Source organism: Chionomys nivalis, chromosome 12, assembly GCF_950005125.1.
Source record: "Chionomys nivalis chromosome 12, mChiNiv1.1, whole genome shotgun sequence".
In the NCBI taxonomy this organism is placed as follows: domain Eukaryota; kingdom Metazoa; phylum Chordata; class Mammalia; order Rodentia; family Cricetidae; genus Chionomys; species Chionomys nivalis.
In genome coordinates this window covers 45,790,364-45,862,452 of record NC_080097.1, presented here as the reverse complement: position 1 = coordinate 45,862,452, position 72,089 = coordinate 45,790,364, and positions in this window count along the sequence as shown.

The window sequence follows — 72,089 nt, the reverse complement described above, 5'->3', positions numbered from 1 at the left end:
AGGGCTGCTTTGGGTTCAAGAGCAAGGAGAAACTGGTAGCGCAGCTGTTTACATGCATGGAGTCCTGGGTTGGGTCTCCAGTGCCACACAAAACCAGGCATAAAGCAGGCGTGGTGGTGCAGGCCTGTGATCCCAGCACCAAGGAGATGGAACCAGGAGGATCGGAAGTTCAAGGCCATCTTCACTTGCACAATGAGTTTAAAGCCAATACAAAATAAATAAGCAGAGAGCAAGGAAGAATGACTCTAGCCCCAGACATCTCCAGAGCAATTACAGCTGGACTATAAGCGAGCACTTGTCTATTTATTGAAATTAATTAGAACTCATTTTATGATGGCCACGTGTTAGCATGGTATAAGAAATGCTACCCAGCACTTATGTAAAAGCCAGGCCTTGGTGCTAGTCACACGTTAATGCAGCTCAGGTTGGCGGACTTGAGGATCCCTGGCCGTCTAGTCTGTGGGAATTGTGAGCTCCAGATTCAGTGACACGACACAGCGTCGCAAAAACAAATAAACAAGCACAAAGTGATTGAAGAGTGTGCCTGGCACCACCTTCTGGCCTGAAGACCCATACATGGACACACGCATGTATAACTGTGTAGATGTGTGTGTGCGTGTGCACACACACACACACACACACGGGGAGACAGAGACAGGCAGAGACAGAGAAGCCATCTCCTCATGCATGGCCCCAGCATACATACACTACACACGCAAGATGGTGCGTTGGGGTTTTGTTTTGTGCTCGTCTGCTTTGATGATGGGGTCCCTTGGTCATCTCTAATTTTCCATTGAATGGGAAGTTATATCTTAGTGGCACCTTTGTAATTCCCTCCTGGACATGTTCTTATATCTTTTCCTTACCAAGAACTTGAGTTGCTTTTTCTTTTTAAGTCATAATTTTAGTGTGCAGGATCCACAACTACAGTTACTCCCAAGACTACTCCAGAGTGATTTTTGTCTGGCTAAAAAAAAATCCCAGTGACCAAGCGACTTCAAAATCCTATGCACTGACTACCCAAGTCAGCAGCATGTCCCTCAGTATATTCCGGCATTACTGTCACATAGAATGGAACTGAAGCATCCAGAGGCACAAGGCAAGTGAGGGAGCACAGTGGGGTTGGGGACATCCATGGGGTCCTAAGAGATCTTCACTAGGTAATAAGCCCAAAGATCAGCAGTCAGCGATCCATATCGTTAGCCTTCCATTTTCATCTCCAGCACACTGGACAAGTTCAAAGATTTGTTAAGTAGATGACTGAATGGCTAAACACTGCAAGTGAGGACACACAGGCTAAGGGAGGGACATGATTTATTTGGCCAACAAAGCAGAGCTAGGTTGGGAAACCTGACCCACATCCCCAAACCCATAATTTGGTACACAGCACAGGGGATCAATGGTTGAAGCCGTGGTCAAATTTTTCCAAGATTCTCAGCCTCGTTGCTTTGCAACCAGACTGGATAAACTTATAACAACATCCATCCTGTCCCTGGACATGGCTGACTGTGTAATTAGCTTATTTCCTACCCATATGGAGCAGCCCGGCTCCCGCACCTCAGTGGGGAATTCCTCATATGTTGCTAGGGTCGCCTTCTGGGATTACATCTTCAGAGGTGTTCGGGAGGAGGAGCCGGCGGTGCTGATAAATGAATCAGGGAGACAGGAGGGAAGCTGTCAGGGTCCCTGCAGGCAGTGATGGGGGCTGGATCACAGGCTCAGAGCCTCTTTCCTGCTCCTTACTTGTGGGGACAGAGCCGGGTCTCTGGGACTTAATGCTTAGTGATAAATCTCCATTAGTAAGCTGTGCTTTGGGGGGTGGGCAGTGTGAAGGAGGGAGAGAGAACGACCAGAAAGAACATGGCAGGAGGAAGAAAAAGAGACAAAGATATCTGCTAAAGGTTGAAAGGCCTGCCAAGCCTCTTTAACTCGGGTTCCATAAGTCGAGAAATATTTTATCATCCTTGCAAGAGAAACCTGAAAATCAATAGGGCTTGAGAGTTGCCCATATTGATCTGAGAGCCCTAGATGTATTGAAATATTCATGGCTGGATGTATGTGTTCAGAGGAGATGCTGGGGGTGGGGCCTGGTTCTGAGAGCGGGAGGTGGGTAGGTAGATTTCTAAGTAAAAGCTGTTCGCATTTTCATTAAAAATACATTCATTCTATTAGTTGGACTAAAACCTCACACTTAAAAGGAAATGAGCTTGTTTGTCAGGAAAACAAGCCACTGGCAAATCCAGAAGAAGGAAAAAAACCCCACATTTATTTATTGCTATTTAATAGCAGAAGAGCCGGGGAGAGTTGATAAAATTAGCACTGTGTCCCCAGGGGGTAGGCAGGGGGCGGCTTTGTTTGCAGAGCCAATTTGGTCACTACAGCTTTGATCCTTCACTTTGAACATTTGAACAGGCACGTTAGTATCCCTCATTTCACAGGAGAACTGGCATTCAAGTTTCCCCAACAATCTAAACAGCAGGACGTTAGAAGGGGATTGTCGGCCTGTTGTCTCCAAGTCTGAATACCCTTGATACTAATTTGATATGATGCTTTCCACCAGATGTGTCTACCTGAACGATATCTGATGCCCAGGAGACCACGATCCTGCTTGAGAGTATTAGTCTTGGATTTCCAGCCCCCTTGGAAAAATGGTTGGATGAAGGCATTCATAATTTAAAATCTGCATATAGATATGACATATGTTACAAATATTTGAGAAAATTCATGCAAGGAATTGGACAACAACAACATATGGGAACTTGGTTCCAAATAACAAGGCGGAATTAAAAATAATCTGTTACCTGTAACTACCCTCCCCTTATACCCCAGGGCCACCACAACATGGTGACAAAATCAACCAGTGGAGGAAAGACAGCAAAAGCAACCAAGCCCAGCAAGGGATCTCTCCACGGAGCAAGCATTGGGGCTCCTACGGGAAAGTGGGGTTGGCTTGCATTCCAAAGGGGCACATCCTTTCTTTATGATCTAGGTGTAAGGCTGGTTCCAAAGACAAAGCAACAGTTGTGGAAATGGATGGGTGTGCATTCCCGTTCTCTTTGGGGAGGGTCAGCTGTTCGGAGCAGCCTGTGCCACTTAGGAAAGGACGCAAGGTGCCCTTGGTTGTTTGGGCTTTAATAAAAGTCAGGTGAGCCAAGAGGAGCGCTAGCACGATGGGAGACCACGGCGAGGCACTGGGTTGCAGTCCCAGAACCACAAAAACAAATAAAATGTTTTCTTACACCAACAGGGCTAGTGAGCTAGTTCAGTCATGAGGACCTGAGTTTGATCCCCGGAACCCAGGTACAGAAAAGCCACACATAATTCCAGAACCTGGAAGGTGGTGGTAGGTGGATCCCAGGGGCTTGCCGGACAGTCAGATGTGAGTTCTAAGCCAATGAGAGACCCTTTCTCAAGCAACAAGGTTGATGGTGCCCTAAGAAACAAGCTGGGCGTGGGCGCGTGCATGAACGCACGCACGCACACACTGGCCAGCTCAGGCGTCCATTTACAAGTGGCCACAAGTCTAGCTTAACCATCTCATTTTTCTACTGTTCTCCCTGATTTCCACAGTATGACTGTCATGTAACAATTAAGAAAGGAGGCCGAGCTCCCATCTTTCAGAGATTCTTGGAGGGTGTTTTCTTACGGAAATCAAAAGTCTGCCAGGGAGCCAAGGATGCCTGCGATTCTACTGCCCCTTCCTGTGACTCCAGTCATCCATCAAGGCTGCACCTCCTTCCTGCGGTATTTACAAAGTGCTTTATAATCCTGCCCAGCCATCCTTCCACAGCAGGGTAGCGTTTTGATTGTTGCTCCCACGTAAGAGCTGAAGGAAGAACAGCACAGAGACACTTTCCCAGGGTCTCACAGGAAGAGCCTGGATTATGCTCAGATCCCCGAATTCCTGACCCATTGCTAAACCAATGCCCTAGTCCTTTCCTGTCCCCACTCCCCTTCCCAAATGCAGAGGACCTAGGAGGGTCCATCACCCCCAGTCTTCCTTTTCCCATACAAGATTCCACAAGGTTGTCAGGGAGCACACTCAAAGATGAACTCCTTCAGGTAAGTATGTGCAGTCTGTGGCTGGCTAGTGACTCCATCTGTACATTGTGTCTTCTATACTACATCCATTTTGCCTTCCCTTATAGCTGTGTTTAAGGCCACGGCACTTTCCCAAGAAGAGGCAAAGAAGCGCACTGAAGCCACAAGAGGTTTTTGTTTGGTTGGTTAGTTTTGAGTTGCAGTTTTTAAAGACCCGATCTTGCTTCGCAGCCCAGGCTAGCCTTTAGCTCAGTACCAGCCTTTCTTGCTTCTTAAGTGCTGGGATCACAGGCCTGAGCCACCAGACCCAGCTAATAAATAGGTTTTATATTATAGAAAGCAGAGGAGACACAACTGTTCCAACGTAGGGTTGAGGGGAAGGTTTTTATTGTAGCTATCAAGGAAAGAGACATCTGGAAGAGTCCAGAGCATGGAGAGAAAGTGGTACACTGACCATGGTCAGCAGACTGAAGTGGACCATGAGAGAAGAGATATGGGAGGCGGGGTGAGAGAGGGAGAGAGGAGTGTGTGCTAAGGAGATCAAGGGAGGAAGACCAAAGGACAATAGAGAGCAAATGACTGACATGAGTTCTATAGGCATGAGAAGTTGGGGGAAGGGAAGCCCATGAGCTGGAGAAGTTTAGGGTAGGGATAGGGTGAGAAGAGCCAGGATGCCAACATGCTCTCTGTGACAGGTATTCGCTTTGCTGGAAGAGCCTGGAAGACAGCATGCACTTTGGTATGCTAATAAGCACCACAGATAGCCATTTTCCCCTTCTGACAAGTAAGGAAAAGGATTTTTGGTAGAGGGAACCAGGCCCCAGAATTTGGGGAGGGTGGAGTTTTCTTTGCACCTGATGTATGTCTCGTCCATCACCTAACAAAGTAGTGCAAATGAAGAAGTTTGGAAAAGCAAAACACTGCTGTGCCTAACTGGGTTCCACCTTCCACGTCTTCAGATCACCTTTTCATCCGTCTTCCTGGCCACCGCTGCTGGGTTCTGGTGTACGAGGATCTAACAGATACAGCATCACTCAGCGTTCTTCCTGCTGGGTGGAGCATCTGTAACAGGTGTCAGGGCATCCACAGCTCTCCCTGAAGAGGAATGTAAAACATATTCTGCACGTGTGTCACAGCGCATCCTTCTCCCGAGGAAACGAGCATCCGTTCCACTGTGATCTGCATACCAGAGAAGAGCTGCCCATGTACGACTCTAGCGCAGGCTCCACATCCTGGCCTCGGGGGCCCTTGTGATTAGGCCTTTCCTTGTCTCCTGCCTCATATGTGTTCTTTTAATTTTCACAACTGGAACAAACCCCGAGTCTCTGGCCCAGGCCACATACTGTTCTTCTTCTCCTCTGTCTGTCTGTCTGTCTGTCTGTCTGTCTGTCTGTCTGTCCAAAGTCTCACGTAGCCCAGGCTAGCCTTGAACTGGCTGTGTAGCTGAAGATGGCCTTGGACTCCCAACCCTCCTGCCTCCGTTCTCTAAACGCAAGCATCCCTGTTATACACCACCACCACACTCGAGGACAGTGGCAGCAGACAGGCATGTCTGGGTGAGAGCCAAGTACCCTACCCACCGAGCTGTTTCCTGGCTGCTCTCTTCAGCTGGCATGCCTTCTGACATGGGGAGAGGGGACTCTCACATGTCCCATCCTGTGTCTCCCTGTGGTCTCAAAGCATGTCTTATTTCCAACCATGGAAGCTTTTTTCGTTCATATCATATTGTGATTTGTGGATTATCTGATTGTCTCATTATAGAACTAGGCAGTCCTAGCAGGTAGGGACACTGTGCTTGTTGGTTTGTTTCTGAATTCCTCAAATAGCAGCCACTTGGTGCATTTGACAATGCCCATGATAACATAGTAAGAGATGACCACTAGCTGTACCCTCCCATCAGTCCAAGGCTAATTGCACAGCAAGTGGCTTCTGCTTGCATTATTTGAATGATTTCTGGTGACACCTGTCTTGGTGACCCAAATCTTCTTAGTCCAGGATATGGTTTGGAATAACTTAGGACACTTGTTTGCTCTAGCTTCCATATTGGATGAGATATTCTTGGTCTACAAACCCTGAAGTTTCCTGGATAGGGTAAATGATTCCAAGACTCTCCCATTGGATGGTGTCTGTATGCTTGCCTGATATAAGTAGTTTGGTTGGAAGAAAGCTGAATTCTGGGAGTTCACGCTCCGCCATGGCCTACGGTTTCTTACTATTTCCAATACTGCTCTCTCATGCTTCATCCCATCCAAGTCTTCCTCTGAGAAGGTTACGAATTCCAGTTCTCATTTAAGTGGGCTGGATGTGAGCAAACCCATTCTACTACAGCTGAACCAAATGAACATGTGTGTCATGTGCCAAGGGGCGTGCACGCACACACACACACTCACAGAGAGAGAGGAGGGTACAAATATGCACACACACAACACACTAATAATATTTATTATCATGATAATGTATAGAGGATCAGTGGGTATAGTTTAATATCATATCATTTTCTTTCCTTTCTTAAGCCATATCTAGGTGAGAACATCTAAGAGCCAGAGAACAGACTCCTGAGTCCCTAGTCCTCGGCATCCCTATCTACCCTTCTGTGATCCAAATGACACTGGACCAAACCTGTCTCGTGTGACATATCCCATTGTGATGACCCTAAAGGAAACATGACGTAGCTGTGGGATCATTCATTACCCTTTTTTTGTGTTCTATCCTGGGACCTTCTTGTACATTTGCTCGTATGATCCACACAAGACCTCTATGGGTTAATTATATTTATTAATACATTTTGTAGATGGTTAAAAAGAGGCTCAGACATTTTAAATAACACATCCTATGTCATGGGCACACATGAAGGATTTACATACAGACTGATCTGCTTACACACTTGACTAACTTGGAGCAATGGAGTGTGTATGTATAAGGTCTGTTCATTTGACTGTGGATATGTGTGCATGCAAATATGTTTGCACACATCTATAAGCCAGAAGACAGCCTCGGGTGGTGTTGGTCTTTAAAAGAAACCACCGTGATTTTCTTTTGCATCGATTTTTTTACTCACCCATTTAATGTGTGTGTGTGTGTGTGTGCTTGTGCATCCAAATGCATGCATGTACATATGCAGACCATGGCACATGTTTAGAGGTTAGAGAACAACTTGCAAGAGTCAGTTTTTTCCTTCTAGCATGGGTTTCAGGAATCAAACCCAGGTTGTCAAGTTTGGCAGCAAGTACTTTTTGCCTGCTGAGCCATCTCTCTGGCTCCGCCCTACCCTGATATTTTGAGACAAGAGTCTCTCATTGCTGTGAAATTTGCCAGTTATCTAGGGTGGTCAGTCACTGGGTCCTGCAATCTGCCTGCCTCTGGAATTGCAGGCACCATGCCACCATGCCTAGCTTTTTTTTTCTTTTTTGGATTTTTCGAGACAGGGTTTCTCCGTAGCAGAGGCAGGCAGATCTCTGTGAGTTCGAGGCCAGCCTGGTCTACATGCCTAGCTTTTTAATGCGGATTTAGGTACCTAAATTTTGTCCTCATGCTTGTAAACCATACAACCCAACCATCTCTCCAGTCTCAAGGAACAGGAGTCTGTATCTACTCCCAACAACGCTGGACAGCCAGGCCTCTGGAGTGAGGCTACCAAGAGTGGACACAGACTCCGCCCCTCACCGGCTGTGTGGGCCTGAGCACCTGACGACTATTTTCCTGAGTAGGGAGGAGAAGGTGTACCAGTGACTCCTCAGCAGCATAGGAGGACCTGCATGAGTCACGAGATGTGTCATGTGCCGAGCATCCCGTCAGGCTTCCTAACTGGAAGCCACATGGTCGCCAGAATCGCTTGGTGACCATAGGCTCCAAATTAAAGTTGACATTACTAATAGTGAATTTAGGTGCTGGGCTGAGTGACACCCCAGAAGAGTCAACTCTACCACGCCTCTGAAAAGGAGCACCCATAGGCCTGGTTTAGAAACCTCTGATTGACAATCTCCTTCCACGTGTGATACATTCCATAGATTCACTTCTGAAGCTACAGAGAAACATTAGGATAATAACTTGAACCAGTTTTCCCCCTACAAAGCCCTCTAAATCCCCTTCCTCATCAGTATGCTGGTAGGCATGGCTACTTAATATGGATTCTTTCTCCTTCTCCCTCCTGGTGCCTCTCCCCCAAGCTCAGATGGATTCTTCTGTGTTTTCATTAAGAAGGCTTTCCATTCGCCAGCCCCCCAAACCGACTTCTCCATAGGATGGAATCGTTGCTTGGAAAGAGAACGCTTCCCATTCGTGACCATTTGCAAGGTTCCGTTCAAAGAAGAATTAACTTCCAACCTCTTTGCCCAAACATAAACGGAAAGGTGAAACCCTGACTGGAGACAGCATCCCGCCCATTTCTATGTGTGAATTGTGAACTCCCTGAGGTGGTCTTTCTGGGATTTTTTTTTCCCCGTTTGCTTTTATTCCTTTCATGCTCTAATTTGGTTAAGAGAATAAAATAATTCTAGCATCCTAATAAATGTCTCTTGGCTACCTTGGCAGGATAGCATTAGGGGCTGTGTCTGAGAGAGTATGGTCAGATGATTAGTTTTATTAGGGTGTGTTATTCTGGTGTAGAAAGATAAAACTTATTTGTCAAACTTTTATTAAGTTTGTGGGCTCGAGTAGAGGGTAAATAAAGTTAGACCCTCACCTTTGAGAAGCTCAGACGGAGATAAGTGTGGCGTAAACCAATATTTCCAGCATGTTATGGGAACCACAAAAAACTGCAAGGCATGGGAGAAAAGGAAAAGAACAATCTGATGCCTCAAAACAGTTAGGAAGGGGAGCTGGGGTGATATTTCTGTTGGCCAAGCATTTGCTGTGCAAGTGCGAGGACCTGAGTTTGATCCCCAGACCCCACATACAAAGCTAGGCCTGGGGCATGTGTTCATAACCCCAACTCTGGGGAGACAGAGACTAATTTCCAGGGCTCTCCAGTTCCTGTCAACCAACATGAGCCTAATCAGTGAGTTCCACCAGAGAGAGAGAGAACCTGTCTCAAAAAAAGACAAGATGCACAGTTCTTGAGGAATAACACCTCGGGTTGACCTCTGGACCTTGTACAGATGTGTACACATGCACACATCAAAAAGGGAATGGAAGGAAGGAAGGAGAAGCTCTGCATGGTGGTTCTTGCCTGGAATCTTAAGACTCAAGAAGCTGAGGCAGGAGGATCATGAGTTGGAAGCCAGCCTAGAAGACATAGCAATACAGCTCCTGTCTTAAAGAAAAAACAAACAAACATAGAAAAAAAAGCAACACAAAATTCCACAGATAGGGAGGATTCTCTCACAAGCTGAAGCTGGGCATAACTTTCAGTATAATGACAAGGGACATTGATGGACAGGGAGAGAAAGGAATCAGTGAAGGAGCAGGGACCGTCATTGCACAAGCGGCAGAAAGATCTTGCTGTAAGTGGATAAGATGGCTGAGTTTTCTTTGGACAGACTACAGAGGTCCTGACATCAAGAGAAGCCATAAAACACCAGAGAGCCATTCCCTTAAATGACAGCAATGGGCTGGATACCGCGCTGCTCCGGGGTAAGCTGTGGACAGGCTTCTTTTAATGGGAAAAAATATCTTGGCATCCCCACCGTGTTGACTTAACACATTTTTATTATGTTTTGCACAAACAGAAAACTGGGTAGGACATTTCGTGAGTATCAAGCATCTGCAAAGTCAACTTCACTTAAGTGGATGGAAACAAAGCTCAAAAGGCAGTAAAAATCCATCCATTTAAAACAATCAGCAGTGCTGTTTGACAGAAATGGGTTGGCTGTCCCCAGCCTGAGCAGGGCGCTGAGGACTACTGCCCAGTCGCTTTGGAGTTGGGTATGTCTGCACTTGGATGTGACATGGTGACTAGATCTTCCTATCCCTTTCTTCTTTTCAAATGACTGGAAACTTCAATTCAGACAGCCTGCCTGACAGCCTTTAATGTCAACTTTATGAAATGCATAATTTTATCTATTAAGCCTGACTCTGCTCTTTGGGCCATCTGTTGGGGTACGTCATTTTCATGACGTGAAATTAAAGTCTTCATTTGTGTGAAACCATGAGAAATGAACACCGCGGCCGACGACTGTCTGTCAGTTGTAAATTATTACTAGAAAATCCTATGGATTGATACCGACGCAGAGAGGACTGGGGTCATAGCCGTCATTGTTACATAAGGACTTCTCACAACTTACAGAGCAGCCCCAGCACAGGTTCCCTGCGTATCCACCTCCACCAGCATAAACACAATGCCAGCATCATGGGACCCCTTGTGCTCATTTCGATGCCGTGACTGTTCTGATAATATAATTATAATGGCATCAAAATAAAACCGTAAAGGTAAAACTTGATAAAGAACTTGTAGACCCTAATCTGGTGTTTGCGGGGAGGAGTCCAGGAGTTGACTAGATGTACTTTGAGGAGGGCCAGGCATATGGCCAGGATCATCTCCTCCTCAGAAGCTCTCCTAGAATGCACATCGATGGTGGGGCTCAGGAGGTGGCTTGTTCAGGACAGCACTAGCCCCGCCAGTGTGAGGGTCAGTGGTCCATTCTCAGCACTGGTAATCCCAGCCTTTGTTGAGATGGGAGGGAGAGAGAGATGGGCAGATTCCTGGAAGTTTGCTGGCTGTCACCTAGTTCACAGGCAAAGCTCAGAGATAATGAGAGACCATGTGTCAAATCCACGGAGGCAGATGCCTGAGGCATAACACCCAAAGTTGTGCACTGGTTTATACATATACACACTGTATGTGTGCATACCTACACACACTCACACACACACACACACACACACACACACACACCACTGGAGTGACCGCCTCAAAAGGTTAAGAGACATTACTGGTCTGTGTGTGCTGTCCACCCCTCTTGTCCCTCATCCACACACCTTCCTCATTCTCTGGAAACCCAGAACCAGATCTTCACAAAAACTGTACTTGAAAAAGAGCAAGGTTTTGGCCCTTCAAGCCAGGCCACGGGTTGGATCCGCATTGCCTCTTCCAAGGGGCAGTTTGCAGTTTGGCCGCGCGCTGCGTTTTCAGGTGTTCCCTTTTCTTCCCTGTTTTCAATCCCTTGCACAGGTATTCCAGACCTTAATAAATAAGTCTGGGGGGCGGGAAATGTTTGGTGGGAAAAGAAAGAGAAGCTCAGGGGCACACCAGGGAGGGGCCGAGCCCTCGGGACGTTTCAACCCCGAACATCTGGAGCCTGACTCACATGAGTGATGACAGCGAGAGTCGCACAATTAAAAACTGGGCAGATTTGAAAATTGATCCGGAATCAAACAACCGCTAATTTTCCTGGTCCCCTCTGGCAATCATCCCTTCAAACTACTCAGGGCTTTAAAATATGAAAATAATGAACCTCCGGCAAGTCCCCTCCTTGCCCTCTTCTTCCCGTTCCACCAGCGTCCCTCCCCTCCTCCTAGAGTCCCTTCTGGTTGGCTATCTATATTCAAATTACATGCTCCAAGCTGCTCCCTCAAGAAGTTCAGGAAGAGCCGCCCCCCCTCCAGTTGCTGCTAACTGTAATTGCCTACTGTAGCTTTTGGTCGGTTTGGAATAAGTGTTGTTGGCTCTGCCACTTGGACTAACCCTCAGGAATGTGACCTGTCATTAGAGAAACTTCTAAAAATATCGTCTCGCACCTCACAGTTTCCGAGTTGGTTTCACATAATTCCTCTTCAATATGTTTTCCTTGAACCTGCTAACCTACGCTGAAGCCGATGGGGTGGGAGGACGGCTGGCATTGCCTGTCGTTTGTTGTGTTTTGCTTCCTATAAGAATGCGGGTCCCTGGGTAGTTGAATAAAAATGAGGAGGAAGAAATAAAGGGATGGCTTATTGACACCCCCATCTCCCTCTGGCCTCCTGTGATTGTAGCTGAGAATTTGTTTCTCTGACTTTTATTTTTTTTTTCCAGCTAAGGCAATTGTGGAAAGACCAGTGACTGAAAAATACCCAGCGTGCAATACTGTCTTTAACTGCTTCAGAGACTACAACAGAATCACAGACAGTGAGTGATGTGTGAACGGCAGAGGTTTCTGACTCAGTTCTGGAGACAGGAGAGTGCTCGGACTGAGGGGCCAGCATGTGGCAGGGCCTTCCTTCTGGGTCACCACATGGTAGAAAGCCAGAGACAGAAACGGGGGCGGGATACCCATTCCTTTCCAGCATCCTTTTCCCACCAAAAGCGCCTTTAATAACAGTATTAACCCATCCACGAAGCAAGGTTTCTCATGACCTAACGACCTCCTAGAGGTCCCATTCTCCAATAGTGTCACGCTGGGGACCCAGTGCTGTGGAGCATGAGTTTAAGCCGCAGCAAGTGCCTGCCTATCAAATACCACACAGACCAGACACTGCACTCTCTGGTTAATACGGATGCTTTAGAAAAGCCTTTGGTACCTCTAGTGGATGCACCAAGTGTGCCTCCCTGACCCGCTCCAAGCCGAAGACTTCTGAAATCTGCCTTAGAGCCCTGCCCTGGAGTGCTAGGCACTGACCTGAAGGCCTTGTTACTGCTGTCTTCTCATTCAGGTCCCTCTAGGGGGACTATGATGGGGTGTTCACAGTGCAGATGGGTACCAGGGTTTCTCTCTTTAATGTTCAACCCTATAGACATGTCCTAAGTATCTCAGCATAACACGACCTGGATGGACTAGGAAACAGGGAGAGCGAATGGAGAATGATTGACTGTTGGGCACAAGGCTCCAGTGAAGGAAGATGAAAAGAATTCTGGAGATGGATAGTGGTCCTGGCCATAAGTCAGTGGAAGATTGACTTAGTTACACTAAGCGGCACACTTAAAATGGGTATGATAGCAAATTTCATATTGTGTGCCTTTCACCACAATTTTGAAAAATGTAAGCGCCCACAGTATGATGGGCAAGGGGCAGTCTATGTCCTTCGGGAGATTTTGACAGAGGATGTAGCTGAATGAGCGGCTGCTTCCAATATGGTGTAGTAACAGAGCGTGAAGGAGATGTTGCTAATGTCCTGAGAATGGGGAGTTAGCCCCAACAGCAAAATATTACAATCAGGACTCACAGACTCCACAAGGAGATTTCAGCCAGTGATATCAGACACTACTCCCTGCAATAACGTTAGGGGTGACGCTTCCCAAGAGAAGTCAGACTGTTCATCTGTGGTGGAGAGAGAAAGCCCACTGCCAACTCTGTAGCAAGTATGGGCTGGTGGAGAGAAACTTCCCTTTCCCCACAGGACAAGGATGGATGCCGCTCTCTTGCGGGCCATCCAAGTATCTTAAAGAGCACCAAATGTGAGCATGGAGAGAGCTGGCAAGGACGGAGCCAACCTCTGGCAACCCAGTGGGCACCTGCTGCTCTCTGGCGAGTGAAGCCAAGGACGAAAGGGTCACTAGGGAGCTGTGACCAGGCTCCTGAAACTTGGGGAATATGGCTATATGGAGTGTTCTTTGCTTCTTGTCCTGAGAGTTTGTAGACAGGAAGTCTTCTCTAGCCATCCAAACCATCTGAGCTTGATGGTGATATGGTATCGTGTGACCAGGGAAAACGTGGGACAAATCCCTCCTCTTCCCAGTACTCAGAGCGGCAGTGAGTGGTACCTGTGTCTACAAGGGAAGAGCCACAAAGCTATGTGAGCCTAGGTGACTGACCTTATGGAGGGACACGTGGGAGTCCCACGGAAAGACGTCTCCTTTGCACGTGACATTACCGTACCTCATACAGAAGGCGTCAGGCTCCTATCCCCCGCCACACTACTCAAGGCTGCTTAGTCATAACCATTCCACAAGCTGGTCTATGCTCTCTCAGTTTCTCTCTGTTCTTTGCTGTGTCCCCCAAACCTGGGTCACACTGCTGTCAGAACTCTTTTCTACTCCCATTCAGCCAAAGCAGGCTTTCATGGTTACATTCTGGGGTGGCCTGCACATTCTTTTAAGCTCTGTGGTTGTAACACAGTTATCATCAAGTACAGCATGTGGGGTAAGGGTACTGGACAGCTATTACAGCTCAGAGCAGGGGTGAGCACTTGTCTGAATGAAACCATTCAGGATAGTGGTGGTGAAGTATAGACATTAATACCTCATCTTTATAGAAAGCTTAAACCCAATGGTCCTGATGCTAAGTATTCTTAACATAACATCTCTTATTTCTCAGATTGTTTGGCTCAGTCTTTTCTTGTGACACCTATCCTTATTTCCAGTTTAATGGGGACGATTTTTATTGATTTTTTTTACTAATGGGGAAGTGATTGAATAACCTGGCAGAGGATTATCCACATGAACTGGGTAACTTCGTCCTTGAGCAGAAGACATTGATATACTGTCATGGTTAATCTCCATTGTCTCCTTAGAGGCATTTGGAATCACCTAGGAGACACACCTCCAAGTGTCTTTGAGGCCATTTCCAGTGAGGTTTAACCCAGCAGAGAGACCCACACTCAGTGCGGGTGGCACCGCCACATAGGCTGGAGTCCCAGACTGAGTAAAAAGGAAAAGGAGGACATCAGCTGAGCGTCTCCCTCATGGAGATATGAGGAATCCCAGCAGCAGGTGCCTGCTTCCGCAAACTCTGCCACACTTTCCCCACCAGGATGCATCATCCTCTCTTAAACCATGCGCCAAAACCAATCTGTCTTCCCAGAGCTGTTCCAGCGTGGGAGGTTATTCTGTGTATGTGTTGCTTTATTGGTTGATGAATAAAGTTGTTCTGGCCAATGACTTAGCAGAGCAAAGCCAAGCAGGAAATCTAAACAGATAAAGAGAGAGTATGGACAGAGTCAGAGAGTCACCACATAGCTGCCGAAGGAGAAGGGCATGCTGGAACCTTAGGAACTTTATGGGTAGGCCACAGCCTCAAGGAGATACACAGATAGATAGAAATGGGTTAATTTAAGACGTAAGAGCTAGCTATGAATACGCTAGAGTCATTGGTCAAACAGTGTTGTAATTAATATAGTTTCTGTGTGATCATTTGGGTCTGGGAAGCCTGGAAAGGAATGAGCAGTCTCTGTTTACATTGTTCTCATTGAGTACTGATTGACAGCAAAGAATATCCAGGACACGCAGTATACATGGTACTTCAGACTGAAAAGAGGGAGCACTTTAGGGCCAAATACTTAAATTCTACATCTAAATCCAGAGTTAACAGCATTGATTGGGGAAGGCATTCCTACTTATTATTATTCTGCCCAACTGAACTTCTAACATTTTCTAGAAGATTCTCTGGAAAAGGAATTTGCTTCTCCTGTTCGAAATTCACATACCTTAGAATACACAGGCAACATTGGGCATTCAGGAAGGCCATGGGTTTAGGAGACTGTATTCATGGTACATGTGTGATGTCAACCTCCTTGACTTACAGGACAGTGTTTAAAGAACTAGTGTCCTCTGAAGCAGGAGGACAATAACTTGGAGGTCAATGCAGGCTGTTTATCCAGATCCTGTCTAAAAGGGCTAGAAATACGGTCCAATGGTAGACCCTACTCCGCACACACAGTACTGAAACAAACAAGCAAACAGGATGGTATCAAAATGCTCTTATTTCCTCAGTGTGGTCTGATGGGTGAAAACAGGACATAAGGATTTGAAAATTTTAATTTAATCATTGTGTCTTAAAATAGCATTTTGTTCAATAGAATAACCAATAGGAGAGAGGTACTGCTATAATTTAACTGGGCACAGGAAGTTTTTAAAAAAATGTTAAATGTTGACACTTTGGAAATTTTCATAGCTTACATTGAGGTCATTATACCAATTAAATAATAGTGAGATTCAGAATACCTGACCTGCTTTTTTTAGAGAAACCATGGGAATAATTGTACTAATAATAGTATAATCATTGAGTTGTTTCTATGACATTTATTCATATATATATATATATATATATACATGTGTGATATAATATATATGTGTGTGTGTGTGTGTTAAATTGATCTAGCACCCCAAAGGAAAGTCCCCAAAGGTAGCTAGTGTGGTTATTCTTTTTATTCCCATCTCATAAATAGGATAACTGAATGTGATAGCTTTTCATCATTGTAACAAATACCCCAAGCTAACCCCATCCGCAGAGGAAAGGGTTACTTGGTTCAGAGATTCAGTTCACTGCTGCTTGATCTTGGGACCTGAGACAGAGCAGCACTCGGGTAAGAGGCATGTGGAGGAGGAAGATGCTCACATCGTGGCAGCCAAGCATCAAAACGAAAGGAAGCGAAGGAACAGGACTCTCTCTCTCTCCTCTTTGAGAGCATGACCTAACTTCCTTAGTCCCCACATCCTAAAGCCTGCACCAACCTTCCAGTAGCATCATGGCTGTTCTGGAGAACACGTAAAATTCAAAATATAGCATGGAGGTTCCTAACCTGAGCTAAGCCAACTAAGAGATAGGACTCAGATCCAGCTTTTGGGTCCCAAACCCCAGTGCTTAACTACTTTTACATAAGGTAGACACGTGCATGTGTGTCTCTGTGTGACTGTGTGTGTGACCAGCTTTTCACATAGGACACCAAGAAACATGTCCACTTTTTTTAATTGTACCTGAGGTGTTAAATTGTACCTCTGTGATTAAACATGGCCTCTCTGAAACTTGGCAACCACTAAATATAAGCTCTTCAAAAAGTTAAAATCACCGCACAAATGTTGGTCTTGCTAATTTTGCTGACTTGAAATACAATTCTTTTAAAACAGACCTTGAATAGATGATATTGATACCCCGATTCAGGGCTGAGTTTTGCTTGTCCAAATAACATTTGGCATGAAGTGCTGTCGCAACATCTTACGTAATTTCTCCTCGCCCTTCCAAAACCCAAAATCTTGCTCTATGATGTCAGCCAGAAAGATAATATTGGAGAGTAAAAAGGTTGTATAACTATTTCTACTAAAAACAATAACTCTATCAAATCACCTACCAGTTGAGGGTGAAGTCGCTCTCTCAAGTCAAATACATCATTCAAGAACAAAGTCTCACGGATAGTATGCAGAGGCAAACATGAAGTGTCCCAAGAATGCTTTTCAGCACGATTCCCAACACAGTGCTTCATGCAAAAATCAAGATGGTACCCGGATGCAGCTTCCATCAGAGAGCTACAGTACTCATGCAACAGTGCTATTTCCCCAAGTTTTTCTCTTTTAAAAGTTCACAATGCTTATTACACTTATCTCAGACATTTCCCCCGAAGTGGATCCATTTTATGTTGAAACTCGAGAGTGGTGTCCATCCTTGCGTGTTAGAGGCTCTTGACAAACAGTTGGCAGAAGGCTGTGCTCAGAGTCAGAGCCATAAGCTGACCTGGTGAACTCTCACCCCACCCCCACGCCCCAACATTTAATATCCTGAGCTACAGGACAACGGATGATGCTTGTGTTAGAAACTGCCAGGACAAAGGTCAGCTGGTGAGGAATGTCCCCAGGACCCTGCTCAGCCAGCTCAGTGGGTCTGAAGCCGAAGGGTGTGGATGAGAACCAGGACCGAAGGCTGCAACGGTTGGAGCCCTGTTATCCGAGCCAATGTAAACACCGAACCACAAGTACTTCCCCTTCCTCCTCCAGGATCCAAATGTCAATTGCTTCCAGCTTCAAAGTTCGGAATCTCCACCACACCTCCCTTTGATTCAAGCTTGCTTGGAAAGAGAACAACGGGCCTGCCTCCATCTGTGTGGTAGAAGTCTGCTAGCTGAGTGATTAGAAGACGCAAGGCGTGCCCCAAAACTGGATCTCTAACTCACCCTAGAGGGAAAAAACTGGCCATCTACCAAGCGACCACACAAACAACAGGTCAACCTCTCAAAAGGCCATCCTCTAGGTGGGTGGGACCCAAGACAGAGTTCCTGGGAGGGCTCAAGGGGTACAGAGGGTGCCAGAGTCCTGAGCCCGATGACCTCTGGGAGAAGGCCTCCACCTGGGAACTGGGGCTGCAGGATGGAGCAGTGTCTCCGTTTTTCCTTGCTCTTCGTCCCCATGGCATGAGGCCATATCTTAACACCCTTTTTATCAGCAAGCGCATCCTAGCCCTTTAGTGTAAAAGCAGCCGACCTTAACGATCCACTGTGATCAGTCTGCCAAGCGTTCGGGGCCTCTCTGAGTGCTTCCTGGCATGGGTACGGGTGCTCTAAATAAATATTTTTGGTTGTCTATATTAGTCTGCATCACGTGACTTTCCCTGGGAAGACGTAAAGAAACATGTACTCATGCCAGATAAGGCACTGATGGACTGAAGAAAGGATCCTGTCCAGGTCCAGCCTAGAGAACCAGCGAGTTTACGGGGGTTACTTATAGAAGCAAGGGTGACTCTCGGGGAACTCCAGCGCCAAGAAATCCTACTCCCAGTCTAGATGACTCATGAGCGCTGTGTCAGAGGAGTCCCAAGCCCCAGCTGCCTTACACCTTATATTCTTTAGCACCCTACCACGCACTCCACAAGACCTTGGGGAGCTGAGGCAGGATTATATTCAGGGGAGATTATGAAGGGGGAGAAAGGAAGGGTGACTGAACTCTCAGGTGAGGGTCTAGCGATCTTCCTCTCTCATCCTCAACAAGAGAATGGTCCTGGCAGCCTCAGGACCATCACTATAGGCTTAACTATCAGCATTCTCTTGTAACTATAACAACCTACCAAGGACTTTGCAGTCATGACAATGAAATAAACGGGACCATGAGAACTACATCCATCTCTCCTGAGGACAGTGCCTACGCCCTACCTAACCAACTTCAAGCAGGCCACACCCATTAAAGGTCCCCAACATTACTCTATTTATGTGTGTGAATGTCTCATCTGCATGCATGTCTTCTATACATGGCGTTTGTACAGTGCCTGTAGAGGCAGAAAGAGGCGTCAGATCCAGTGTCAGATCCCCTGGAACTGGAGTGACAGATAGTTGTGAGTCGCCATGAGGGTGCTGGGAATGAAAGCTGGCTTCTCTGGGAGAGCAGCCCGTGAATGCTCTAACCATTGAGCCACCTCGTCATCTTTTATGCCTTTTAAGAGTTAAGCCCAACACTTGCCTTTGGCTGTCTAAGATACCCTTCTATCCTGCCCCAGCAACCACGACTCCAGCTCTACACTCTAAAGGACAGTCACAATGACTTTTTAGGTGCATTCCGTCTAAATCTGTATAGCTTCCCATAATTTTTGTAGCATTTGTTGTTTTGTGCTGATGGGGAAGGGGAAAGGGGGCAGAATCCTTTAAATACCCAACTGGGCAATTCCAGCCTCATCCTGGTGACACTTTCCATCTCCCCACAAGCCCAGCCCACCCTGTCTCCAAGCCTGCTTTGCTTTGCCTTGCTCTGATTCCGGCCTCATTTCCATAAAGGGATTTTTTGTTATTTTTCCCTCTCCCAGGCCATATTTTTGTGATACATAATTTCCCTCGGGTTCATAGGTTGGAATTTGACCTCTGTTTTCACAGGGCTCTTTTCCTGGCAACGAAGAGCGGGATTTTTTTTTTTTTTTTAGAGCAACTTGGGACTCATCAGCACCATACTGATCCTTCCAGGCACCAGTGCTGATCCGCACACCAGCGCCTCACAGATTCCTTCATTTTCTCAAGTGAGAAAATGCCTGGTCACAGCCTCCTTAGGTGGAGGCTTTAGGGTCTGAGGGGCTTGGGTTCCAAATCTGCTTTAATCACAGACGCACTGAGTGTTAAGGGAAAGAGTGCTGGAGCGTCAGTTTCTTCATCTGTGGAGGGGAAAATAAGATCTCGAGGAGCTGCCGTGAAAAAGGATGTGGATGGTCAAAGACATAAACCAGCCTACTGCTCCTGCCGCGCGCGCATTTGTCTGTGTTTGGGTCCTCTCTCAGGTCCAAACATTTTCAGACTTTTTCCCAATTCAGAGCCTGGTTTAACTCTCGCTGTTGAGGCTTTAGTTTACAAACCATATCCATATCCCCAAAGAATCTGTCTCCACCCAGCCCTTACCACACTGTGTCAAACACCCCCTTTTTATATGTCTAGGGTAGACTAGGTGTTTCCACATTTTAGCCCCATTTCTTTACGTTTTATTTTTTTTGTCTTGCCTCGGGATGTCTTATCACAGGGGCCCTTCCTGATTCTTTTGGCTTTTCCATACAGTGATGGTTTCTGAGATTTTCCTTGTTTTTCATGACCGTGACAGCACTGAGGGCTTTGGTTCAAGTAGTTTATAAACCATTTTTTAATTTATGTTATGTCTAATGTATTTATCGAACTGAAGTTTTGGGTGTGGGAAAAGGTATACATCACGCCTTCTCGTGGGTACAGCTGTCAGTCTGGCCCGTCCATATTGACGCTGACCCTGGCCATCTGTCCAGGGCGGCTCTCCCCACATCTCTCTGCTACAGCGGCATTTTCCCTTCCTTATGTTGCCCTCTGCAGAAACTAGCCTCCATGCACAGCCCCCGGTTAGGGAATAGGGAGGCAAACTCCTTAAACCGGATACTCCTGCAGAGAGAAGAGCTGGAAAACTTCCACACGGGATAACTTTCTTCTGTTTATTAATTGATAAAGTTTTGGGCTATGGCAGTTTTGCCTTATATTTTAGATTTGGAATTTAAACTTCTTGGTTTATTTTGTTGTTCGGATTACTCCAGTTTCAGACACAGAAAACTTCCTTGGTTTGGCCCTTGTGTTCCTTTAGCATGCAATCAGCTGCGATTGTATATGTGAGGGGTATGTGTGTGTGTGTGTGTGTGTGCGCGCACACACGCGAGCATGTACATGTATGTGTGTCTCCAGGCATATCTCATACACCCCAGCCTAAACCCTAAAACCACTTATTTCGTCTCAGAGCTCCAATTCCTTGTATTAAAGGAAGTATTAGAAATACTGCATGCCAGTGTGCTCACCATCACTGAGGTACCTCTCAGCATGAACTAACTCAGAGACCATATACGTATTGGTATATGTATAGATGCATTCTTTTATATTTAAAGATTTTTGAATTATTTTAATTATGCACAGATGTGTGTTTCTGTATGTGGGTATGCGCACATGAACACAGGTGCTCACCATGGAGGCCACAGGAGATGGAGTCACAGGCAGTTCTGAACTATCCGACGTGGGTGCTAAACACCCAGCCTGGATGCAGTGGAGGAGCAGCATGGGAAAAACCAGTAAAGCTAATAAACTCTGTGGAATAGTCTCTTGGTACATTGTGAAGATGTCATTCTGATTGGTGTAATAAAAAGCAGAACAGCCACTGGGTAGTGGTGGCACAAACTTTTAATCCCAGCACTCAGGAGGCAGAGGCAGGGAGAATCTCTGTGAGTTCAAGGCCAGCCTGGTTTACAGAGTGAGTTCTAAGAATGTCTGCATAGCTACTGGGAAATCCTGTCTCGTAAAACAAAACAAACAAGCAAACAAAACCAACCAAACAAAAAAGAAACAAAAGAAAGAAGACCCGACTGGCCAACAACCAGGCAGGGCGTTCAGGCACGGGGCAGTGGGAAAAAGTGGGAAGGAGACACCAGAGATGCAGAGCAAGCAGCAGGGGCAGTACAAAGTAAAGGTAACTGAGCCACATAAAAGAATGTAGATTTTAGCTGGGCGGTGGTGGCGCACGCCTTTAATCCCAGCACTTGGGAGGCAGAGGCAGGCGGATCTCTGGTCTACAAGAGCTAGTTCCAGGACAGGCTCCAAAGCTACAGAGAAACCTTGTCTCGAAACCCCCCCCCCCCAAAAAAAAGAGTGTAGATTAAAAGGTATGAGTTAATTTAAGTTATAACAGCTAGTTAGAAACAAGCCTACACTGTCAGCCAAGATTTCATAATTAACAAACCATCTCCATGTCATTTTTTTGTGAGTTGGCGGCTCACAGGAAAATCTGTCTACAAATAAAGGATTTGGCAAGAACCTTGGGTAAAAGAGAGACTTATAAGATTCATGACAGACAAGAGAATGACACAAGAAGATGTTGCTTATGGAGGTTTACGCCGTAGAGATTAGGGAGACCCAGGAAAAACAGGGCAGAAAACAAATACATCCGCTGGCTGTGAGGCAATAGCTAGTGACTGGGGCTGTGGTGAGCATGCTCAAGGAAAAGAGGGGCTGGCCAGAGGGCCTACTGGTAAGAGGATGTCTTGCAAGCCAGACAATGGTGGTGCACACCTTTAATCCCAGCACTCGGGAGGCAGAGGCAGGCGGATCTTTGATTTGAAGGCTAACCTGGTCTACAGAGTGAGTTCTAGAAAGTCAACGCTCCACAGTGAGAGATGCTAAAACAAGGAAAATAAAACCAAAACAGATCAAAAGCATGGCTAGAAAGCCACTTCTTAAATTGTAACATTTTAAATTCTAAGAACCGAAGTGGTATTTATAGTATTTTCCAGAACTACAATGAAACTGGGGGCCAGTGAGGTGGCTCTGGGGGCAAAGGTTCCTTCTGGCAGCTGAGCCTGACCACCTGTGTGCAATCCCAAGAATACACGTGTTAAAGGGAAAGAATCAACTCCTGCAAGCTGCCCTCTGCCCTCCTCCTATGCTCCAAGATGCTGCATTGCCTATGAAGAAACGAGAATCCATTTGACACCAGACTTAAATCGTAGCACCAAAGGCAGATGGCAATGGAGAAATATTTTCAAAATGTTGAAAGAAATTATCTTGAAGCCTAGAATTTTATATCAACAGCAACATCCTTTTATATATAAGCATGTAATAAAGCTATTTTATGCACGCACACAGCGTTGATGCAAATATCTCGTTGGAAACACTCCTGAGAAAGCATTCCAGCCAGGAACACAGTCAATTCAGCAGTGTTGTATAATGTAAATGCAGAACCATAGATGTATCCAATTCCAAATGCCACCTGGAATTAAAATTCCATATTATATCAACAAAACAGGAAAGTGAGAAAGACAAATAATTTCATGTATGCATTTGACATGCACAAATTTTAATAATAAAGTTGGGAAATCAGAGTTAATGTATACTTCTGATTGATAGGGCTTATACTAAGAATAAAGAGTAATATAATATTAAAAATCTCTCTGTGTTGTAGACCAATCAAGGTCTACAATAATGAGTAACCAATAATGAGTTCTAGGACAGCAAGGTCTATGGAAAGGGACACTATCAAAAAAAAAAAAAGGAAAAAAGGAAGAAAATAAGTTAAAAAATAGGTATCATTCTCAACAAATTTGGAAAAGTATCTAGTAAGACTCTGATGCCTGAGAAAATAAAACAAGAATTGATAATGGAACTACAAATTTAAAAGCTTTTATACAACAAAATAAACAGCCAAAAGTGAAGTGGCAACCTACAGAATGGGAGAAAAATCTTGAACATATTCATGTAATAGTGGATTGATATCTAGAATATATAAAGAACTCAAAAAATTAACCCTAAACAATATATTATCCAATCAATTATTGAGATAAACAGGGCATGGTGGCATACACCTGGAATAGCATCAGTGAGAAAGCTGAGGCAGGAGGACCCTCAATTTGAGGTTAGTCTGGATTACATAATGACCTTGAGGCCAGCCTGGGCAACAAACATAACAGGACCCTGTCATAACCAAACATTTAAAGACGTCAACAAACATTTCTCAAAAGAAATACAAATGGCCAATGAATATGTTTCAAAGTACTCAACTACATTAGCCATCAGGAAAATACAAATCCAGTATCCACTGAGATTCCAACTCACCCCAGTCAGCTCTCAGTTAAACAGTAAAGAGCTAAGGAGGATGTGGGGAAAGAAGAAACTTTATCTATAATGGGACGGTGATCTGTAAGTTTTTTCCCCTTTAAATAAATACCACCCTATTAATCATATTTCCAAACTGGTGTGGGATTGTTTATGACTTGCGCCTTCACTCTAGTGCTGTGAAGAGACACCATGACAAAGGCAACTCATAGAAGAAAACATTCAGCTGTTTTCTTCTATTGACCTTGCTTCCAATTTGAGAGAATTTGTCCATGATCATCATGGAGGGAAGCAGGTAGGTATGGTGCCGGAGCAATAGGTGAGAGCTTTACATCCTGATCACCAGGCTGGAGGCAGAGAGAGAGAGAGAGAGAGAGAGAGAGAGAGAGAGAGACTGTGCCTGGTGTGGGCTTTTGAAAACTCACTTCCAGTGATAAACCTCCTCCAGCAAGCCCACACTTCTTAATCCTTCTCAGACAGTTCTACTCCATGGTAATTAAGCATTCAAATATATGACCTTTGGGGGCTATTCTTATTCAAACTACCATAGTGGATAAGATGGCAAATTATTCTAGCCACTATGGAAATCAGTATGGAAGGGCCTTACAAAACTAAATACAGACCTTACATATGATCTAGCTGCACCTTCCTGGGCATATACTAAAGGAAATGGGTTTTCATACTGTGCATGCTGATTGTGGTGCTATTCACAATAGCTGAGATAGAGAACCAACTTGGGGACCTAGTAACAAATAAATGGGTAAAGAAATTATTATAAATATTATGGAGTATAAATTATGAATATAATAGAGTAATTTGAGACCATAACTAAGAATGAAATCATGTTGTTGGTAGGACAGTGAATGCAACTAGAAGTCATCATGTTAAGTAAACTAAGCTAGACACATTTTATCTCATGTATAGAAACTTAGAATGATGGTCTGAATGTAGAGAAGAGACCAACAGGAAAGGCATAGGGAAACAAGGGTGTGGGGAAGGAGGGGAGAACTAGGAGAAGACATTAGGGAAGGGGGGATTCGAACAACACGATATGAGCATGTGTGGAAATGCCACAAAGAAATGCATTAATATGTACAGGAAATATGACTAATAATCTAATGAGAATGCAAGCATACAACTATCAATACTACAAGTATAAGACTACAAAACAATACAAATTACCAAGTAGTAACAGAAGAAACATAAATGGTTTGTAAAATTAGAAAACCTTTAGCAACAAGCATTCAAGTAACCCTAAGGTGAACAGCCACGACATTTATTTCAGCTATTAAACTAGAAAAGAGGATATGGGGAAGCCAAGCCCATCCTTGCAATCTTAGCACTCTGGAGGTTGAAGAAGAAGGATGGCCAACGCTCAAAATCAGTGTAGGCTAAGTGATGAGTTCTGGGACATCCTGGGCTACATCATAAGATGCTGTTTCAAAATAAATGACAACAACAAAAAGATATGGAGAAATTTAATATTTCAGATTATGATGGTGGGGTTATGAATTATTTAAAAACAAAGCAATTACCTAGCAAAATAAAAGATCTTCTGTGAAACCATGGCAGTGTCTCAAGAAAATCCATAAGATTTTAGTATTCTAAGTTGCAGCAATTCCATGACAAGAATTTACTCCAAGACATTGAGACAGATGCTATAACTCTGGGCACAGGGATGTTGCTCACAGAGGTCTGAATAATTATGAAATGTTTAAAATAAGCCAGTAGTCAACCACCCGCAACTGACAACATGGCTTGTGGAAATGATGGTGGCTATAACAGCCACTTTTTTTCCTTGCTTTTCTCATGCCAACTTGAGGAAAGAGGGTTTACCCTTAGGTCAAGTTGGAGGTTACAGCCCATCATGGCAGGGAAGGCATGGCAGCAGGAGCAAGAGACTGTGCATCTGCAGTCAGGAAGCAGAGATACATCAACTGGGACATGACTAGCTTTTGCTTTCTTTATACTCAACCTGGGACCCCAGCCCAAAGGATGGTTCCACCCATAGTCAGACTCCATTAAACCTCTTTAAGAGATACTCTCATCACACACCCAGAGGTGTGTCTCCCAGGCGATTCCAAATTCACACTCAGGGTGAACTATCATACCATGTGATTAAAACATAAAAATATTCTAAAGCTAGTCTGAGAAAGAAAGCATATTAGAAGCTTCTGTATTACCAAACTGCAAAAAAAAAAAAAAAGTCTAAAAGACTATCTGCCAAAACGTTAAAATATTTCTATTATAGAAGGAACCTTATAAATGGTTTTCATTTCAGCTTCATACTTTCCATCACACTGCGGATTTGCTACATGAGCATATACTCGCCTTATGATAAAAATATGTAATATGTTAATTCTATAAATTATATTGGAGAAATGGAATTATACATTTATTGTCTCCTTCCTCCAATATATTCATATTTAAATATATTCAAGAAAAATGCAGTATGAGGAAGCATTAATAATTTATATATAGTGAGCCTGGTGAAGCATAAGGATTTCACTGGGCTTCTATTTTCGTTCTTGTCTACTAATTGGCACAGGTGTTCTAGCTGGAGCCAACAGTCCTGGACTCCAGCAATGAATGCAGTGGCCCAAACTCCGAGAGCTGTTCAAGCAAGCTGAGTTGTTCATTGTTGCAATTATACTGAGAAGATGGTGCTAGGAACACTGGATTTCCATGTGTCAAGGACATAAATGCATACTTAATTCAGCCTGGCAAATTCAGTATAGTTATCAAGAACTTACTGGGGGGGGGGGGCGGGAAGTGAGACTGTAAAAACAAGCAGAGAACCATCATTCTCAAGTAAGAACTTCATCCACTCATTCCTTCCACTCCAATATGTTTTTTAAATAATTATTTACTAAGCATATATAAGATGCCACACGAGAGGCTAGTTACTTGAAGGGGATGAAAATATAATCTCCATCCAATGGAAGCTTTAAGTCTTGAATGTGTGATGATATATATCATCAATATATATATATACATACATATATATATACATACATATATATGTATATATATATTTGACTCTCTGCCCTTCTTACCCAAGAGTGTCCCAACAGCAGATTCAACCAATGTAGAAGTTACTAAAAAAAATTAAGAAATAATTTTCCACAGTAGGGGCTGGGACCGTATCTCAGTTGACAGAGCGCTTGACTAGCATGCATGAGGTCCTGGGGGTGAGTCCTACTGCTGAGAAAACTAGGCAGGGTGGTACTCACCCATAATTCCAGCACTCAGGAGGCAGAGGCAGGAGTGTCAGAAATTCCAGATCATCTTCAGCTGCCTAGTGAGTCTGAGGCCAGTACAGGCTACATGAGATTATCTAAATGTAACTATATAAAGAATGCAGTATAACAACTATTCACATGATCTTAATGGTATGAATAATCTAAAGGTCATACCAAGTACATGGGAACATAAAGGGGAGGCCATATGCACATGTTAAAACTCCATCTCATATAAGAAGGGTGAACACCTGCAGGTTTTAGTATCCATGTGAAGAGATCTGCAACCAAACCTGAGGACACAGGACAACAGCTGTAAGGGACGAGCCGCACACATGGGAGAAAGAATGCGGTGTGAGTTGTGCATACAAACATGGCTGAGCCTTCCTCGCAGGCAGAGTGTCCCCATGTGGGATGACTGAAGGAAGTGACCCTCATTCCAGATTCTGCTTTGCTTCACGCCAGCATTTCCATTTGGCTCTTCTTTGCCTGCCCTTTTTCTGAATTTCTCCACCAATGAGCCCCATCTCTTTGTCCATTTAGTCCATATTCTTCCTGTAAATTGTTTAACATATGTCTTTAATATGAAGGAAATTCTTCCTGTTATTATCCTTTGAAACACAATGTACGTCTTACAGAAAAAGTCATTGGCTATATATTCTGGGATTTATGAAGTCTAGAGGAATAAAATATACACTGACATATCAAAACAGAGTCTTGGCATATTTAAGACAGTTGACAACATCTATTTTAAGAGTTTTGGGAATGCTGACATCTTGCCTTCATTCACTCACTTTCTGTCTTTGAGCAACATGCACCAGCATACTGCCTGTCTCCATGATGTTTTGCTGTGCGTTGAACACTGGGTCTAAAAGAGCAACAGAGAACAAAGGGAATGAGCAAGCATAAGTTGAGGAGACATTGGGTCAACATGCCCTAAATAGGAATAAAATTGTTTGGGGGCAAACTGTCGCATTGGGATGTGAATGTGGGGGACCTAGGGAGGTTGAACTCTGACGGACCTAAAACCTCCACTTCCTGGTCCCTCCTCCCTTTGTACATTCTAGTCTCCATGAACTCTACTACGCTCTTCTCACTATAATGGACTGAACTCTTTCTAACGTGAGCCCAAAGAAAGCCTTCCTCCATTAAGTTGCTTCTGCCAGGCATTTGCTCACAGAGGGGAGAAGTAACCCTAAGGGAGGCTTTGCGATAACTCCTTAGATTGATGTAGTCAAAATGTACGGAAAGACAGCAACTGCGGAGATCATAATACTCGACATTCACAGCGGGGGCAATGGCTCCATTGGTAAAGCACTTCCCATGCAAGCATGAGAATTTCCTTAAATCTGGATCCACGGCACACACATAAAAGCTGGGTATGACAGCATGAATATGTAAACCAGCATTGTTTGGGGGGTGGGAACTGGAGAGATGGGGGTGGATTGGAGAAGGTGGATACCTGGACCTCACTGACCAATCAGGCTACCTAGCCAAACAGATAGATGGTTCCAGGTTCAGTAAAAGACCCTATCTCAAGAAGTAAGATGGAAAGTGATCAGGAAAGACGTTGGAATATGCATCTCTGGCCCTCCACAAGCATGACGTACAGATCACACACTGGTACAGACATGTATACATACCCAAATGAGTATACACATACCCCCCAACACACACGCTAGAGGAAATGAATTGAGACGTTTATGGCTTGCTTGTCATATGTTCACATATGGACGACTTGGTTCCTATTTTGACAAGCACAGGCAATGCAGGAGGAGGGTCCGGCTGGAGGCAGCCAGCGACTGGAAGCATGTCCTTCAGACTGGCTTCTTTCCCTAACCCTTTCTTGACTTTATTTCCTTATTGCCCTCAGGTGAATGGCTTCCTCCATGCCTCAGCCCACAGCGATGGAACCAGTCTGCCATGAATCAAAACCTTTGGAGCTATAAGCCCAAATAAATCACTCCTCCTTTAAGCTGCTTTAGTTTCTATCTCTTTTCTCATTTATTTATATTTTATGTGTATGGGTTTTGGTCTGCATGTATGTCTGTGCGCCACATGCATTTAGTGCTTGAGAGGATAAGGAGGGGGCTTCAGATTCCCTGGGACCGGAATCACTGAAGGCAGTTGTTAACAGCCAGGTGGATGCTGGGAGTTGAACTCAGCACCTCTGGAAGAGCAGTCAGTGAGTGTTTTTATCCCCGAGCCATCTTTCCAGCTCCGTTTAAGCTGTTTTAGGAGGTATTTGTCAAACAGAGAGATAAAGCAACTGGCAAGACCGTTGGAAGTACTTCCCTTATTCTAATGCAGAAGTAGATTGTGTCCTACCTGAAACCCAAATATGAGCAGTTCTTCATGATGCCACACTTTAGTGACCACTGAAGGACAGAAGCAAGTCAGATAAGGGGTGAACGCATGTAGGTGGAGAGCAGAGACAAGTAGGCGGAGTCCTTACAGGCTAAGACAAGAGATGACCCATTGCGTGTTCTAACTAGAACGATCAGCAGAACCCTGGTCTAAGATCTGGCCCAAGAGCTGAACAAGTAGCAAAGCAGAAAAGCACACTTTCCACACTTGGCCACTGTCAGGCTCTCCCTGCGTTTCCACTGTCTGGCCTCATACAGAACACTGAAGACCCGTGAGCTCAACCGTTAACTAATTGTAACGCACAGCGTACTGGGCTAGCACCGGAATAGGCAGTCAGGGACAGGCAATGATACTTATCAGGCAACAATCAAATACCTCACACACTGAAATGACTTCCCAAGAACTGCTGGGTTTATTTTCCCCCTTAGTCCTATGGCTTAGCGACAATCAAGCAATGTGGAGATGTTTTTAATATTGAAACAAAACAAAAAGAAAGCATGTGAGATGGATTGGGAAAGGGAGAAAAAAGGAGGTTTTTAGGACACTGCTAATTTATAAAAAAAATTGGAAATCTACAATTTTGCTCATTTTTTTTCAGGTTCAGTAGTCAATCTATCAGAAACCAGAATAATCTGAGCTTCCACATTCCTGACGAGGGTCCTTCCGGAAGCCCTGGGTGGGCATTCTCACCGTATCACTTATTGCCTGTCTCGTGGCATGTGAAGTGGGAACATAAAACCTAGGGAAGCAGGCCAGTTTTTAATATCCAAACCACCAAGTCTAAATCTGGGTTTGTGAGCCTCCAAGGCTTCATTAGAGGAAAGGATAATATCGACTCAGCCCTCGCCTCAACCCGTGAGACATCTGAATTCTGATTTATGATCTAGGCTGGACCGACACAAGCGATCAAGAAGTCTCACGTTCCGTTGCTTTTCCAGAGTGTAAAGTAATAGGGAAAGGACCAAACTTTGCTCCGCCGCTGATGGAATCGCCCATGGGGTCATGGGGGTAGCTGGAGGTCAAGGAGTAATTCAGAACAAGCTGCATCTTCTTCTCAGATTTGCCACTGAATGGCTAAGCGGTGGCATTTACATTCCTCCGACTTTCTGAGAGTCTCAGGTGAGAGAGAACAATGTTCTCTGCATTTAGAGGACATGCTTATTGCTCCTCAGTGGAGGAGTGCCCGAGACCAAGGGGAAATGCCTGCTGTAAAGCAGGGAGTGGGCTACAGGAATGATAGACAGTGGAAATGAAATATATCCGCAAGCTTTTAGGAGGTGGCTATCCCTTCAACTGTGAGCACCTGATAAAAACTGCATTCATTTTTTAAAGGCTCATTTTTAAAGTTCTGTGTTGGGGGAAACGAATAAGACTCCTAGATGAGAGTCAACATGTTTAGTGTAAGCAAGATCTTACAGTGTAAAACCTATTTTCACATCCACAATCTAATTCTAACATCTGTCTGCAAGGAGGCTTTCTCGCTACAGAAGCACATTCAGGTTTAGGGATGACAAGGACATGAACACAGAACACAGCAAACTGAGCCTGAGAAGGCCATGTGGATCCAAGGCTACCCTTCGGCGACACCAACACAGTATAGTTATACAAGATAGAGTTGGGCAAGTTGTTAAGAGCACACAACTCAACCCTTCCGCGGCACCTGTAAGAACAGCACAGCTCAAGAGAGATTCTGCAGAGCTAGGAAGACGGCTCCAGGGGTAAGTACCTGGGTTTGCCCCGCAGCCCCCACATAAAGGGTTTGTTCTCCGTAGCTGTGATCACATCAGAGGGCACTGGAAACAGGTTGGTCCCTGGCCAGTCAGACTAACGTGTCGGTGTCAGATGGATGAGGCCCAGGTGACTCCATCTCAAGAAACAAGGTGGGGGCTGGAGAGACAGCTGAGCCATTAAGAACACTTGTGTAATTATAAGGATAAAAATTCAGATCCCAGCCCATACAGGATAAGCCAGACAACCCAGGAATGCTTGTAATTGCAACTCCCAGTGACTTAATGCCCTATGTTGGCCTCCACATGTAGCGCGTACAGCCACACACACTGGCGCACACATGTACACACACACATTAAGTTAATTAATTTTTAAACACCCCAGTGTGGGCCACACCTGAGGAATAACACCTCAGATTTTTCCTTGACTTCCTCACACACGTATGCACGTTACATTATTGTGCACACATCCACATGCACACACAGAAATAAACACACATACACACGAGATTTTTACTGGCACCAAAACACTGTATAGTCCATGAGAAAGAATTGCAATCATTTGGAGGATTGCTGCCTATATTTCCTTGAGACACTTAAATTCAGAATTTTTTGTTTTGTTTTGTTTTTCGAGACAGGAGATTCTCTGTATAGCCCTAGCTATCTTGGACCAGGCTGGCTTTGAACTCAGAGATTCACCTGCCTCTGCTTCTTGAGTGCTGGGATTAAAAGTGTGCACCACCATCAAACCACTAGGCCAGAACTTTTATACCATTCTGACAAGTAGAACAGGCTTAAAATGGAACTGAGGCCCATAGAGACAATGTGTCCAACCTGGACCCCACACACCAATTACAAATATTCTCTTAGCAATCACTTCCAGTGAAGCCTTGGGGTGAAGGTCCCATGGATTTTGTAACGTCAAAGAAGGTGAGTTGTTCTGTATAAGCCTTGTCCCTTAAGCATCACTTTGTCCTTCTTGAGGACAGATTCTGTGGATCCTTCTATAGTATTCAATCCAATTCAATTTCTGAATGAGCACGTGCAGCAAACGGAAATCTTTACCACATTTGTTCCCTCTCGTTATTGAGATGGCTTTCCAGCCTGTGGCTCCCAAACTGTTTAAAACACCATGGCCCCACAGTTTTCTACTGTTAAGAACCGTCTTGGGACCCGGTCCAGCTGAACCCCCCATCTTGGAGAGAACCAAGAAAAGTTGGCTCTGCTGGGAGTGCGCATGACCTCTCAAACAAGTAGGCTTAGTTTTCAGGTCAATTAAACCGTGTTCAATAAAACCGCACCAGAGATGAGAGGCCTGGGAAAGGGAGTTATTGATGACATAGTGGTGACACCTGGGGAGAGGCTCTCCTCGTTGAACTTGATTAAAAATCATTTCCAAACCTGAAGTTCCACAGAGCTGCATCGTCTCCCACCACCCCCATTTGCCTTCTCCCCTCATCGTCTCCCACCCCTCCAGTCTTGCTGAAGATGCTTTGCAAGTGGTAGCATGTTTAATTCAAAGACTTCCTGTGCCTGGCGTGGGCCAGGGTACCACACTAAAAGTGATAATGTTTTTTTTTCTTGTGAAGTGAAGGGGGAAAAATCAAGACAAAGAACAGGAGCACTTGAACTAACATCGTGGAGGGATGAAGTCTTCAAGCTAAGTGTTATTTTTCAACACTCTAAACCACACTGGATTTCTTATCTCATAGACATTAGCTAACCTCCCAGAGACTCTGTTTCTCAAACAGAGAACCTTCTAAAATGTTTGCTTCATCCGGCACTGGACTTAATTGTTAGTAAGACAGTAACCTCACAGCCACAGGTAGCCTGCTCCAGCCACCCAGACCAGCTTTGTATAACTTAATTATCGGGCAAACATGAGCTTGCAGTGCCCCCAGATTCTGCACACTTTCCAAGAAACATGTAGAAATAAGAATTTCAAAATATGTTGTAGATTTGGTTGGGTTGTGAGGAAACTAATATGCATGTCAGTAACAATGGCCTTGCTCTGTCAGCTTCTGGTATAAAACCCCAAACAGTGAAGATGGTGGCACAGCCTCAGAAATCCAGCACTTATGAAACAGAGGATGGGAAGTTTTAGGAAAGCCTAGGCAATGTAAGGGGCTCAAAGCCAGCCTGGGCTCTATAGTGAGACCCTGTCTCAAAACAACGAGGGAAACAGAAACACCACGGAAACCAAATCCAAAAGCAAACAAAATGTTCACAGGCAAAAATAGAAGATCTGGGTTGGGATCTTGACTCTGCCCATCTTCGTAACCCCGGGAAAGCATCTGCTTGAGTCTGCACTAGTTTCCTCGACTGGCAAATGTACCTGATGCTGTCTTCCTTAAAGGGCAAGCCCCAGTTTCACGCCGAGTCAACACATGGCTTTTGGGACTAATGAGTCCTGGCCTTCAGCTGCTCTTCCCTTCTAGAACCTTCTAATTAAAGTTACTAGAAGCTGTGCCTAGCTTAGAGGGTCAGAGGATGGGATTTTCACCTGTTGGCCATTGGCTGCAGTGTATTTAAGCCTACATGGTGCTAATAAAGGTATCAGTGTTTAAAGGTCCGTGTGTTGGTCTGTCTCTGCGTGTGTTTCCACAACCCCCAGCACCTTGCCCGAAGCTCGCAAACTGGGGTCTAGCGCATAGAGCACAGACCGGGGCCGCGCTGCGCGGCACATGGCTGCGATCTTTTTCGTTCATAATCATCGGCACTGTGGGGAGACTCTGTTTACTCATGAAAAATCACAGTAATAAGACAGACGTTCAAGTGGTTCAGGCTTCTTTAAAAACACAAGTGTTTCCTCAGACTGAACAATACTCATGGACACTGGATTATTTCCATGGGTGCATTCTTCTAAATGACCCATTTTGTCCCTGCACGGATCGTCCCTGATTGTCACATTCATGCTACTGAATGGTCCTATGGGAAAGAAAGAGGCACCAGCATTTATCATTCAACCTGTGGGAGGCACTGTGTTTATTACTTTAGCATGCTTCAGTTATGTCCTTTGCTTCTCTTCTGGATACTCTGTGAAGGAGGGGTGAACAAGACTGTCATGTTTAACACCCAGGGAAACTGAGGCACGCAGACAGTAAAGAGCAAAGCTTGCCATCAGAGGCGGCATGCAGCCTTTAAAGCCCAGGCTCTCCCTTTATCGGCTACAGAGGCGTCCTCGCTATGGAGGCTTCCTCTGGAATCTCAGAGGAGGGAAGCCCATCTGTACCTTTAGGGTGGTGTGTTAGGAGGAGCAAAGGGTCAAAGGTCTAGTGAGAGTAATGGCGTGTTCTCTAACTTACTGGCCCCTTATACTTAGTACCTTTCAACACTGGGAGACGTGTCATTGACTGCATGGGACCGCTGGTAACTTTCCTTGAACGTGCTATCTGGATCATGCTGCTGTCTTTTCCCCCTCCCTCCTTCCCTCCCTCCCTCCCTCCCTCCCTCCCTCCCTCCCTCCCTCCCTCCCTCCTTCCCTCCCTCCCTCCCTCCCTCCCCCCTTCCCTCCCTTCCTCCCTCCCTTCCTCCCTCCCTCCTTATTTCCTGAATTCCTTCCTCACTCCCTTCCTTTTTTCCTTTCCTTTCCTCCTTACAAATCTCCCCTTTTCCTAATTTATTTCCTAATATCTTTCTTTCCTCTCTTCCTAACTTCCTTTTTTCCCAATCTCTTTTCTTTCTTCCTAATTTGCTCCCTGACTTCTTCCCATCCTCCCTCTTTCCCTCCCTTCCTTTCTCCCTCTCTCCCTTCATCCCTCCCTCCTCTCTCCCTGTCTTTTTCCTTCTTTCCTTCCTCCCTCCCCTGTCTCTTCTTCACTCCTTCACTTCTTCTCTTCCCTCTTCCCCCTCACTCTCTCTTTCACACTTTCCTTCCTTCCCTATTTAAATAGCACCCTAAACCTAACTTGGGTACATACCTTATACAAAGAGAAAACCAGAAATGTATTTTGATAGCACATTCCTAGTGACTGGAAGAGACCTTGCTTTCCTGAGCTATCAAAGCTGAGTGTTCTGCTGAGGGAGTGTGACGCCTTCTGCTCAACATGGTGCCCTGCTCATTCTGTAAACATATGTAGACACGCACGCATAACAGATGAGGGTCAGATGCGTCCTCCAGGGTATGATTCTGTCCAGAAGGTACGAGAGAAAGATCATTTGCAAGGGATGTGTATAGCTCTCTCATTTAACTGTTTAAGCCTTCCAAGGAATCTTACGACAGAGGGGCCCTTAGTGTCGTTTACATTTTATACAAAATCCAAGAAACTCCCTTTTAAAAACGATTCTCAAAAAGTAGGACTGATTTGGATTCTATCTTTGGATGATTTAAATGAACATACCTAGAATGTCAGATGCCTTTCCTGTCACCCTGACAAAGCTCCTGACTGAAGCAGCTTGAGGGAGCAAACACTCACTCGAGACTCACACAGCTCCAGAAGGTTCAGTGCCTTGTGACCGAGAAGGCGAGGTGAAGAGGCTCAGTCCCTCGAGTGGAAAGGCGAGGCAGCTACTGCTCACACAGCATGGCCAAGGAGGCGCACAGCACCAAGCCGAGGCAGAGGCCAGGAGAGCCGTCGAAGGCCCACCAATTCCTCCTCCAGGGTTGACTGCCTCCCATGACAGCCTTACCTGCAGAGAACCATATGTTGTTCACACGGTCTGTGAGGACTTCTCACATTAAGCTACAGCACCTGTCACCTGCACACGATGGACACATGGCCTCTGCTCTCTCAAACGAATCACAGGCCAGGCTGTTCCCTCCATCTTTAACCCTCAAAAGATCAGATTTAGGCAGGCCAAGCAAAAAATTTAAAGTTATGCACCTAGTAAGAACTGGAGATACAATTTTAACCTAGACCTACAGGTCTCTAAAGCCAGGCCTTTCAAGACTCCATGAGGTGCAAATAGAGACTCCGCTTTGGTTTCCTGGCTGCCCGAGACCTGAATAATCACACAGAATCTACATTAATTACAACACTGTTTGGCCTATTAGCTCAGGCTTCTTATTAACTAACTCTTACATCTAAAATTAACCCGTTTGTATTTGTTTGGTTGGAAGTGTCACCCCAGCCCCCTGGCACCCCATATCCAAAGAGTCTGGAATGTTCGGTTGGAAGCTTCACCCCAGCCCCCTGGCACCCCATATCCAGAGTCTGGAATCTTCGGTTGGAAGCTTCACCCTAGCAGCTGACATCTTTATATCCAAAGAGTCTGGAATGTTTGGGTCCAATCTTCACCCCAGCCCCTGGCATCCATTCTGGAATGCTGGGTGGAAATTTTCATCCCAGGCCCCTCCCCAATCTAGACTCCACCTCCAAGAAAGCCCGCAAAACAATGACTCCTCTCCAAAGAGGGTCAAGACCACTCCCACAGGCTATGTAAACTGCCCCCCAGAGACTCAACATATGGTCTTCCTTTCCCCTGTCCATGTTTTCCAGGTCTTTCTTCCTAGGAGAGGAGGGGCTGGAACACCACCCTGGAGTGCTGGCATCCATTAAACCTGGGCTTTGTTCTAATTTGGTTTGATTTGGTCTGAATAGGATTATTTCATAGGCAGAGAGGTTTACTGGGCCATAAAACTTTTTTTTTCTTGCTGATTTTTTTTATTAATTAATTAATTTAATTATTAAAGATTTCTGCCTCTTCCCCGCCACCACCTCCCATTCCCTCCCCCTCCCCCAATCAAGTCTTCCTTCCTCCTCAGCCCAAAGAGCAAGCAGGTTTCTCTGCCCTGTGGGAGGTCCAAGGACCACCCACCTCCATCCAGGTCTATTAAGGTGAGCATCCAAACTACCTGGGCTCCCACATAGCCATTACGTGCAATAGGATCAAGAACCCATTGCCATTGTTCTTCAGTTCTCAGTAGTCCTCATTGTCCATTATGTTCAGCGAGACCGGTTTTGTCCCATGCTTTTTCAGTCCCCGGCCAGCTGGGCCATAAAACTTTACAAAAACTGTAATTATAACTATCTAGTCGTCAACACCTTCAAAGGCCCCAGAAGGATATAATATTACCTAAGTAAACAGGAAGTACATCAATGAGGTCTCCTGATGGAGAGCAGTTATACCAAGCTTAGCACGTATGGATCAGTCGTGGTGTGAAACCAGGGCCGTTCTCAGGGTTGATCCTTTTGGAATTCATGCCGATTGAGAAGAGACTGGAGACTGTGGTTAGTATGGGAGCCATGGGATTAGAAAAATAAGCTTTTAGAAATGAGGAAGAGGAGAAAGTAGAGAAAAGAAAGAGAATGAGGAGGAAGAGGAAGAGGAAGAAGAAGAAGAAGAAGAAGAAGAAGAAGAAGAAGAAGAAGAAGAAGAAGAAGAAGAAGAAGAAGAAGAAGAAGAAGAAGAAGAAGAAGAAGAAGAAGAAGAAGAAGAAGAAGAAGAAGAAGAAGAAGAAGAAGAAGAAGAAGAAGAAGAAGAAGAAGAAGAAGAAGAAGAAGAAGAAGAAGAAGAAGAAGAAGAAGAAGAAGAAGAAGAAGAAGAAGAAGAAGAAGAAGAAGAAGAAGAAGAAGAAGAAGAAGAAGCAGCAGCACTGGACAAAGAAGAAGTGAAGGTTTCCATGGTGCAGTTGTGATGGTTTAGGCACAGTCAAGCTGAACAGAAAGACAGGCAGCCACAGCTGCAGGAATCTGCCCCCTGAAAGCTCTCTGAAGTAAAAGAACAGGAACAAAAGAAAGGACCTACAGAGGACCTAAGGTCAGCTTTGAGAAGCACTGAAGGGTGTCAGATGGGAAAGGTATTCCTGGAGGTAACTTTGGAGTGATATCTTCAAAACAAATGCAGAAAGAGAATGAAAAAGAACGAGATACAGTATAAAAATAGCCAGCAGACCACCCACATCTGCCTCAGTTGTGCCCATAGCTGTGTGTTGTCATTCCAGAGACGGGGGTTCTGGGCTTCGGATTGACTTGGATAATAGGACCCTGGCAGCCCGGCACAGCACTGTGGGAAACCACGGAGAATTCCCAAAGCTGCTTCCAACCTTGAGGTGTCTGGCTGATGCTAAACTATTTTTGCGAGAGAAAACAGATGAATAGAAGCAAAAGGGTGTAGAAGCACGAGGCAGGTGGCGGGAAAGATGTCCGAACGACGGGAAAGAGAGGAAATGTGTAAAGTACATCTGTATGTACATATGGCTGAAACTGGAGTTGGATTAGAAATTACTTGGAAGCTAATTAGTGCTCAGAGAGAATCCCTTTGTCACAGGCTTGATCTCAGCACTTTATCTCCCTGAACAATGGGGGCCAGGCTGCGCCGCCTTAGGCTAGTGAGTAATGGCTTGAGCCATCTGGGGCTCTTCTCTGGCACCTGAACCCAGGGGGAGCCTCTCTGCGTGGGACCAGCACCCCTGTGGAAACTCCTCTGCTGCCCCCAGGCCCCTGCCAGTCGGGAGCCTTGATCTTAGCACAAGGAACAAGATGTCCCTAGAAAGAACCTGAAGTCACTATCTTAGATTCTCTCCTCCTTGCCTTTGCCTTTCTTTGTCTTTGTCTTCCTTTACTTTCAAAGCTGGGAAGCCATAGCAGTTATTACACTGCTGGTCTTTGAAGGAGGAAAAGAAGAAAGTACTGCAGGGTGGAGCTGTTTACAACTGAGCCAGAGAAAGATGGGCCAAGCTGCCACAGAAGAGAAATACAGACAAGAAAGAACAGGGAGGGAAATCTTGTTTGGGCTCACAATGTTGGAGGTTTCAGTCCACGGTGGGTTGGCCCTGTTGTTTTGGGGGCAAAGAGTGAGGGAGAGCATGGTGGCCGAAGTTTGTGGCTGGAGAAACTGATCATCTCACAGCCATCAGAAAGTAAAGAGAGAAAGGAAGGAACTAATCCCACAGTCCCCTTCCAGGGTGTGCCCACAAGGACTTAACTTCCTCTCATTGGGCCCCACCCTTAGGGGTTCCACCTTCTACCTACCTCCATAGTACCATGGACTAAGCCTCCACACAAGGGGTCATGCAATCAAAGTCTAGCAAGTAGCCAGTGTTTGCTGGCTATGTGCTCCACTCTGTGAACTTGGTACTTTGTACACGCTAACTTTCTTTCTACTCATGGTCCTGGGAATAAGGTCCCGTTTTACTTTGACCTTGAAAGCCAGTTATATAGCATGGCCAACTATAGCCATCAAACTCGTAAGGCTGAAGCTGAGTTCACCTCAAGAATTCTGGGGTTGATTTCCCTAAGCAATATATTTTTGAATTGCCTTCTAAACGTTTATTCTTAACCCATAGAAAAGTGTAGCTCTCACCGCTTTTCAAGGATGCTTCCTTTTTCTGTATACAAAGACCCACAGAAATCTATAACTGGTCCCATACAGAGCATAAGCTGCCATGGTGTTCCTACTTCCAGTTAGTATGTTTATATTACACCTCCTACATCTAAGGCCCAGAGAACATCAGCAAGGAAGGGGTGGAAAGAATGTAAGAACCAAAGGACCAGAATACTTTGAGACTGTATCTTTTATATATGGCAGGGTTGCTTCACCCATAAAAAGTCAACAATACAGTTGCCTAAACAAGACCTGCATACTGACCATACCAAACAGCATGCCAGTGGGGATGGGAAAACTTCATAAGGACCCAGCCCTAGAAGAAGAGCTGCAGACAGTCAGTGGCATCTGAAAGCTGGAGAGTTAAGTTTTTCCCTGGGACAAGACCACCGATGGGTTAGCCAGTGCCGAGTGGTCAGCCCTAAACACAGGTACATAGCAATAACACTACATGGTCTCAGTCCAGATGTCTATATCTATACATACATATAGTTATGCAATAATAATAATTAGAGGAGAAGAAGTAATGGATCTGAGAGGGAGTAGGGGAGGTGAGGGGGAGGGGATGATAAATATGGTGTACTTATTTATGAAATTGTCAACAAACTAAAGAAAATCTTTAAAAAATTCTGTGGCTAGAGAGATGGCTTAGCAGGTAAGGGGGCAAGCTTGCTGAGCAAGCATGAGGACCTGAGTTCAAATCCCCAGCACCCACACAGGAAAATAAACATGCATAGTCACACATGCCTGTAACTTCAACACTACATGGGACAAAGATAGGAGGATCACTGGGACTTCATAGCCACTAGTTCAGTTCCAGGCTCTGTCAGAGATCCTGGGAGTCTCCTTCTGGCTGCTTCATGGGAGGCATAGGCACACACATGCACACTTGTGTGTGCATATACCACACATATACTCACACACATATATACAAGGGAGGCATAGGCACACACACCCGCACACGTCCGTGTGTACGTACCACACAGTCACACATATATACACAAGGGAGGAGTAGGCACACACACACAACTTGTGTGTGCATGCACCACACATACACTCACACAATATACACAAGAGAGGCATAGGCACACACACACTTCCGTGTATACATACCACACATACAGTCACACACCTATACACAAAGGAGGCGTAGGCACACACACACACACTTGCGTGTGCATGCACCACACATACACTCACACACATATACACAAGGGAGGCGTAGGCACACACACACACACACACACTTGCCTGTGCATGCACCACACATACACTCACACACATATACACAAGGGAGGCGTAGGCACACACACACTTGCCTTTGCATGCACCACACATACACTCATACACACAAGGACTACTTCCTTCCATCTTTTAAGAGATATTTTAGAAGAAATGAATGTGAAAAAGGCTTTATTATTTAATTTAGTCTTAATTATGTACATAACATAGAATTTCAAATAGTACCTCAAGTTCCACAGACATCTATTCCCAGTTATTTGGTTGTTGCTATTACTCACGAACCTTGCATTTCAAAGTGAAAAATCTTTATAGCTTTTTGCAACTCTTCAGTTTCATGGGTTTCAAATTCTGGACTGTAAAAATGTATCTCTTTCTGCACAATGGTTTCCTAACCTCAACCTATAATGATTGAACACTATTCAGTCAAGCCAATAATCCCTGCTTTCCACTATTATCCCAATTCACAAAGTCGCACATACTAGTCACATTCTACTTCCTGTAACAATGCCCCCCTCTCCTTCTTGGAGCTCATTTCTGTCTCATTTTATTTGTCTAGCTTTCCATGAATCATTCACAAACCAAGTCTCTATTCTCTACTAGACTTGTGAGTGTCCACGTGATGTAATCAATCATATCCACTATACTCATGTGTTTATATACTCATATTTTCAGGAAAATACGCTGTTTAATTCTCTAAGAATTTCATATGTGCGTGTAACATATTTTGATCATACACACACCTTTCTTTGCTAGCCCCTCCCAGATCTACCTTCTCCCAACTTCATGTCCCCCGTTTTTTATACTTTTTTGGAAATATCTTGACACCCTGCTACTTCCTGATTTTCTCTAGAAAGATCTTTCTAGAAATTCTTCCCAGACAGACTTCTTCACCTGATACCAAGACCTCTTCATTTCTACACTGAGTCCCTTCCTGGACCTTGCATTCTTTGTTATTTGTTCTGGTAGTGGGACCCACGGGGCTTCCCGAGAGGATGGCAGAGAGATACGACTCCCCTGAAAACGCACACAGTCTACCTTCACAGAAAAATAGTATGAAATCCAGGTGACAAATAACTTTACCCAGAAAAACTTGAGACTATTTTATAGTGCTTTTTTTCCAGAGAGATTGTTCTAATGTTGTATTTGTAGTAATTAACCAACATTAATAATTTCTATTATCTTATTTTAATTTCTAATTGTTGTGTTGTAATTTGTAGATACACGCATATTTAATATATTCCCACTTTCTGGTAAACTGTCTTACCTTTTCTTTTGAAGAACAAAGCTTTAATTAAGTTTTTATATTTTCTTCTGTTTTTTTTTTAACCTTGCCTAAGCTTCCTCTGAGCAACATTTTTCTGCTTCTTGTTTCTTTCCTACATTGTTTTTAATGTGCTTACCATCAATTGAATTAGACTTTCAGAGATGGCTGGGTGAGATAAACTCAGTGTGCTCATTTTGTCTTGTTCAATCAAGAGTTCAAATCAGCAAGGAAACCTATATTAATTCAGTAAGTGGCATGGAGGTGGTTATGAAACAAATTTGGATCGCTATGTTCCATTTATCAAAAATAAATATTTTAATTCGAAAAACTAAAGCGTTTAAATATGTGTTAATCCAGTATCTTGCTTGGGAAGAGTTCTTAAGAGTGCTGTTTAGTATAAAACACATAAAGGGGAAGTTGTAGATTGGAGCTTTAAAAGTATGAACCTTCTGAATGACGAAATAACACGGCTTACAAGCAATTAGACATTTGTTTCCTATATGTACAATCAACACAGGATTAGTAAACTTAAAACACAGGAAACTTCCATGAATGACACAGACAAAGAATCCAGTTTTAAGATAGGCAAAGGACATGAAAGAGTGGCTCACAAAAAGGAGATGTAAAATAATTGCAAATATTATAGCTGATGCTTTCTGATTATCACAGACGGGGCTTTCTTGTCCTGAGGGCTGGTGTTTCCTTCCTTAAGGGCAAGGCCAAAGCGGACACAACACAGGATAATGAGTGTGTTCCCCTCCTACAGCACAGAACGCCAGTTTGTCTAGTGCAAGTGGAAACGTAGCGCTACAATGTTTAATATACCCAATAACCAAGATAATCAATTTCTAGAAATGTTTTTGTAAGAAAATGATGTGTGTACTAAGATTTTCATTACAAAATTAACAGAAATATTGTTTGTAATAGTAAAACATGAGTAATTGCAAGATGTAAGACAGTCTTTTTCTTTCTTTCCTTCCTTATTTATTTTTTGGTGGTGTTGGTGACTAAACTCAGGGCCTTGGGCATACCAGACAGGCATCTCCAACCCTGAGATAGATTCCCACCCCACTAATTTTTATTCCCCTTTTTTAATTATTACTTTTTATTGTCTGTGCATTGGTGTTTTGCCTGCATGTATGTCTGTATGAGGGTGTCAGATCTTGGAGTTACAAACAGTTGTGAGCTGCCATGTGGGTGCTGGACACTGAACCTGGGTCTTCTGGAAGAACAGTCAGTGCTCTTAACAGATGGGCCATCTCTCCAGCGCAGTCTTTAGTCTCTTAAGAATAATATTGTAATTGAACATTTCTTTCGCCATAGGCTAGACAGTGCAAATGAAACCAACAGAACAACTTTTTCTTCTACAAAGCATAAAGCCACTCTGTTGGGAATAAAAGTGTTTGTCCATGTGCCCAGGGGAAATGTGTTATATCTATTCTTACCACAGTGACAAAACACCCTGAAAGGGAGCCATTGGCTGTGGGTCAAACACTTAAACACATGAGCTGCTGCCCTGCTGACAGAGGGCATTTCTAGAATTCTAGAAAGAATCTCATGGAACTCCACAGATGGCCTCTCACTGGATTAAGGGGTCTTTATCTTTCTTTAATTTATCATTACTTTTGGAATTTCTCTAAGATACACATATTTCTTTTTTTAATTAGCAGAGAAACAAAACATTTTTATTAAAAATATAATTCATGTAGAATAGCACAACAGTATAAGAAGACACTTAGGAATAAGCTGGAGGAAGTATAAAGAGCATATGTGAACAACTTTAAAGGAAGGAAAAATGAAAGATTTAGGTCAGGATTCCGTTGAGAAATACATTACATGGGAAGTCGCAGTTTTCAGATCGATTCTTTACTGCACATTCTTTTGTCTATTCATAGTGAAACAGTTTTATTTCTTGCTTTTCAATGAAGTCCCTGGGAATACTGAGACATGGGAAGGATTCACAAACTCAGAGTGGGAAATGTGTATTTATATTGTCTTTTTAGAGAACCACTTCAAAAACATAAAAACTCCAACCTTAGCCTGGCATGGTGCACATGCTTATAATCCTAACTGTTGGCCGCCTGAGGGAGAAGAGAGAGGAGTCAAGGTCATTCTTAACTATGTAGCAAGTTCTAGGCCAGCCTGGGATACCTGAGAGCCTGTGTATTAGTTGTTTTCTATTGCCGGGATAAACCACTATGCTCAAGACAACTTGTAGAAGGAAGGGTTTATTTGAGCTCACAAGGGCTAAGAGTCCATCACCATCATGATGGGTGAGCATAGCAGTGGGCAGGCCTAGAAACAGCAAGCCGAGAGTTCCCATCTTGAACCAAAAGCAGGAAAGCAAGAAAGTGAACTGGAAAGTGTATGTGGCGTTTGAAATCACAAAGCTTGACCCCAAAGGTCGCACTTCCTCCATCAGCCTTCCCAAGCAGTGCCACCAACTGGGGACTAAGTATTCATATTCAGATGCCCAGGAATATCAAGGATGTCTTATTCAAGCTGCCACTTCCCTCTTAGTTCCCCATAGTTATCACCATATCATAACGCAAAAATGCATTTAGTCCAACTTCAAAAGTCCCCATAGTCTTCCAGTCCCAGCACTATCCAAAGTCTCTTCTGAGACTCAAGGCAATCTAGTAACTGTAATCCTCTGCAAAATCAAAATGTAAGTCACATATTTCTAGCATATACTGGGGCAGAATATTCATTATTATCACAAAATGGATTAATGGGGCATATAAGGAAATACTAGACAAACCCAGGCTGCAGTTCCATAGCTCCGTGCAATGGTCTCTCAGGGCCTCTTGCCCTCTAAGGGTTTTTCCTCAGGGTTTTTTCTTCCACACATTGCATGGTCTCAGTGACACTCTAAAACCTTGGAAGAGGATTCCATGACCCTTTTACTCTTCCGTCCTTCATGACCCTAAAGCCAGCACCACAAGGATGAGACCACCAAGTTTGACTTACGCCATAGGATGGAGCCTGGCTTTCTTGAACCACATTAATGGTAGATTTTGCTTATTGCTTTTTAGGAGCAGAAAAGTTCTTCTTTTCTTCCCTTTATTCCAGTACAGAGCAGGGAAGGCCTCCCTTAGCCTCTCTTTCAGCACAGGCTTTGGCTGCAATAGCAGTTTTTGCTGGAGCACCTTTTCTCTTCAAACTATACATTTCTTAGCCATTTTCAATCAGACATAGGTCAGTACTGCTGGCTGTGCCTGGACCCCATGCCCTCATATTTCGTTGGGATTGGAACTCATCAAACAATAAGCTCCACTTCCATCCCTAACAGCTGTAAATGGAACCAATTTAAGCTCACCCTGGGGGACCTCCAAGGGAAGAGTATTTGTCACCAAGATAGCCCTTGGATAGTTCTCTCTATGCAGATTCCTGTAGCCATACTTAGCAGATTAACCCCAGAAATGGTGGCCAAATGTATTTCCCAGACCCCGGGACTACCTAGCGAGCTTGTACTAATGGCTTAACCAAGTATGCTTCTTCTGCATTTGCACTGGAGGAGACCCCACTCCTTCCAGACCTCATGTATGTCATACCCTAGGGGTTCATCTTTAACAGAGAATGGGGGCAGGCTTCTCTGAGTGATGAGCCGCCCCTATTCTTATAGGGGTAGGTGTCTTAGGCTCCACTACAGTCAGAATCTCACCACTAGCTACGAATCATAAAAACCTTACGGAACTTGGTACTCAAGAAAACAGACCCGGGCCATCTAGAAAATTCTGTTTCTGGTCCAGAAGCCCAGTTAGATTCCTTAGCCGAGGTTGTTCTTCAGAACCACAGAGGACTGTACTCCTCTTTATGAGACAAGGAGGTCTCTTTATGGCACCGGGAGAAACTTGTTGCTGCTGTGTCCACCAGTCAGGGGTAATCTGAGAAAGTTTAGCCATGGTCAAAAAAAACCTACAGGAAAGAAAAAAATAAAAAGATGTCAAGAATCTAGCAACTGATTCCAATTATGGTCCCTCTAGTTAACTATTCCACTTATGGCCATGGCTGGGCTGTTAATCCTTTTGTTCTTAACTCTCGCTGTAGGATCCTGTTTGTTCACCTGTCTATTTATCTATGTAAAACAGAGGCTAAAGTCTGCTAAGTTCTGGTGCTAAGGACACGATCCAATCCCTGCTCCAGGATGAGGCCCTGGCTTGATTTATATCTGCAGAACCAGTGGGGAATGTAACAACCGGTCCCCAGACCCTGGTAGACCCCAAGATCTTACCACAATGGACACCGTATCAGAGGTACCACTCTGCCCTTAGGATTCAAACAGGAACAAAGACCTAATCCATCAGAGACTAAGTCTGTAGCTCTAGGATCTGGGACAGTCCCTAAATGTATTAACCCTTCCTTGTGGCTTCTGAAGCTTCGTTTCTCACTAACTGCTCTTGCTAACTGAAGCGTATCAATAAGGATGTGGTTTTTGCACACAGAAGGTAAAGAACAGTGAGGCTCAGAGTCACAGGTATAGGCTAGCTCCCTATGCAGCCTGTTGGCCACCACATAGAAACTTCCTATTGGCTTTAAGAATCCGAATGTTCTCTGAAGTAGTTACCTCACAATACAACATCAGGTTCATTTTCAAATATGCACACCAAACACAAACAACTTGTTCTATGTCTGAGGTACAGCATTAGGATTTTAAGGATTAAGTGGGAGATTTTTAACTATTGATATTTTTCATCAAAACTATCTATGCTTGGCCAGAGAGATGGCTCAGCCGTTGGGAGCAGAGGAACAGGATTTCGACCCCAGTTCCAAGATGGTGGTTTACAACCATCTATAACTCCAATATCAGGGGATCAGACATCTTCTCCTGACCTCTATGGGCACCAGGCATGCATATGGTACACAGACATATATGCAGGCAAATACTCACACACACACACACAAAATCTAAAATAAAATTAAATAAAACAAAACGTTTTAGAAGTGTTCTCCTACTGAGAGGGAAATTCCAGCAGCATCTATGGATATCAGCAGCAGAATATTAATAACCACAGCTTAAAAAAGCAGGTGTCTTCTTAATGTGCGATGTGGTAAAGACTCTTGATTGACAATCCCCGTTGCTATAAATTCCTTCCAGTGGAAGAACGGAATGCAGGAGTGACTGTGGATGTTTTGACAGCTCTTTGCTAAGTTAATAATGGGGTTACTGTTTGCTAGTGAATGATCCATATTTAGTACTACTGGTCTAGGTTTCCATATTTTGTACCAAGACTAGGGTCAGGTGTTGGAAACTTGTGGAGTGGATGTGGTAAGAAACAGAATAGATTAACCTTCTCTGTTTTGAACCAGGAAGCAGCCATATTAGCAGACACGCTGCAAGTTCTGAGACAGTTGTTTGCCCTGCTGGGAGAAATTCAGATCTGCCCCTACCAATGGCAGCTCCTTAGAAAGACCTGGAGATGTAGAAGTTAATGCCTAAAGGCCACGATGACATCTCCCTATTGACCTGAAAAAGACAGTGTGGAGCCTGTTCAAGAACAAGAAAATCAACAGCTTTAAGCTTAAAATGAAAGTAGTTAAGTGAATGAAATCCTTCAAAAGGATACGATTTATTTCTTAAGCACGTGATAGAAACTGAGGTTCAGCACGTTGCGGGGTTGATGCAGCAGATTAATATATATCAAATAATGTCCCCTTGGGCAGGATGAAGATGTAGCACTTAAAAAAGAAGATGGGTCTATAATACTGCCTGGCCACTAGGCTCTCACCTCCTCCACCAGGGAGAAAACGTAATGGAGAAAACGCACAAGAGGAAAAGCAAGAGCAAGGGGAAAGAAAACCAGTCAAGTCTTCTGACCGTGTAGGATGCAGTTTTGATGTGGAAACCATGCTCCACAGCTAGAAAAGAAAATTCTAACCCAGAACCTTACAAACTTTACAAAGATGAAAGGAAGGAAGCAAGCAGGAAGGAGAGGAGTAAGGGAGAAAACAGGCGGGAAGGAAGGGAGAAGGGGAGGGAAGGAAGGAAGGAAAGAGGCATAAAAGTGTAATGTGGGAAGGCAGCCTCTGCTTGGGCTGCAGTGTGTATGGCAGCCTTTTCCTTCCCACAGACAGCAATAGGTGTGCTACTGAGACATGGTCTGTGAGTTCCTAGCTAACAGTCATCGTGGGGCCTTGATTGCTCACCTGGGTAAGTGGGCTTATATCAAAAAGGGTATTGGTGGCCACACAGCCTACACCCTACCCATTTCCTGCCTCATTCCTGGGTATCAGAGAGCCAAGCTTCAGGCCTGTACTGTGAAACCATCCCTCTCCTCAGAAAGGGCCATGCAGGTCCTGGCTCCCTTAAGTCATTTTTGACTTTTCTACTGTTTAGGTGAGAAATGGCATCCATTGCTTTGTCTAAAGTCAAACTGCTTCTGAAGTATAAGATGTGAGATTTACACTGTGCCTATGCAACTTTGGGAGCAGTGTTTATTCTATTTCATGATGGTGTGGCATTAGGAAGCTAGAGATGAGGCCACGGACAAGGATTGCATAAGAACACAGGGTTTCACACAGGAAGCAGGTCTGACCTGAGCCTTGGAAAGGTGTCTGACAGGATCAGATAACAAGTAATGAGGAATTCATTAGAAGTTGCACCTCAAGAGAACTTTAGAGCTCTGGTCAATCTCATTGGCTATGAAGAAGGATGCAAAAATGAACGTCCAGCTTCGGAAGTTATAATAATGAACAACAAAATAAACCCAAAGAAAGCAGAAAGCCATGATTAATGGAAGAACGGAATTAATGGAGATGACATTCCCCCAAACAATAAAACAATAAAGATAATCAATAATCTATCCTTTGAAAGAAAAAATGGGATGGGAGGGTGAAACTTTTGAAGAGAAAAAGAAAGTCTTAAATAAACAATGTTATGGCTGCACAGGAGACCGTCATCATAATTTGTTATTATTTTTAACTTTCATAAAATGGGTAAATCCATAGAAAAGTTTGCCCTCCTGCAATTCCCTTAAGAGGAAATAAAAAGTTAGAAAAATCTACATTTATTAAAGACATTTAGACAGTGATTTAAAAAGAAACTAGTCGCACTAAAAGTACTAGGCCTGGGTTATTTTATTGGAAACTTTCACAAAATGTTCAGGGAACACATGTGGAGAAACCGTCCTAACCCTGAGAGGATACTGCAGAGAAATAGTTCCCATTTTCATTCTTTAAGAACAGCATAATTCTAGTTTCATACTTTTTGTTTGATTGTTTATGGTTTTTGTTTTTGTTTTGTTGTTGTTGTTGTTGTTGTTTTGGATTTTTGAGACAGGGTTTCTCTGTGTAGCCCTGGCTGTCCTGAAACTCACTCTGGCCTTGAACTCACAGAGATTCCCCTGTCTCTGACTCACAAGTACTGGGATTAAAGGCATGCAGTATCACCTTCCGGCTCTATACTCGATTTAATGTGTTTGGAGAAAGAGCTATTATAGTTATGGATTAAAAACACAGACCTTGCAAGTGGTGGATTCGAAAACTCAACTCTACGGTACACGTAGACACTTAGAGAGGAACCAGTCAGGACTTAACACAAAAATGCAAGCAGCTTTAATAATTTAAGAAACCAGGGCTAGTAATATGGCTAAGCAGGTAAAGGTTCTGGCAGCCCAGCCTGACAACTGAGTTCAGTCCCTGAATCCCGCATGGTGGAAAGAGAGAAAGGACTCCCACAGTCGTTCTCCGTTCTCTACACAAGTGCACACACACGTACATACATGCACACAAGTAAATAAACAACCTTAAATAAATCATTACATAAGGAAGTTTTAAAATTATATCATCTGATGGTAGATATTAAAAATGTACCCAATGAGATCCACTGCTAACATATCCCAGACTCTCGGGGAGCTAAAACAGAACTCCTTGTGAGCAGATAAGTGACTTAATATTTTTTTAAAGCTCCAGAACAAACATCACCCTAAATTAGGAAGCACTAGAATTATTTTCTTTAAGATCAATATCTCACTTATGTGTACTATTGACTAAGCTAGCTTAGCCCGTGTACTGAGGCTTAGAGAAGGAATCACAATGACTAAAAAAGGAGCAAAAACATCACTATTTACAGATCACATTTAAAAGTACTAAATAACCTTAGCACTTTTTAAATGACAGAACTGGCTGAAACTGGCTAGTATCTAGACCAGTTGTTCTCCACCTTCCTAACGCTGTGACCTTTAATACAGTTCCTCATGTTATGGTGACCTCCAAGCATAAAATTATTTTCATAACTGTAATTTTGCTACTGTTATGAATCATAGCACAAATATATGTATTTTCCGATCATCTTAGGTGACCCCTTGTGAGAGGGTCATCTGATGCCCACACACACACACACACAAAGGGGCCATGACTCACAGGCTGGGAACCACTGATAAAGACAGTTGAGTACATTTTTCCTGTGTCTGCATATATTCATCCATATTCAAGGATTACTTGTATTTCTTGACAGTGAGAGCAAACTAGAAAGTACAGGTAAAGAGAACGTAGCTTTTACAATAGCCTTGAAGAGTGTAGGTAATCAAGGACCAAGGCTAAATAACTGCAAAATGAGAGGTGCCACAAAGTAAACAAAGAAGGGTTTCCTACACCAAGAGGGTCACACAGAAATTACTGTTCCAAGCTGAAGTGTGGATCCAAAGCAACCCCAATTAACATGGCAAGATTGGATTGGAAGGGCATGAGAAACTTGATAAGATGATGAAATGTATGTTTAAAAAAATAGATGGAGACAACGTGGGTCTTTCTGCATGAGGACCCTCTGCAGCGAGCGCGTGCGCGTGCCTTATTTAGACACCGGGACTTCTTCCAAATCTCTGGTCATGAATGCAGTGCCGCGTTATCACAGGAATAGAGGAATCGATTACAGAATAGGCTAGAACAACTAGAAACGGATTAGGAAGAAATCTGTGGAATGCTTGGTCAATAGAGAGAGCTAAGGTTTGTTTAATAGCAGAGAGGTCATCTGAGGAATCCTGTAAGCCAGCGAACAAAGCAGGTCTGACTTAAACGCCAATAAAAAGTTAGAGTAGGAATTCCAGAATAGAATGTCGCTGATTCTTGGTCAAGTTCATCATTAGTGATATAGGGGATGCCAATCAAGGCCACAAGGAGAGACCATTCAACACCCACTTAATTAGCTAAAAAGGGCAAAAGTTAGTTGACACGTGTATGGTAGGAAAACTGTCACTAAAGCTAAACATTCATGTGTCTTATGACCAGTAACTTTATTCCCTAGCACACCCAAGAGACAGACGTGCACATCTACAACATAAAACATATATACTGTTCATAATAATAGAAAAAGCTAATTACAAACTCTCTCAACAGAAGGGTAGTGAATAAATGGTGGTTCATGCCCAGAATAAAGAAAATATTATATGCCAGAGATGTAAATTACTATAAACAATATTATAAGTTTTAAAAAGGCTTCCAAATACCTTTTGTGTGGTATCATTTTATAAATTGGAACCAACAAAAACTGTACATACATGAAGAAATGAACACCACACCTGGATTTTTATGAAGATGCCAGAAAAGGAAAGCCAGTATATAATCAAAATGGAAGATACGATATCAAGTGGTACTCAATCACTTGGGAAGGGACACAGGAATGACTGACTGTATGTGGGTCCTATTTAACATCCTGACTTTGACTCTTAGCTGTAGTTTCAGAGATGTTTATTGCATGATGGAAACTAATAAATAAATAAACATTGGACCACGCAGGAATCAATGTTGAGAGTGTGTCGCAAACTAAAGACGATTGTGAGTCCATTTAAACAGAATTAGGAAAGATTAGGAGGCTTTACAGCTCTGTGAAATAGCTGTAGCCATGAACTCTGAGCTGATGGAATTGTTCTGTATCTGAACAAGTACACACTTGCCCATCCTAAGCACTGACAAAGTGACCAGCATGACAAAGAACGTACATTTTCGACCATGTTGAATGAGAACTCCTTAACTTGGATGTCTAAACAGGTGCATAGTATAGACTTTCAGTAAAGGAAGAGCATAGTAACATTCAGGAACCAGTAAGAAAATTCGCCTGACTAAAGTAATGGGAAGTCTCCCTCTAATAAAGCTGACCAAAAACATTAGGTACTAATTCCATAGAAAATCCAGATTACCATTCCTCAGTGTAGCATATTCTTTTCTGTCTTCCTACTGTCCTATCCAGAGGGTGTGAAATTTCTCAGTGCACACACCCAAACTACCTGCTTACAATATCCTGCCTTTCATCCGTCTACCCACCACTCATTCTCATCCATCCATCCATTTATCCACCCACCCATCCACCCATCCATCCATCCACCCACCCATCCACCCACCCACTCATCCATCCATCCATCCATCCATTCATCCATCCATCTATCTACTCATTCATTCATTCATTCATTCATTCATTCATTCATCTGCCTATATACCCACCTATCTATTCATGTATCCACTCATCCACTCACCCATCCATCCATTTACCCACCCACTCATCCATCCGTTCATCCATCCATCCATCCACCCACTCATCCATTCACTCATCCATCCATCCACCCACTCATCCGTCCATCCATCCACCCATCCACCCACCTACCCATCCACCCATCCATCCATCCATCCACCCACTCATCCATCCATCCATCCACCCACTCATCCATCCATCCATCTATCCACCCTTTCATCGTTTAATTTTATCCTACTTCAGTAAACAAGCCAGAGTCTTGACAAACAAGCCAGTTTCTTTTATTATTATTTGAGCAGCGACTGCGCATTCGAATGTATTTGCCTCCTTTTGTTAATGGCATCATTCAATCACCATTTAGTAGCTTCCAAGTGAGATTAGAAGTACCAAGGGAATTGCTCACTCACTCCAGCCAGGAAATGTGGGGTTTTTAGTTCAAACAGGATTTGAGGGAAGCAGGGAAGCAACAGCTGAGAAGATGAAAGATCAGATCAACGCCTCCCTTTGAAGTAAAGACTCCTCAGACTGTGAGAATAACAGTCTTCATTACTGCCAGAACTCCAAGTGGCTGCTCCTGCCACATGCTTTAGGATGTATCATAAAATCCATAAAAATATCAACAAGATGCTTTCAAGTGACACAAAACAGCCAGAGTGCCCTATTTGCAGGGGCACGGCCGTTTAAACGCAATTTGCCGGATTGTCTCCCATCTGGAACCAAGGCAAGTGCCTTCCAATCTCTTTCTCCCTTTCCCTTGCTTTCTTGCTAGTTCCCTCCCACCCAGCCTCAAGTAGATGCTCAGATTTTTTAATGTTTCATTTCTGCCTTCCTTTGAGGGCCAGGAAGAGAAAATGAAGCTTTTCTTGGCTTCTCAACTCTCCTCAGAGATTCAGAGACAAAAAGATTGCTTTGGGAAAATAATAATGCCAAATGAGCATTAAAATAATAAATGGGTTTTCTGGAAATTAGGTTCTCAGAGGTCATGCAATTAAAAGTTAGGAGGAAAACACACCTCGGGCTTGATTGGAGGAGACAACGGAGAGCCAGGGCAAATATTTCCACCACACTTAAAGTTCCATTCAAGGTTCTAAGTGTGGGAGCAAGTTGATTAATCTATTTGCATACTTCTAGGATTTGATAACAAGCCAGGATGCGGCATAATTTCATAGGCTCTGATTATTAACAATAATGTGGAGTATGATTAGTGCGCTGAATATCCAGGGGTCACAGCAGGGCACCAGGTGGACATGAGTCAGCAAGGCAACGTTATTTGAGAAGAAACGAACAAAGGCTCTTCTCACCTCCGATGTGTAGATGCCTGTCATCCCCCTGACTGTGGGCATGCCAGACTCTGTCATCCCAGCTAAAATTGGGGAGCTTATTTCTGACAGACCATCTTTATATGGGCTGCAAGGAAATTCCGGACCTATGTCAGCTGAGTGAGCTCTCTGCAAGGCTGAGATTATTCATGGCGCTGTCGGTGAGTTTCTTTACAATATGAGTGATTTCTCTCATTGATGGGGCAAAATATCTGGGAAAAGCCACTTACAGAAAGAAGGGTTGATCTTGGCTCACAGTCTGAGGGCCCAGTCCATCACAGCAGGGAAGGTACAGCTGCGGGAGCACGGATCAGCTGGCTACACGGTATCTGCAGGGGAAGCAGAAAGAGCAGATGAGCTCAATCAATCTGGAGGCTCTCACAGAGGTTTCCCAGCCTAGGGAATGACGCTGCCCACAATGAACTGAGTCTTCCCTCAACCATCTACAATGGAGGCAATCACTCCAGAAGGCCATAGGCCGATCTGATCCAGAGAATTTCTTGCTCACACTCTCTTCCCACGTGACCCCAGGTTGTCAGTTGACCAGCACAGGTGCCTTGCCTTCAGGGGCCACATTCTCTCGGTTCGTCAGCATACGTCTTGCCTCTCATTTGTCCATTTTGGTCCCTAGTCCTAGTTCCACATACATTGTACGTAGACTATTATCACTTCCCTAGAAATGGCTGTCTGGATCCTTCTCATCCATTAGACTTTTCTTCAGAAATGCAAGATAAACCTCTCGCTGCCCTCTGAGTATTTGCTTCCTCCCAAATTTGAAAGTTGTTACTGTAACTCCCTAAAGACGGTTATTAGAAGGCAGAAGCTTTTAGAGGTGATTGGGTCATGACAGTGGACCCTACACCATAGGATAAGACTAGTATCGTTATAAAAGGGGTCCATGAGAGGTTTCTCATCCCTTCTATCATGTGGGGACTAAGCAGAAGTCATTCTCTACACAGCAGAAAACAAGCCCCCATAAGACACAGAATACCTAGGTCCTTGGGCTTAGACTTCCCCCATCTGTAATTGTGAGGACTTAATTTCTGCTTATAAATTCCTGAAAGGAAACTCAAGGTCATATGGGCCCATTTGTGTCTAGACAACATGGTACAGATATGGACACGTGGTATGAACCAGTTCAAACATGGCTAACATTGACTACCTGGGGAAGGAACAGCATAAGCCAGCACAAAACAGCTGACACTGGATGGTCAAAGAACCCAAAAGCAAATGGTGATACAACCCGCAATAGATGCATAAAGCCATTTTTGAGGTCAGAGGCACGACCCTTTTCCAGCCTACCTATGTGTTTGCCTGTAGGCCCGTGTGCCAGCTCTATGTGGCCTCTGTGCCAGGCTATATGCATGTTTATGCCCACCTGTGTGCAGCCTGGCTGTGTAGGTGCATACCTAGGTCCCTGTCGGCATCGGCCTGCTTAGTGTCCTGTGTGCTGGCAGATGAAGTGTGTCTTACCTGCCTGTGGCTCTGCCATCTTTAGCCTTCCAGCCTCCGGTCACCCTCCTACATTCCTGGCTTCAGAGCTTTGACCTCACAACTAGTATTTTGCCATGGTAGGCCTGGTAGATGAAAATCTCCTATGAATACATTAACTTTATCTCGTTAGTATATTATCCCATGTCAGTGGCTCATGACAGGATAATGTCTTGGTTTTGTGAATCATATGGGATGTTTTCATCTAAGAGACATAAAAATTCAACTGGCCCTGAACAAGGAAATCTCAGGTTCACATAAGAGGAAGCCTAGACCCAGGATGAGCTAAGTGTCTCAGAGATACTAGGGATCTAGTTCTTTCTATCTCTCCATCCCTGGTTAAATCTCCTAGTTATTAACAACGTTCATTAACAAACTAAAGTTTCTGGGAGATATTTTTAAGAACATGAGGTTAAAATAGTCATCATTTCTATAACAAATGTATGCATTATAATGTAAATACGTGAAATAAATTGTGTGACCAATAGAATCATAAGTAGGAAATAAATTAATAATTTATCCATAATTAATAAATTATTAAACTATGAGAATTTGTATTTCTAAGGCAAGTTTACCTCTGGTTAATGGTCTTTCTATGCAACTGTTATTCCCTGCTGCTCTCTTTAGAAAATGTTGATGTGAGCTAAACCCTTTATTTCATAAATCATATTACTGAGATCCAGAAGTCTAGACACTGGGCACGCCAGGCACTAGTGGTTGGTCCAAGATCACACAGAAGCTGTCATGAAGTGGAAAGAGATCCAGAATTCAGTTTGAGAACTATTTCATTTGAGTGCAGATAACCAAAAATCCTTTAGAACATCAATGTCCTCATGTATGGGGTGAGGACTATGCTGCCTCCATCTGTGTTCTTATGACTGAGGTGATAATTAGTCTGTAATTTATACGGATGCATTTTTATTGCATGTGGGGAGTCAGGGCTACATGTATACCCTCTAGACTAGGAGCCAAGTGATCAGCGTCTTCCTCATGCTGACTTCCAAGCTCTCCCTTCTGTTGGTCCAATCAGTCCTGTGTTAGCTTACCAGCTACATGCCATTTCATGTCTGTGTGGCTGTGGCATTTTCAAGATAGATAACACACCTTACACTTCCTTCGCAACTCCAAGCACAATGAGATGGACACAGGAAGTGCCTGGAAAGCAATAAATTGAAATCTTTTTCTAAAGCCACTTGGAAAATGGTGTTTGGTATACAGAAAATCAAAATTTTAGAAAGGCACTAATTCGTAAGATAGAACTCAAGACAATCTAGCAGACCCAAGCAAGGCTATTCAGGCAAAGGAATTTCTAAGAAAATAATTTAAAAGTTTAACCTTTGGAGAGAAAGCATAGGAATGGAGGAGGATCTTTTTTTTTTTTTTTTTGGTTCTCTATGAAAATTTCTAATTGTATTTTTTGAGTAGTCTCTGTAACGTGACCCCTCTATATATAGCTCCAAAATACTTTAAGTAAATATGCATGAGCATGTATACATTCTATAAAAGACTCATGCTGAAAGCTATAAATCTCAGGAGGACTGGGAAATATTGGACTTTCTTGCTTCCTTGGGAAGACATGAGAAAATGTCTATTTACCTCAATTAGGGGACTGAGGACAGACCAAAGAAACAATTCCACCCAAGTCCCTCTTTGAGAATCAGTGGACTTATTGGGGTTCCTTACAGGAATGCGGGTGACACAAACGCAGCTGCATCACCAAAATATGATCCTAGTATGAAATCCCCTGAAAACTGCACCCCCAGAGTCCTTTTTACATTTTACAGGCAACTCAGCAATCCTCCTTCCTTATGTAATCTTTGGAGGGGTCGTGTAAACTTTGCAAGCTTAGCAGCTTTCTGATACTTGTAAGTCTTGTTTACTTCCTGAGCCTTGTAAGTTTCTTTCCCATTTCTGGAGAATAGCTCAAACGAATGACAAAGGGGCCAGAGGAATGAACTGGTTTGGGGAGAATATAAAATCAATGTTTAGGGACCCGGGAACATAGTTCTGTGGCAAAGTACTCACCAGTATGTGCCAGACTGGGTCTAAAAAAATGATTTAATCCATCTAAGTGATACTCTTACACATGTATGAGTCATATTGTTACAGAGAGAGGTGTTTGATCAGGATCCATGGTCCCAAATGCCCAAAGCCTGTCTTGTCCCTGTTGGCGCTTGGAAACGATCTAAAGATACGTGAATAAAGAAGCTAGCCAGACAGATGAGCACTTTGCTGGGAGGCTTGGCTCTAAACCCCACATAGAACCCAGGCCCAAGGAAGCAGAATTAGGCCACCTGCCGCCTTCTGACGCCAGGGCACAGTACTCAGTTCTGTCCTCTTACAGGCAGACGGGTGTTTCTGTAACCTACAGGTCTCAGGCAGAGAAAAGCTGTGTTTCCTGAGATGGCAACGTTTCTGCTGTCTACCCAGCAAGAAGTAATTAATAGAAAGTTCATTCCAAGACAGAGGCGAGAGTGGGTGACAGCATTTACTAACTGCTCCTCCTGCTAGCACGCCTCCAACCAATAAACTTGCCCACGTCCTATTCCAGTTACTCCTTTATCTGAATGGCAGCATTCTGCCTTTGTGTGGGTAGAGGTGGAGGGCACCTGCCTCCTTCAAGGTCAAGGGGCCTAGCAGGGGTTTTGTTTCTTTGTTTGTTTTGTCTTGTCTTTCTCTTTTACTTCTAGATGATGTGCAATTCTGCTTGGTCCTCAGGACCACCAGATTCCTAGAATTCCCAACAGTGGACAAAACATGGAATCAGGCAGCAATCCTATTTTTAACATGTCTTAGGGGAACTCAAAGACCCTGGAGCAGTGATTCTCAACCTGTGGGTCACAACTCATTGGGGATCCAATGGTCATGTCACAGACGTTGGAAAACAAACAATGACATTACAATTCATAACAGTAGCAAAATTCCAGTTATGAAGCAGCAATGAAAATAATTCTGTGGTGTGTGTGTGGGAGGGTCATGTAACATGAGGAACTGTATGTGTTAAAGGGTCGCGGCATTAGCAAGGTTGAGAACCACTGACCAATGTACTTGTGTTCCAAACTGATCAGCCAATGCATCCAAGAAGGCTTCAAGCTATTCCCTGCCTCCTGTCAAGGAATTCTGCTTGTGCTGGAAGAGAGTCTGAAGGGTCCTTCCTCCTACATAAGGTGACATGCGATGAGCGCAGTGCCCAGCATCCCACTGCCATCGGGATGTTGCCACTGAGCATCCTGGACTATCCTTAAAGATTTATCAAAAAATGTATTGAGCTAGTACAATATTAGCAAAAGACGAGTCGGGCCAGTTTCAGATTGACTGGCTACGTTCAACAGCAGTACCTTTGGTAAGAAAGTTTTAGCGGGAGATGGGTCTTAGAATGGGAGACTATACAGACGAAGACACAAAGCCTTATTGAGAGTACAATGGCACAGACACTGACGAAGGTCAAACAGCCATTCTGCAGCCACACCAGCCTCCAGCCAGGTGTCCTGCTCCTTGGGGGAAGGTAATAAAGCCACAGGCAGGCTCTCCTGTTGAATCTGGGGATGTTTAGATGGTTCAGCTTCTGGGATACCTCAGCCTATAGTGCTCTCCTGTCAGCCTCCAGCCACGGGACGTGAAAATGGATTTGTTCAAGTGGTAACCCTGAGATCCCAAGCCTTAACACCTTTTAAAATGAGCCGGCGACACAGTGCCAGGTAAGATGCAAACTCTGTGAATGAATTAATTAGACTTTTCGAAAAGAGCAAGTAGACACGCTGTGGTGTTCTATGACAGTTTTCTAAGTGGTAATGGGAAAAAAAATCACTTGATTTCAAATTCTTTCCCCAGAGGTGTATAAGAAATGAGGAAGACAGACAGATACACACATGCATGCACGCACACACATACACCGTGTGAAATGAATTGTCACCCTTGTTTGAGAATTCGTGTGCTGAGTTCCCCAAACTTGCCTTGGGAAGTTGAAAGGAAGAACAGCATCTAGTGGGGATAGCTCTAGCCGTACCGTAGCTGGGAAAGGTGGCATGGTATTGGACTGGGCTGTACTTCCGAAGGCCCGTGATCTGAAGGTTGACTTGCACTGGCAGAGCGACTGGACTTGGACCCAGGACTGCCTTCCGGGTAGCCTACCACCTCTCTTTCCATAACAAGTTAGGCTTTGGAAACGAGTGATGACTGATCTTGGTTGTCAGTGTGACTGAACTGAGTCACTTAGATTTATTTGTTAGGCACACTTCTGGGTGTGTCTGCCAGAACACTCTCTGAGATGGTTAGCACACAGGACAGCAGCTAAAGCGGAGAGCCTGATGTAGACAGCAGCATCGGAAGTCTGGGAAAACCAGTGGAGAAAACCCATTAGCTCAGGCTCACTCTGTGTCCTTCTGCTTCCCGGCTGTCATGAGGCGAGATGCTTTGCTGCACTACAGGTTTCCATCAATGGATCCAATGGATCAAGGATTGAAACCTCTGAAACCATGACCTGAGATGAACCTTCTTTTATTTCTTTGGGTGTTTTGTCCCAGCAGCCAAGAGGGAGGCTAAGAAAGTCAGACCCAAATCTAAGCACAGAATTCACAGCGTGTTTCACATATACCTTATGTATATAGCCTGAAAGCAATTTCATTTTGTATTTTTAGTCCATTGAGCCCTGTTGCTTGAGGTCAGGAAAGGAAGTCTCCATCTGTGGCATCATACAAGCTCAAAACATGTTTCAGATTTTGGAGTATTTCAGGTTTGAGAATTTCACATTAAGGATGCTGAATCTTATAGCAAGCCTGACAGATCTACAATGCAGAGTAAGACAGTCTACCTTTCAGGGGATGGCAGACTGTGTCATGGTGATCAGGGCAATAGCCTCGGTTGTATAAGGAATGAGGAAGACAGGATCATAGAGGCATGAAGGTGTGTCCACACGGTACTAGCCCACAAGGCATTGGGAAACACAGTCAGAGAGGAAAGCACTGGGTGTCACCTCATCCGGTCTCTCTCTCTCAATATGCGTGCCACTTCACTTGGGACCCCAGATGTGAGTCAATGTGGATCCAAAAGTCAGAGTTACAATTTGAATCCTGACTTCATTGTGTGACCTTGGACAAGTTATTTACTTCTATTCTGTGCTTCCCTGACTTCAGGGAGTTGATGATCATAGCCACCTCCTAGGTTTCTCCCAAGGACTCAATGTGTCTTGCCACCAAGAGCCCTCATAATGGACCTAGCGTGAGGAGTGTTCCTCTGTAAGCACAGGTGGTGCTCCCTTTACAACAGGGCTGTGTCACCAATAGAAGATGTCCTAATCTGGAAAGTCATTAATACACGTAACCAATGGGGCAACAAAGCTAACACCGTGCATTCTTGACTATCTGCTATATCTGCGAGCCAGGTATCACCAGAAAATGTCACATACCAATACCTCAAAAGAAGCTTAAAGATGCGACGTTCAGTTTCTCCTGAAGGCAAACACTTTTGCACTGTTGTGAAGTTGGCAGTTTCTAAATGTAGCCATTGAAAGTCAGGAGCCTTGTGCATCTGCTTTGGACTGGCTGAAGGATTTGTAGAACCTGAAAGACAAGAGGAGGCTGATGCAGGGATGTACTGCATAGGGAGATTTCACGGGCACCTCATAGGGTCATGTGAGTGCACTGTGGTCACATGGACACACACAGAGAGACACACACAGGTACACACACAGAGAGATAAGAAGCCCACACATCAGCCCACCCCTCTTTTGTACAAGGGGAGGAGAAGGAAGAAGCAGCAGCTCAGATCAATTGAGCACACCAAAGACACTGGGAAGAAAAAAACAAAACAAAACCTTCTGGAAGTGATTGCATTTATCTGAAAGTAATTAGGTAAATTTTTACTGTGGGCACAAGAGAGAGCTTAAGAGCTAAATCCAGCTCAATTGCTGAGGAGAAAAAAATGCTCCGTTCTGCACAAATGAGTCTGTGACTGCCCGTCAGACCCATGAGCAGAAGCAAGGAAAACGTTCTGTCTTCCTGAGCTTGAATCCTGCGGTCCCCTTCCGCTGACACTGTACCTCACCTCTGCTGCACCCCCAACTGTGTCACGGAAGTGAGCAGCGCTCCTCTTTTTGAATCATAGGATGGACCTTCATAGTCTAGATCAGCAACCCTCCCTACATGGCATTCAGAAATGGTGGCCTTGAGGACATCATGAAACCTCATGAATAAAGAGCGTCTGATAGCAAACTTCATGACAATGAGAGCTGGAAGTCAGCTTGCCTTTCCTAGCGATGAGAGCTGCTACCTTGGAGGGGGTTTGCGATGCAAAAATGAGGTACAGAGACTGATGGCCAGAAGTCCATGGCAGCAATCTTTCTTGGCCACTCTTTTGCCTTATTCTTTGAGACAGGCTCTCTCAATCAAGCCCAGAGCTCACAGACACAGCTGGTCTAGCTAGCCACTTGCCTTCTGGGATAGACAGGCTCAAACCTCTCAGGGCTCAGATTATGGCTTAATTGCCATGTCCACCCAACACTGATGTTGTTTTAGGAATCTGAACTCTAGTTTCCCTGCTTGGGTGGCAAACGTTTTGACTGCTAAGCCAACTCCCACCCCTGTACTTTCATTTTAAATAATTAAATAAAAGGCTGGCATGGTGGTGAATACTTATAATCCCAGCATTCAGGGGGAGACTGAGACAGGAAGATTCAAGTTCAAGGTTAGTTTGGATTACATGTTGAGACCTTGTTTCAAAGTAATGGCAATAATAATAATAATAAAATGCGTATTCAGGAAAACATCATCCCTTTGTAATAGTTATTCCTTTGATTCTAAGGTTTCTGATTCTGTAAGACACCTACCCATATGGAGGTGTATAGAAACACCTCTTAGCAAATGAATGTATACTTACTCAACTTGGCAAGCAAGGCTCAGGTGGGTAGAAGGTTTTTTCCCCAGCAAAACTGCTAAGCTTTGGAAGAAGGTCCTGGAAAGATAACAGAAATCCCATTGTCAAGGGCATGCCAAAATTACCTCAAATATTGGAGACTGTCCCTAACCATCAATTCTTTCTTAAAATTGCAAGCGATTCCATTGTTCTGGTGAAGTCGGGCCCCTGCACCGTGTTGAATTCCCTGCTTCTCAAAGTGTGGTCTTGGACACTCAGAGCCACCATCTCTCTGCATGTGCCTGCTGGAGACGCAGCATCTCTGGCCTGGCCCACTTCTGGGAAAACAGAATCCACAGTGGAACCCGGACTCTAAAGCAGTGTCTACTTCTGAGATGTCAAGAGGAAGAAGGGTCCTGGCTGGCAGTCATGAGCTCCTCGATCTCTGGCTGCAAAACCTTTGGCAATCTCTAGACCTCAGTTTCCCCTCTGGCAAAACAGGATGTTAGACTAGACAGTCCCAGCTTCATTCTGAGTAGACACATGTGGCTTCCGTCCAATGCAGCTTCAGCTTCCTATGAGCCTCTGTCCCTCCCCCGCCCCATCCCCAGCTGGGATCCCCAGGGTGTCCTGCTGAGGAGTCCAACCCAGGAGCGACTGAATCTGGCAAGGGCTAAAAATTAATTCCCTTCAAATCAATAATTTGCAATTAAGCATGGAAGACTCTAAAGCCAAGGGGGGCAGGCTTCTGGAAAGAGGACAGCTGAGCACTCCCTGCCTTTGGGAAGGGGGCGGGGCGAGCCCTAGCTCCAAGCAAACAAATGAACATTCAGTTCCATTGTTCAGGAGAAAGCAGGCATGGGGACTAAGTGGTACTTGAGGAGTGAGAAAAAAAGATCAAGAGCTCATATCAGCAGGAGTCACTGCCAGCAGCTAAATTGGTTTCCACTGGGCTCTTTACTGTGTCCTTGCTGTGGCCCAGCGTCCCATCCCGGTACTCCAGGGTGCACTGATCTAGAGGATCAGTGTTTCACAGCGTACTGGCTGCAGACAGCACCCAGCTCATGAAAGAATTGGAAACCTGCCTGGGTTCCCTCCCCATCCTCAGCAGCAAGTGTCAGACCAGCCTGGGGGAACGCCAGGCGGGCAGTGCCAATGTGGAGTGCAGAGGAGAGACGCAGGCAGCCCCACCGAGCCAGGATTACACGACGGTTGACGATACACACAGTGATAGCTTCAATCCAGGGCTCAGAGCCATCCTGTAGGTCTCTAGAGAGAGCAGAGAAACGCTGAAATTCTTGAAACAAAATTGAAGTGTGCTTAATTTTAGAAGTGGATGAATGCTGTGCAGGCAGGGCTGGGGTGGGGGTGGAGGTGAGGGTCGGGGTAGTGATGGGGTGGGGGTGGGGATGGGGTGCGGATAGAGAGAAAAACAGTGAAGAAAACAAGACCTGCAGCAGGAAAGCCAGTGCATGGGGGTTGGAAAACAAAACACAGATCCTTTGTATTTCCCCAAACCACAGTAAAAAGAAGACTGGAGGCCATATTTTTTTCTTCCGTAAAAGTTAACAAATGATTCATCTGTGAGCTGTTATAAGTCAGTACGACTCCAGGACAGGCATGATAAGAGAAAGACATAGTATTTATTAAGACCTACTGAAGGGGGCTGGGAGATGGCTCAGTTGGTAAAGTGCTTGCCTTGCGAGCATCAGGACCTGAGTTTGAGCCCCAGACCCAAGTAAAAAGCTGGGCACAGTGGCCTATGCTGGTAATCCCTGCACCGGAAGGGCAGAGACAGGCAGATCCCTGAGACATTCGGGCCAGCAGTCTAGACTACTGCCCAAGCTGCAGGCCCATGAGAGATCAACGAGAGTCCCTCTCTCAGAAACCAAGAGTGAAGAGTAGTGCCTGGGGAACAACACCTGAGGCTGGCAGGGGATTGAGCCCTGGTTCCTACACTCACAAATGCATGCATGCACCTACACACACACACACACACACACACACGCACACACGTCGTCGTCACTGTCACCAGGGTCTAGGATTTTACAGGCGCATTTCCTCTAGTCGTCCTTGCACTTGAAGACTAATTCGAGCATTACCCTTCTTCTCAAGGCAGGAATGGTTTCTAGGTTATTGCTTGCTCAACTCCAAAATACAAATCAAGGCCTGCTCTTTCTATAAAATATTCATTTAACCATGGAGATAAACAAACAACCAACCCAGTGAAACTGAGCCTTTTATTTAAAATCTAGTTAGGAAAACAAAATTCACAAAGGAAAAAAAAAGGCTTAATACAGCAAGTGTCAAGCATCATATGGGTGGAATAGCCAGGACACGAAAGGAAGCTAGAGTTAGATGAAGTCACAGGAGCCAGGAACATGGACAGGAGCTCTGAAAGAAAGTATGGTTTGAAAGGCATGAGGAGTGGGAAGGATACTCCAACAGCAGAGGGCAGCTAAGCAGAAGTACAAAACCAGGGAGGATGGAGTGGACCTGTTGGCTGTGTAAAGACCACATAGACACATTTTTTTAAAATGATATTATGATAATCCTAAACGAAAAAAGAATGGTTGACTCTGTAGACCTGTGATGCAAACCCTTTCCATTCTAAAAGGTATTCTAACTCTAGACTATTCTTGGAAAGAAATAGAAACACCCCGTCATTCAAGAGTTACTTGCTCCTCTTTTGCTGTGGATGGAACATCGAAAGGCCTCTGCACCAGCTTGGCATGTTACTGAGATATCTGTCTTCTCCAGAAGGCATGTACCAGGCTCTCCTCTGTTACTGTGGGGTAGGCTAGGCTGAGTCTTTGGCCAACAATGTTCTACCAGATCATGGCTACTGCTCAACTGCTCCCCAAAGGATTTGCTGAGAAAGCTCCTAAGAGTTTTCTTCTAGTTAAGTGGAGTTGTTTCTTCTGCTCACGGAACCCTGAGGCACCATGACTCTCCTTTACAACTGCCCAAATCCAAAACCAATGCCATAATAGGGAAGAAGAAGGAGGAGGAGGAGGAGGAGGAAGAGGAGGAGGAGACAGGGGCAGAAGCCACAGCACTCTGTGCTAAAGTCTCCATCTCTTTTTTGAGTTGGGTGGAGAAGAAGGTAGGTAAGGCCTCTCTAGTCTATTTCTTTCCTCTAGAAAAGGAGAGACATTCCATCTTCAAGGAGAAAGCCTGCTGTGAGTTGCTTATACTCCAGAACATCCTATTCTAGATGAAGGGTTGACTAGAACAGAAGGTCATGGCTCACGTGAATGTTGTCTTAGCATCCCTACCGCCATGGTAGGAGGCGTTCCAGGTTCAAAGTCCGTCTTCTTTCCTTCTACTCTCACTTGTCTCCTCTGGGAAACTCTAGTTTTCTACTTCCTCTCCCTTCCGGCCACACACACACTTTCCCTGGGGTCAGTGGTACCAAAGGGGCAGCATTGGTCAGCTCCATGCTCACCTCCAAAGCACTTTCTTTCCTGGCTTGTTTCTGCTAAGACTCCTGTTGTCCCATTGCAAATACGAAATCTAGGACTCATATTTGAATGTTGAAATGAAAGCTGAGGAGTTCATGTGATTGGTTTATTTTTGAGACTGAAATAGGCAAAAGAATCCAGAAAAGAGATATAAGCTGGTCAACACCAGGGCTTGCTGGAGAACTGACTGGTGGTATAGGTCAAGGCAGATCCCAGCATTTCTGCACACACCAACCAAACATAATGCTAAAATAATCCCTTAATGAGACCCAGCCTCCACGGTGCCTAATACTCACCTGAAATAATCAACTCCTAGGATATCAAGGAATATGAGGGTTCTATGCAAAACCTGTTCCCACTACTCCCTACCCCACTTCTGTGATGGAAATCACAGAAACACAGACAACATAGACACAGACACAAACACACAGGGAGAGAGAGAGATATACATGCACAAACACACACACACAGACACACACACACACACCAGCTTCACACAAATTAGATTGAGACATTTCTGGAAAAACAATCCCTGGTTCTGTTTCCATGGAAGCAATCTCATGTCCCCAGTGACAACAAATGGCAGACAGCCGGCGGTAAGGGAGCTCCTGGGGCCGCTCTGGGCCTTCTCCTCTTTGCCAAGGCAGCAGAGTGGGCTATAGGAGAGTGGGAGGCAGGGCTGAGCCTCACCAACAACCCAAAGCTCCAGGGAGACAGTGAACCCCAGCTGTGCCCCCTCTTTTGGGGCAAATGTACATCTGGGCATTCTGGGCACAGCTCCAGCCAATCAGCCAGGCTGATCCCCCTTCAGCCTACCACAAAAGGCTGCTTGCTCAGAGCAGATGGCTCTGCTGAGCCTGAGCCTAAACCAAGATGGAGGCCACCCATGGGACCTGAGCTGCAGAAACATTCCCTGCTCCAAGCAAATACCCCCTGGCTTAGAGGATGCTCCTATCTTCCCTCAGCTTTCAGAGTACCCCAAAAGTGATCCCTGCTCTACTGGTGGTATACGGGAGGGGATGAGGTGACTCACGAAGGAACATTCTTTAAGAAGTTTTGGCTACATGGTGACTATGCCTATATCAAAAAACCATGAAGTATGATTTCACGGGTAATTACAGCTTAGTTTAAAACTTAAGGTGATGTTAATGAAACTTCTTAATTTCTTAAAATTAAATGATAGAGTAGATATTAATAGATATGGACAAAAGAATGGAAATATGCCCAAATAAGGGCCAATGAGATTGCTTGACCAAAGGTGCTTGCCACCAAGTCTGATTACCTGAGTTCAATCCCCAAGACCCACATGGTAAAGGAAAGTTGAAAGTTGTCCTATGAACTCCCCAAGTGCTCTGTGGTAAGTACAGACAGAGAGACAGACAGACACATACACACTGTAATAAAATTCAAATATTTTTAGTGGGATAAAAACTGTGAAGAAATAAAATTTGATAAATCTGTTAAAACTTTGCGGACCTTCAGGATGATAAGTTCCTTTTGCCTGTCTCATACAGTCCCCAGTATGGTTGCCAGGACTTTGCAGAGGCCCTTGGCAACTGTGTCGGCTTAGATGTACACCTGAAGGAGTTCCAGTTCGAACCAGGGTCACCTCACCTAAATCAGTGTCTTCGTTACTTTTCTATTGTTGTGATAAAGCAACATGACAAAGGCAACTTGCAAAAGACGGGGCTGATTTGGCTTACGGCTCTAGAGGGATAAGGGTCCATAGAGTCCGAGTAGAGAGTTCACATTTTAAACCACAAACAGGAAGCAGAGGTTATGTCCTGGAAACAGAACAAGGCTTTTGATATCTCGAAATCTACTCCCAGTGACTTATTTTCTCCAGCAAGGCCATACCTCCTAAACCTGCGCAAATAGTGTCACCGACTGGAGACCAAGTATTCCGATGCCCAAGAATGTGGGACTCATCTCATTCAAGCCACCACGTTCCACTCCCTAACCCCCTTAGGCTCATAGCTATATCATAATGTAAAATGCATTTAGTCCAACTTCCAAAGTCCCCATAGTCTTTCACAGTATCAACATTATTTTAAAGTCAAAAATTTCCTCTGAGACTCAAGGCAATCTCTTAACTGTAACCCCTTGTAAAATCAAAATGCAAATTGCATACTTCCAGTGTACAGTGGCACAGAATATACGTTAATATTCCAAAAGGGAGGTATGGGACATAGGAAATACTGAACCAAGGCCAGGCCGAAACCCATGGGGAAAATCCCAAGTCCTGTTATCTGCGAGTCAAAGGGCTTAGATGCCTTCCACCCCTCTCATTTGCTACTTGCCTTTCTCTTGAGCAGGCTCCACACCCTGTGTGCAGCTTTCCTGGGAAGATATCTCATGGCTCTGGCACAGCCAATGTCTTGGGATTGATCTCTGAGATACCTCAGGTTTCAGTGCCACAGCGTCTCTCGGGATCTTCATGCAGGGACTGCCCTGCCACACGTCTGGCCTCAGTGGCTCTCTGAAACCACGCGAGAAGATGGTACAAACGTTTTTACTCTTGTATTCTTCATGGCTCTAAAGCCAGCACCACGTGAATGACACTGCCTAGCTCAGCTCCCAGGTGGGACAGAGCCTGGCCCTCTTGAGTCCCATTTACCACGGCCTTTGTACATCCTTTCCAGGAGAAAATGCCTTAGGCCTTTTCCTTTCACACACTGTATGTTTAGTGGCTCGGGGTCTTCTCTTTATTCCAGTGCAGATGTGGCCTCTCCTTAATAATTGCAGCCTTCCTTCCAGCACAGGCCTTGGCAGCACCATTAATCTTACCAGTGCCCTTTACTCTCCAGACTGTACATTCTATAGTTCTTTCTGCCCTGCTTGTTGTTGGTCATTGCTCTTTCTCACTGTAATCCATAAAGGGATGACTGATGACCACAGGGCAGAGTCCACATCAAGCTGTCTGGAAAGCTCCTCTACCGAAGAAATGGTCTGTTACTCTTAAATTTAGTCTCAGGCAAATTCTTAGGACAACGGCAGAATGCAGCCACATCCTTTGCCAAAAATAACACGAGGACAATCTCTGGCCCAGTTCCTAATAGTGTTCCCTCTGAAACCTCTTAAGCTGGGCTTCCGTAGTCCACATGGCTGTAAGTATTACTGTCTTCTGAGCTCCCCTGCAGCCAGCTCTATGCATCGGTGGCCGGCTCCTCTCACCTCACACATCACTTCCCAAAGGAAGTCATCTCCTAGCCATGACCACACTTCCCAAGGCCTCAGCACACCCAAAACACTGCAACAGCAAAAGGGAAAAGAGAGATGTTTGTATCTCTCTTTCTACCTCTACCTGTGCTGTGTAGGACAGTAGAATGGGGTGCCACCCGCTGTGGGGGGGCTTAATCACAGACTTCTTTTCTTTCACAGCTGAATTTCTTTCTTTTCTTTCTTCTTTTTTTTTCTGTTTTTTTGTTTTTCAAGACAGGGTTTCTTTGTAGCTTTGGTGCCTGTCCCAGAACTAGCTCTTGTAGACCAGGCTGGCCTCGAACTCCCAGAGATCCGCCTGCCTCTGCCTCTCGAGTGCTGGGATTAAAGGCGTGTGCCACCACCTCCCGACTCACAGCTGAATTTCTGAACCCAGAGTAACATTAACAGCATGCCAGGGTTCTAGTGATACCTTCCTTGTGATCTTGATACTGTCAATCTCTCTGCGTGTCCTTACACAGCACAGACTGCGAGCTCTCTGGGGCCTCCTCCTTCCCCTCCTCTTTTTTTCTTTCTCCTCTTTTTCCTTCTCCTTCTCTGTTTTTTTTTCCCCCTTTGAGATAGGATTTCTCTGTGTAGCCCTAACTCTCCTAGAATTCACTCTGTAGACCAGGCTGGCCTAGAACTCATAGAACTTCCTGCCTCTGCCTCCCGAGTGCTGGAATTAAAGGTGTGCGCAACAAACCACCTGGCCAGTGCCTCATCTTACAAGAACACAAATACCCTCATGCGGGCCCCACCTCACAGCCTCAGATAAGCCAACCATTCCTGGAAGGCTTCAATTCCAGGCACAGTCCAGGGGGCTGGGCTGGGAGGGGCTAGAGCTTCAGTGTCTGAGCTTCAGGAGAACACAGCTCAGGCCACAGCAAGTGCCTTCTCTCAACATGTGCAGGAGAGGAAAGCAAAGAACTGGACCATCAAGGCCTCCTTATATAGATAACAGTAAAACCAAAACCACTGGTAACATGACTCCTTGACTATGGAGATTCATTACAGATCCACAGAGTCAGGGCTGCATCCAGGCTGAAATTCGGAGGCTACATGACCAGGAACTCGGGTAGCAACAGCTCTCAAAACCCAAGTCAATGAGAGTCCGAATCCTGTTCTATTAAATCGCCTTGGCTGCTTCCCTTCTGTGTTCTTCCTCAAGCTCTGCTGTGTCCTCTGCCGCCTGCTCAGACCCCTCCCTACTTCCTTTGTGCGTGGATTCAGAGGGATCCCCAGAGACTCCATCAACGTGAACCCCTGTAAAAGGCCACTTCCTCCTAACACACCCTGAACATCTGTGAAAACAATTTCTCCTCAAGCCCACAAATGAACCTCATAATAAAAACTCACCGTCCAATATAGACTTAACAAATGTCTTGATGGCATTTTAACTACTGGAGGGACCTGGTGATGTTTCTCCCCTAATTGTTCTGGGAAGGTGCCTGCCTCCATTGGAGAGGCTGTCTATGGCACAGTGGGACTTTATTTTTCCAGGTCGGACGATTTCTTTGGTCCTCAGCTCTCTACATTAGCCTAGGTCGCTGCAGTAGATACTCTGAGATTGAGCAGTTAAGTTTCTTTCTCACCTATCAGTAATCTATTCCAGGTTCAGGGGACTTTCGAAGCAGCTAGTCTTGTGGTGTTGACAAAATCTTCCAGCAGCTTCCATCTGGTGACTTCTAAGACTGCCCAAGTGTCAGAACAGATCATGGAGAATCATACAGCAGCTCACATCACACTGTCCAAAGTGAGTCACGGGTCCTCTGTGTTCTAATAACAGGAGAACTGAAGGCCTAGGAGAAGCACAAACCCTCCAGGCTTTCTTTCTGTGCACTTAGTTAGGGAGACAAAGCATCCTCAGCAAAGAGGTTTAGGAGAAAGGACTCTGGGTGAGGGGATGTGAGAGTTTGGGGGTCTGGGACACTACAGGAGCCGCTCCACCTCTCTGAGTGACTGTGTCGGGAGAACACGGCTTGCACAGGCCTCACAGTGCTTGCAGAGGATAATCTAAATCAGTGAATGCACTGGTCCACTTTCTAAAAGCTATTCTTATCTCCCCTGTGTAGGCAAAGCATAAAACAGAAACAGAACCTAAGAACCAAGCCAGCGTAGGCACCCTGAGTTCCTATTCCAGTTCTCCATCCTCCATAAAGGCACTTGATAAACCTGAGACCCAGACGGGCCAACTTTAGGGGTAGCGTTATTCTTCTGTGCACTCTCATATAGGGCACTGGGCATAGAGCCCTAGTCACTGTAGTATTTTTTTCTTACAAGTGGAAGTGATTTCTATTTCACAGTATGTGTTTGCTTTGCCTTCGGAGATAGCATCTTGTCGTGCAGACCAAGTTGGCCTCTAACTTGCAGTGATCCTCCTGCCTCTGCCTCCCAAGGGCTGGGGTTGCAGGGATAAGCCACAATGCCTGGCTGAAAATAGTGCCTGGAGACTCTCCTCCTCTTCACTTCTCCATTCTTCCAAGTTCTTAGCACACTCAAGCCTCCTAGCCTTTAAAGGACCTTTCTCCAACCTTAAGGTCCTCCATTCCCTCTCCCACTGCCCACACACTTAATGTTCACCATCGTTCTTTCTGCAAACAAGACCACAAACACGCCCAGCCCCCATTCTGATCTTCCTTCCACTGTTCACCACACTTTCAATTTAGCCTGTGCACTTACCATTATTGGAAAGGTCACATGACTTATTCATGACATTTCCACCAGTCGCACTTTTCTGAGACGCTTGGGAAGTGTCACCCGACCTCGCAGGGCTGATTCCATGTGTATCGTGGCTGCTCAGGTCCCATTAGTTGTCTGTATACAACACTTCTGCTCAATTGGCTGTGCTATGGATACTTTCCTCACACCCACCCTGGATCCAGTCCTTCCCCTTGCCCTAGGTCCACCTGTTACTGGCTCCAGGTGTAACCCACGATCAGGTGTTACCCATCCCCCCATCACCTTGCCTCCACCCTCTGCTCCTGCTCCAGCTCGAGGCCCCAACTCTCTCCAGTGTGTGTTATTCCCTTAGCAATTTGACAGGTATTTCTTCATTCAGCTCAAATATCTTCTTCTGAGGCTTGTATGAAGAAAATTCATTTATTAATCTAACCAAAGTAGGGCTGTTAGGCACCTGGTTATATATTAAATATCGGTTCTTTCCCTGCTTAACACACTGTCTAGCTCGCTTCCCTGGACTCAATTGGCCATCCTTGAAATCTAAAACCTTTCGGAGTTTCTGCATGGTTTTGAACTCTGGGCCATACGCCCCTGTCAGACTCTTATACCACTTCTTCATCCCCTATTGGAGTGGATGGTTTGCTGTCCGCCAGATGTGCCACCCACCTGGATTCAGGTGCATCATCTCCTCTGCCAGGAATCTGTTTTCTTTTTTTCATTGCCTGGAAAATAAACCAACAAACAAATTCTCTTTTCTGTTCCTCCACATATCAAGTAAGCATGAAATCCTTTTGAGAAGAATTTCCCAAGCCAACACTCCTAGCCCAGATTCTCTAATCAGACTTCG